The sequence below is a fragment of the Mixophyes fleayi genome, chromosome 3, assembly GCF_038048845.1.
Source record: "Mixophyes fleayi isolate aMixFle1 chromosome 3, aMixFle1.hap1, whole genome shotgun sequence".
Lineage (NCBI taxonomy): Eukaryota > Metazoa > Chordata > Amphibia > Anura > Limnodynastidae > Mixophyes > Mixophyes fleayi.
The window spans coordinates 14,444,682-14,516,770 of record NC_134404.1 but is presented as its reverse complement, the minus strand read 5'-3'; the positions used below and the strand labels follow the sequence as shown (position 1 = coordinate 14,516,770).

Genomic DNA, 72,089 nt, shown 5'->3' with positions numbered 1-72,089 from the left:
GGTGGAACAGTTAATTCTGGTGCAACGGCGAGGAGCAGCCCATAGTCTTTACAGACAATTGTTATTTGACCAGATAATATATCTGTGATCATATATACTGTACAGTGTTCCCTCTAAGCTGTGCAATCTGGACATGATAGAGTTAAACCTGTATCTTGCTAGGAAACATCCTGCAGATTGTGAATGCAAACCTTTTGGGTGGAGCCCTCATTAGAGTGACCTTTCAAATCTTTCCTTTCCTGATTGCTCAGCTTAGAGGGAATACTGTGTCCATGGTCAGTAATTTCTAAATTAATTGTGCTCTCTCTCTTTCTTTATCTCTCTCTCTCTCTCTCTCTCTCTCTCTCTCTCTCTCTCTCTCTCTCTTGTGTCAGTTTTTCGAATGAGTAAAAGTCTTAAATTCGGTGAAAACTGGAGTTTTTCGCTGGATTTAGAGCTGCTCCCTATTTCTCCCCCCATGCATCATAGATTTCACTGACTGTCACCAGCTATTGGCAGGTCTGTCCAGTAAATCTCACCCATGAAAGGCACGTGGAAGCCTATGTAACAAAGACAGTGGCAGTACAAGTATTGGATGGCGATAACAGGGAGTTACAAGCGGAAATAATTTTTTATTTTTCAACTTTTTTGTATCTTTGTTGTTGTTGTTGAATCCGGCTCACACATGTGCAGAAGCACTTTACACTGGCCTTACGAGTGGTAAGAATCTAATCACTGCCAGCTAGTATCACCGTGGAGTTGTTGATCATCTGCACAAGCAACCTTTAAATGATAAACCGGATGAAAGAAGATTTTATTGCAGAGATAGAAAATCTTCTTTTACAGTGGATGTTGATAAATAGACCCCGCTGACTCCCTCTTCCTTCCGCTATTTACCCCTGTTTAAATAAAAATACATGTTAGTGTCTTATTTTTCCATTAAAGCAATATATAATGAGAAACACTTTCCTAGTTAATATAGAATAAGTTACAACTGGCTTTTATTACAAATAAACGGAGTATAAAAGAGAAAACCCATCTGGTATATAAGCATTTATTAAAGTATGAAATGATTAAAATTCCACAAAACTGAGACAATCTGAAATATGTTATATACATCATGAATGCTTGGAACTAATTATGGGGGCGCAGAATTTCGTTAAGCATGAAAAGAAATGTAACACACCCAGCTAGATTCTGTAAATTCTATACCCTACAGACAAATATCACGCAAGCTCCAGACAGTCACAGTGGATTGAACGTCTGATATTCTAAACCTTAGACATTGCAGATTGGTACCAGTCGTGGGATGCCTGTCTAAATTACACATTGTTTGTATAGAAACAGAAGAAAAGCAACATAACTAAAGCATAATATATGGAATATGTTTGGAATATCATATGTTAAACATAGCTAGAAAAGATTACTTACCCAAGGTTTGACATTCATGAAAACTGGTGGTTGTTCTCCAAACGTTTTACCAACCTCTGCACAGCTCGTTCCCACTGCAGTATGTCATGGGTGAGGTGGACAACATGCTACATGTCTGAAAAAAGATGGGGTAGGCAGGAGTGAGAAGATTGCAGTACACATCGCTGAATTCTCCTCACCGCTCCTGTAGAGTCGATCTTTCTTCAGAGAGGTGGAGTATGACCATGGACAACGCACTGCCAATGGGAGCGAGCTGAGCAATGACAGTGTTTGGGATAGAAATAGGTTTAGGACTTAAACAGCTAAGCTGTGTAATAGTAATAAATAAAGCAGCTGCATTACATAAACTACTATGCTACTCAGACACTGAGCATACTCTAACAAAGCAAATGTGTCATGGCCAGACCCTCTGTTGCGACTCAATAGCACATCTGGGTGCATGCTATAGTCTCCAGGTGGTTTCCTGATCTGCTCCATCGCACAAAGGCATTGCAAGTGACAAGGACAGAGTCACGCCCCCTCCCAATATGGGGAAGTTGAAGGAACTCCCAGACAAAGATGGTGGTGGCTGGAGATAGCCGACTACGACATGCTGCATGCTCAGGATCAGAGAAAGAACTTGCAAGACAGACTAAGAACTTCATGCACCTGTCCATACACCTGGGAGAGACGGACCCGTGTTTTAGAGAGGTCTCTTCTATGTCCACAATTCCACCCTATATCCTAGTAAGAGGGACTAATATGTCAGTGCACATAAATGCCTTGTGCACTATTGACAACAGCACAATAAATTCACTTATCAGGTTAAAAACTGATGACACCACTGAGAATGTGGCACAATAGGGTTACCTCCCTCATGTGTATACACTATGATCCTCATTCCTCAATAATGTCATGAGTTCCTAGTGAATTCATAGGCTGAATATTTGTTTATACTACATATGACTGCCTCCACAATATGTAGGCAATGGATATACTGCAATTTAAGCAGTGCCTGCCTTTATTGTGGTTGCACTCTTATGACAACCTGTAGGGATTCAATTACGGTTTGCTAATTGGACAAGATAAAAAAGCAGTGGCATGGGCTATAAGTAATATAGTGATATGGCTTTGAGGATATATACTTGGGACTAGGTTACAAAAACAATAAAAAAAAACACTAAAGGAATAACCGTACTGAGATGTAAGTATAATAGCTGCAGTCTTTATTAAGCCGGAAGAGCCAATATGAATGAGGCTTGGCAAGTAAGCCTGGAACACTGGGTCACGGCCTCTCTGCAGAAAACGTCAAATGCCGCAGTCAATGCCAAATTGTGACCAAGCAGGAAAGAGACATTTAGGTCAGGTGTAACAACACCAGCCCAAGCTTACCTCTAAAACCTGAATGTTACACTCCAAAGAGGCCATGAAGTAACTGTCCATATACCACCTAAGCAAGGACAGAATATGAAACAAGTGGTGTGGAGTCAATATTGGGCTCTGTGATTTTATTTTATTTTTGTAACAATGACCTTGTAGATGGCCTAGAATTTAATGTATCCATATTTTCTGGTAATACTAAACTTGTGATCTACCCTTTCCTAAGTTATTGTTGTTCCTAGCATAAGGCATTTCCCTATTTAATAAAATAATTGGAAACAGGGCAAAGGAAAATGAAAATGTACCTGTGGTAATGAGTTAAAACACAAAAAAGTTTTTTTTTTTTATTTATAAGCATTTTAATTTAGAAAAACACTTACGTTATTTAATATTTTGGCTAGGTCACAGTAACAATGTTTTGTTTCAGAATATTGTGATTTTCCACAGTTACAGTCCAGAGGACAACCAGTTCTAAACCCTCTGCCAGAATTACATTTGCACCATTAAAAAGTTCATTATTGCTGAGATAATATTTACAAGGATAACTATTGTACCCCATGATGGTACATAATGAGCACCATATGTTACCTTGTGTTTGTAAATTGAAGGAGATTTCATGTTGTGAAAAGTTTTAAAGGGGTTCTCCTCCTAAAACTGTATATTTCTCATTTTGTCTCTTAAAGGATTTAAAGGACTTTTCCAGTTTAAAATATATCATCATCATCATCACCATTTATTTATATAGCGCCACTAATTCCACAGTGCTGTACAGAGAACTCATTCACATCAGTCCCTGCCAAATTGGGGCTTACAATCTAAATTCTCTAACACAGACAGACAGAGACAGACAGACAGACCAGGGTCAATTTTGTTAGCAGTCAATTAACTTACTAGTATGTTTTTGGAGTGTGGGAAGAAACTCGAGCACCCGGAGGAAACCCATGCAAACACGGAAAGAACATACAAACTCTTCACAGATAAGGCAATAGTCGGGAATTGAACTCATGACCCCAGTGCTGTAAGGCAGAAGTGCTAACCACTAAGCCACCGTGTTGCCCGAAGTATATGTTAAATTGGCATCTTTAATTATAGCCACTGTGCCGGATCTCTCCTCCTTTAGAGAGACCTAAAGTTCACTGAAGATAAAGAACACACAGGGGTCTATGGATAAGTGTCAGGATCCCGCTCAGTAAAACAAATGGTTGTGGTCTCGTGGAATTGACCCCACCAAAGTGGGAAAGGGTGGAATCTTAAAACTGGAAAACCCCTATGAGGTTTATTTAATCTTCTTAGCACTTCCCCTCCAATCTCTCATCTCTTCCAAGCCCAGAGCCTCTCTTGCAGTTCGATACATTTACACCACCCAAAGAGTGTTGCATATATTTTATGAAATAGGTGGTACTACGGTGGTAGGAGGTTGCAATTTGGTATGACATATATACTTTTGCACCGTGAACCCCTTCGCCTCTCTATAAACCTAGGATCAAATCTAGTTATTGGCATCGCCTTCTGAGAATAGGTGTACACCTTAAAAACCTGCCAAGCCAAGGGGCCTGAGTCATTAAGGAAAGTAAGGCAAGAAAAGGAGTAAATGTTCTCTGGGACAAACCATGTTACAATGCAAGGGGTGCAAATTAGTTTAGAAGTTAAACACTGGTTGTTTGTTCATCTAACACACAAATACTTGATAGCTTTATGTTTACACTGAAATTTAAAGTTGATCTAGGACATGTCCTACCCCAACTTTAAATCTGTCCCCACATTTTCAATTTACATCCCCCTCCAATGCAACATGGTTTTGCCCAGGTGCAAAATTACTCCTTTTTTATGCTTTACTCTTCTTGATAACTCAGGCCCAAGATGTTTTGCTGGGCGCATCATAAATTAAATCCAGTTTCTGTACCATGTTCTAGAAAGTAACTTTCTAATTTCCCATCAAAGCAATAATTGAGACTCTTTGGACAAACTATCAATATTTGCACGAGAAGAGAATCTCACTGAAATTGGTGTATTTGGGAATGTCCTGTGGAGAAGGTGAACATTTTTACATGGGTAAATCTTTGTATATCATCTTTCGTGCTGTTCTCATCCCACAGAAGTCTAAACATGGGAGGAACAAAGGGAGACTCTACCATGAGCTAAAGTCACAGATTCCCCCCATGAGGATGTTACGTGTTTACATGTGGTCATCTAACCGCAAGTGATATTTTCTCAGGATATGCAAAAACCCTCAATTGTATAATCAGACAGAGTAAAATGAGTTGTGACTCCAGAAACATATAACCTCTTCCAGCATTTGTTACATTGAGAGAAACAACATCGTGTTTGACATTCCCATAAGAAATACTCAATAGGCTTCATTTAGAGTTGCGTGCAAGTGCATTTACGTGATGGAAAGACGCCTCTAGGTGTAAAATTGCACTTTACATGCACATAACTTGCGTCCGTATTTAGAGCTGCATGCATCTTGCACTTGCAGTTCCTTGCATTTGGAGGTGGATGAGGGGAGTTAACCGTGCCGTACATTAAGGGCAAGTTAACCATGTGTCTTATTTAGTGTTACATGTATCTTTTTTTATTTTAGTTACAAGACATACATTTTGCGCTAAGGGAATGCAAGTTTTGGAGTTGATGATAATGTTTGTCTCATTCTCCTCTGGATGCTGCACACTAGATTTAAGGCTGTATGTATCTCATGATAATTGCGTGCAACTTAAAATGCAAATGTGGTAACGCAAGTGTGCAGATTCATCTTTGCTCGTATTTATGCTCAACTCTAAATCAAGCCGAATGTAATTAGAGATTTTTGGTCCAAGCTCAAATTATGCTAGACTTGCCCACATCAAAAGACATAAAGCGCTCGTGTTATATGGATATAGCAGATTTGCAAGTGGTTAAGAATAATCTCAGGAATGGAATTTTATTCTATGCACTTGAAATCAGCAATCGAAGTGGAAATTTAAAAGTGGCGCTATGGAAAATGGGAATGTTAGCGAATGGAAATTGATAGTTTTTCAATCAAAGCAGAAGGAAAAGTTGCGGTATGGCATACCACCTTATACCAGCCCACTTCAACCACTGCTTAAGATGAAAAATCAACAATAGATCATTATATCATGAAATAAAACTGAATAGTTATTGCCACGGAGGTCCTTAAAGAAATTGCCTGCTTTTGGGCAAGTCCTTCTCATTCAACAGTGTCCACCACCCATTTGTTATATTATATATTCGTACCTCTGCCCCTGTCAATACTGTTTTCCTCCATAATTTCCAGGAGGAGATGCTCCAGCTTAGATTGGATTCAGATCTGGGATGTAGTCGAAATGTCATCATTCAAAATGTCTACATTCAAAATGTCTACACCGTAGTGTTGACAGTCATAATGTCTACATGTTCATAATGTCTACACAGTTAAAATGTTGTCATTTAAAATGTCTATATGGCTCTTTCCATCGACATTTTGAATGTCTACAATACAACCCTGTAGAAAATTTACTTGGCGACATTTGGAATGTAAACATTTCATACACAACCCGAAGATCTTAAATACAGTACATACTTTTGTCAATGCCTGATTGGAACTAAAATGCAGCACTAACATACAAGAGACACCATCCCATATCCCTGTGCATGTCCAAAATCAGACTAATAATATTACATAGAACCAGTATTCATTGGGAACCTTTCTATTGGTGCCACCATGACCCAATTGTCCGATACAAGTCGCCTTCAGACCATGCAGGGGCTGGAACTAGTGACTGCTTTATTAATAGTAGGTGTAGAAGGCTGATCGAGGGGGAGTAGATGTTTAAAATATATGGGTATCCGACCAGTGCACGCTACTGTACATTGTCCTTTCTGGCAAATGTCAGATTCCTAGTCAAGGTTTTACCTTGTTATTGGCAGGTATTAAATACCCATGCAGATGGCCAAGAGTAAAGAGATTTTCCTGAAAATGGCTGCTATAAACAGAAAAACAGATAATGGTAGGGGCTGATTGAAGCACCACTCGCTTGCTAATGGGGAGCATTGTCCAAAAGAGGTTATCCAAACTAAAATTTTTGCACACCCTTCGCATAATAAACTATACATTGTATTTGGAATGGAAAATGTATACAGTGATTTAGCGCAACTTTCGACTGTAGCAGTAGCAGAAAATATTGGAATCTAATGCAAATTGAAGATTTAGCTGTTTTGCTGCAAGACTCTGAAACATGGTCGATATATTGTATGAACTATTTGCTATATCTGGAAACTGCAGAGTTAAAGTCATAGTTATCATGTTTGTTTCATACAAGTACTGATGCAGGATGAGGTCAACCAGGAATATGAGAAGCATTGACCAAAAAAATATGAACCATATAATCTTTTTTTTTCAATTACACCACTGGGTTAAACACTGTCATGTAATAAGGTAATAGGAAGTTTTGAAGTAAATGAGAATGTTCTCTGTGCTGTGTATTCAGAGGAACATTTATGTATGAGCGAAGTGTCTGGCAACGGAGACATTACCTCACAGCCATCTACAAACAGACTATTTATCCGAGACAATAAACATAATCATATATTACACTATACAAGTCATGGAGACGGATGTTGTTTGTACGTTTTATGTTCTAGCAAGTTATCCACTAAGTTGCATGAAGGATGATGACATTTATAGGGAAGGGTTGGGACAGATTGTCTCTAGTCCATACTATCTCCTCCAATTATTCACCTAGCAACTGAAAGCGTTGTGATGAAGATGGATGGAGAAGGGATGAAGAGTTTGCGGAGAGAGCATTTAAAGGGAGAGTGTTAGTCTTATAACAGGTATGAGGAGTATAGAGTACAACTTTGGCACTTAGCTCTCCGCTTTAGTCATTGCAGACTGTATTATTTGTGACCTTGAGTCACTATTTTTATTCCTTTTGCCGGTCAGTGTTAGAATATATATATATATATATATATATATATATATATATATATATATATATATATATATATATATATGGTTTGGCTGTAGTTAGGAGAGGCCATGGAAGTGATGCATGCTCTGCTAACCTAGGTGACTGGGCAATCACAAGGACCCAGCTATCCGTGGACAAGTAACGTGCTGGTCAGAATAGTGATAGAGTATTGCAACACTGGTATCATAGCCCCAGTAAGAGCAGAATAGGATTACACCTTTATGATATTACCCATTACTACTTTACCATCTCAATGTATTCATCATCATCATCATCATCATCATCATCATCTTCATCAGTGATTTATATAGCACCACTAATTCTGCAGCGCTGTACAAAGCACTCACTCACATCAGTCCCTGCCCCATTGGAGCTTACAGTCTAAATTCCCTAACATACACTCAAATAGACTAAGGGCAATTTTGATAGCAGCCAATTAACCTACGAGTATGTTTTTGGAGTGTGGGAGGAAATAGGAGCACCCAGAGGAAACACAGGGAGAACATACAAACCCCACACAGATAAGGCCATGGTCGGGAATCGAACTCTTGACCCCAGTGCTGTGAGGCAGAAGTGCTAACCACTTAGCTATTTTACGTACATTAGCTAGGGAAAACCTGACATAAAAATATATGTTTACATCAGTTTGCCTGTAGTTATTTTGAAATTTTCAGTGCAATCCCAGAAAATCACACTGATATGTATCTTTGTAATTGCCCAAGTACAGGCATCCCAAATGTGCCCTTTTAATAAAGGTCTTAGTGTGTTAACAGCTCCCTTGTACAATTTTCTAATAGCATTCTATTTCTTCCAGAAAATTGTTGACTTTAAAAATATATTTGGTGTCCACATATCCTTTGGTTTGCAGTACAATAAAACACAACAATCAGAAAATTGTAAAAGGCGCAGCTTATACTGCACAGGGATAGATGGGATACAATTATCAGCACATTTTAGAAGTAGTTATATATCTTAGTTCATGAAGGTGCTGAACTTGCCGGTGGTGAGTAGAGTAAATGACTCATTCTCCTGTTTTGTGGCCATGTGTGTACTGCAATGAGCATGGTGAAAAGAAAGCCAGAGAGTTGTCTGAGGAAGTCAGACAGAAGATTGTAGCCAAACATGGACAATCTCAAGGCTAAAAATCAGTCACTAGAGAACTTGATGTTCCTCCTTCCGCCGTATATGATGTTATGATAAGTTTAAGGTCTATGGAACAGTAGTGACTCTCCCTGAAAAGAGAAAACTTGATGGAAGATTGCAGCACAGGATGGTTTCAATGGTGGCAAAAGGACCTCCTTCAACTGAAAACAGTTTCAAGCTAACCTTCAGACACAAGGTACAAAAGTTACAAGTCACAGCATCTGTTGCCAACTCAACGAACGGGGTTATATTGTAGGAGGCCCATTATGGAAGGAGGCCTATCTCTCTCTGCTGAGAGAGACATAACAAAGCCAGATTGGAGCTTGGCAAAACAAAATTCCTTCTGAAGCCAAATTCCTTCTGAAGCATGAAGCAACACACTTCAAAAAGCACGTTATGGTGAAACTAGCTTGAAGCTAGACATCTAAATCCCATAGAATACCTGTCAGATGATAAGATCTTTAATGAGGGTTGCAGAAACTGCTTCTTTTTATTTTCAATTCGGCTTATACACACTTTCTCATCACTGTGGTTGGTAACACCGGTGGTCTCAGTGAGACCAAACACTCTGCTGTTCTTCATTCTTCCTTGTGGGATATAAAGCTCTTGATAATCAACATACCGTTGGGAATGGACTGAACATTATCATCATCATCATCACCATTTATTTATATAGCGCCACTGATTCTGCAGCGCTGTACAGAGAACTCATTGACATCAGTCCCTGCCCCATTGGAGCTTACAGTCTAAATTCCCTAACATACACACACAGACACAGACAGAGAGAGACTAAGGTCAATTTTGATAGCAACCAATTAATCTTCCAGTATGTTTTTGGAGTGTGGGAGGAAACCGGAGCACCCAGAGTAAACCCACGCAAACACGGGGAGAACTTACAAACTCCACAAACTCGAGAATTGAACTCATGACCCCAGCGCTGTGAGGCAGAACTGCTAACCACTTAGCCACCGTGCTGCCCCATTATGATCTGCTGTGCAGCTCTTCAGGTGGTAAGCAGAACCTCCCCAAGAATTATCTTCACACCGAGAACATATGGATGACTGACTTTATTTACCGTCTTAATCGGTGACTAATTTGCAACCACAGTCTGTGCTACAACCTGTATACTATATACCTGTATTTTCAAACAACAACATCTTCATAATCAAGCTTCATGTCTACATGGGACTGTTCTCCTTACATCATGTTTCCACATTGTTGATGTAGATGTTGGCGGCTTCTTTTTATTTGTTTATATTCTAGTAGCTGTGTCTGTATTATTGCAGTTCTTTGAATGAAGCTTATGTTAATATATTTGACATCTGTTTAAAATGTTGTTTGAAATCACACATCAATTAAATAAATAATATATTTTTTTCTATAATTGGCATTGCAGAATGCGAGTTATATGTTTTTGGATATTAATTGACTTTTTTTTTTAATGGATTATAGAGTTTAGTGTTGCGCTTCCTTCTTTCATCTTCTTTTTTATTGTTTCATATTGGAGGGGAAGGCTCCCTTACAGGGGGCAGCATATTTATCTCATTTTTACTATTTATGATTCCACTCCCGTTTCATGCTTGATACACCCCTATCATACAAAATACAGACATATGGAGGATGAGAGGTTTGGCTAAAGGGACTGTAACATGCAAAAATCAACTATTGGAATGTGTGGGCCAATTCATTTTATTTTGTTTGCCTTTGCAAGACCATGGAATCTGAGTTTGGGCAGAATTGATGCCAGGTATTTTTTTGCCCAGACTTTGCATTTACAATTGTATAGAAGTTATATATAGCGTACTGACATATGGCATTGTTGGCTGAAAGTGAGAACAGGATTTGGAGCCAATGCTCCTTTACTGCATCCAACTTAGGTCACTTTTATTGTGTAGATTCCACCAGTAAACACAGCTCTGAACATTTATTTCTTTATTAAGCAAACTTATTTATTTTTTTGTGAATAAATTTGAGAGTACATGTAGATAACAAACTGAAACCTACAGCAATGAACATGGTACATTCTGTGTGCAATCCAGTTGCACATTTACATAGAGAATAAAACTGAATTGATAATTTATTAAAATCTACCCGTCACATTATAGGCATACAATGTTTCTGTGAACGTGATATATTTATTATTAAATAATTTATGCCATATTATGAATTAAAAATTATTTAATCAAAGAAAATATATATATATATTTTAATGAGACTAATCTGTTGTCGCTATCCTGAATAGAGATAACAGCATAGGTAATGTGGCTGTACAAGTATCGCTGTGATATTTGTTAAATAGACTTCCCCATACAAAAGCAAGGTCATCACCGGCAAATCATACTGCCGATGGGTGTTAGCACTAGCTGTAACCCTTTTGTGTATTGAGCAAAACAAAAAACATAAGAACACGCGTTTCGCTGGCAAAAAGGTCTTTTCACCCATTGATAAATCAGGCTCTACGTTAACAGGCTTACAGAATTAGAATAACATCCAATATATGGAATTAGATGAACGGTTGATACATTTTGGAAAAAAGGGATATTTTCATGGGTTCAACTTCCAGAAGATGAACTTTAAAACCTGGGAATGGGCCTGTAAATTAGGGACAGTTGACAATGATGTATTAGGAAGGCTTCTATGGCAGATGTAGCCAAAATTTAAATCAAGTCAACGTTTGCAAATTTTTTCAGGTGTACATTGTCCTTCAGAAGCATCATGTGATTTCTGTCTTTTTCATTGATATTGTGTACCATTAATGCAGTAACGGGTAGACTGTAATAAATACTCAACGCAATCTAATATATTATATTCTAACAAACATATAAGCAAAACATTGCAAGGAGAAAATGCAGGTCTGTTATTGCAGTTTGTGCGCTGAGATGAAAACGTGTTTCCATAGTAGTTAAAGTTTTCCGTGCCTTGACAGAATTAAGTTTTCACACAGTTTTAGGATATAATAGCATAAGGCAGAAGCAAAGATAGCTAATTTTAGCCACTTTGGGAGTATATACATAACATACAGTGTGCAATATCACAAAGGAGAACTGCAGCTATAAAGTGTGTGCTTAACATGAAATGGTCTTACCATTTGTTGTAGCTTAAAGAGATACAATTAAAACATTAATTCAATTAGTAAAAATAATACACTCACTCTTTGGTCCCCTGGAGCTGCAATTTAAAATTTGGTGCTTCACTTAAAAAATTGCTGTTAATTCATATGGAAAATTAACCCCTAACACCTCTTATATCTTTCTTCCCCTGCCATAGTTTCCAATTAGGGGTGCCAGACAATTTAGGTCACAGTCACAATAAAACCGAACGATCTCTGATACACTCAAACCACGTTACTGTCTCCTACAAGATCAACAATCTCATCTCCTGCTGCTGTGACCATTCCAAAGAACGGATTGGCTGTAGGTTCTCCTATCTCCGCCCACAATGATAAAGAATCAATATGACAGCCTCCAATTTTCCTTTTCAGAAGGTTCGATAAATCTACCCCTAATATTGTTAATGTTTGCTGTTTTACTAAATGTCCCTAAAGTTGGGATCTCTGTCCCTCAGCCTGAGGACGTCAATTGCAATGCGCGCTTGATGCTCTCTTCGTAACGCCTTGGCTTTGCACAGGTGCATCTAGAATTGTTTTTCCAGTGCACATCAAGGAGCAGCTTACTCTACACTTTAGGGAAATGCTATTGCAACCCTAAAGTGCACCGAGTACAGTTACTGTCATCACCAGGGGAGGGCTGGCAAATTTTAGCCCAGGGGGAAAGACTCGATTCAGCAGCCAATTAGGAACATTTTTAAGGAAGAAGAAATGCAGGTGGCCCAGGGACCCAGCCGAAGGTAGCCCACTATGGAACCAGCCTGGGGGCAGATGCCTCCCTGCCCTCCAGTCCAGCCTGCCCGTCACCTTTTTCAATTTTTATGTTTTTGTACTATTTTTATCCTCAAATATCCCGAAGCTCTGACCGATTGCAGAGTGGATGGAGTTGTTCACCCCTCCACACCACAAGGAATGCCCCTAAACCAACCCTTTATCTCGTTTCAATAATCTTGCTCTCCTTTATTTACTGCTCTGCAAAATGTGGCTGCTCCTCTGCAAATGCCATCTTGCTCCATAAGCCCATATATCATCAAGCAGTAATACAGGAGCACTTGGAGACACCGAGATTAATGACAGGTGCAGAGGTCTTTTCATGATCTTTGTCATGCAAAGCACAATATGGCGGCATTATTACTAACTAGCAGATAGTGTGAGACAAAGGATCATTAGCGAACATGCAAAAAATAAGACGTGCAATGCCTTAATCTTTACAAGCCTATGTACCTATTTGTCTCCCTAGTGAAACTATGCGTGCTGATTGATTAGAGAAAATCCTGATCTCCGAAGAAAACACCTGTTTAGTTAGGCTCCTCCCTATTTATCAAAGGCTTCCGTTGTGTTCCCGCATGTGCAGATTCACCAACACTTCCAGCCCTATCACCACTTTTTAATAAATCAATACACCCCCTAGTTACAAATATCACTTCATATCCAGACTACTAGCACTTACTCTGAATTTATTATTTCAATTTTTCCTTTTTTTCTTTTAAAATACAGCTCAGCTTATCTTCTGTTATCTCTTAACTTAATTGTCAGTGTGAGAGAGATCAGGTCTGCCTTTATTACATAGGTACTTGTGAGACTATAAATGCGATTCTCTGCATCAACTATGTCTGGATGGAGAAGTTAAGGATAACTGCTGTTGCCAACACATCCTGAGTAGCAGTAAAAATCCTGCCAAGCTGTTGGAGTAAATCTGCTAATCACTGGCCGTTCACCCCGTCAATGTGTCGTCACCACAATGTAAATTTAAATATCTTGTCCTGAAATCTAAAATGTTGTTTTTGCACGTGGGACACACCAGTCCCCTCATCTCCGACAATCAGAATAAGATTATTTGTACACCCCACACATGCGCCATCTTGACCTGCAGATGTATGTAAAAATCAGTGCATTGGGTTACAAACTATCATATGAGCTTTGCTGGACCCGTAAAGGATCCGTAAAGAGTACTAACATATCATGGTCCTTACCTAAAATAATTCCCAAACAAACAAGAGGAAAGTGCATGTCTCATACAGTTCTTCGGTTCTTAGCGTACAAAATCAGGCAAGCATTTTTTATGAAATACATCTAGCAGATTATTACTGGGATTATCACTGTGGCTGTGCTCCCATACAACGGGGGGCCATATAACCAAGGCTTAGATGACCTGACACTTCTCAGCTGCTCCGAAACCACATGGCTGGCAGTTGCCTACCTCTGACATAAGCTATCCTGGATGTGACAGTAAGGGTTCTCATGCTAGGTGCCCATGTGTTGTGGCTCTATTCCAACAGACTGTACACAAAGTGGAAACAGAGTTCAGAAAGAGATCATTGATCCTTAGGTTATTTCGTCAGACATTTTGCTAACAATACCACCCACAGAAAATGAACCATGTGTGGGTTATGATGCATAGTTTGTGTATATTTGTCAAATTCAGTGCCATAATAATACACCACGGACACACACATATGTCCATAACTAACTGGGTGACCCTTAACTTGCTGCTTGCATGTGTCTGAAGTCCTAACTATCCAGCTATGTATATGGGATAAAAGCATATTGCTGATGAATGCAATGTACCTTTTTAGCAATTGTTACTATTTAAAAACAGTATAGTGACATAGTGTTCTGTTGAAACGTTACAGTAATTAATACTATATAAACACAAACAGTAATGAGAGGTGACTTGTGTAAATTTGGTTTGCAACTTATATCAATAAATATGGACATAAGCGGGGCACGATTCTTATTCATCTTGTTACTGAATGCATATTAGTAAATGGAATATTTAGCATACATGGATATGCTTTCTATATACATATTGTAACCATTTCTTTCCAGCCGTGGTCCATGCTTAGTAAGTTCAGTACTTGGCTGCATTGCTTTAATGATGACAGTTCTTGGGACAAAAACTCTTTATTTCTATCGAAAATAGAGGGGATTAAATACCTCCAAACAGTGGAAGACCCCTTTCCATATGCACATTTCATGTCTTCATCCAATTTACCTCCAAATGAACTTTAGAAACTGAGGACTTTCCAGTTTTTAGATATAAAGAGAATTGAGCAGGAGATCAGCAGACGGATGAACTCGGAATTGTCGTTTACAGTGTACTGACATCATCCCATCTGCTTCATAGTATTAATACTGTCATGTATTGCCTCTCGTTTTATCTTCTTTACTAAATAAACAATTTTTTTAGTGAAAAGTCCTAAAATATTTCCTTGATGAAGAATATATAGAATGGTACGTAGAAAAATGAACACCAACACAATACAATACAATGCAGGAGATATTGTGTAGACTATAATGTAAGAGAAGAATTTACTTTCTGTAGCTTAATGAACGTCCATAGGTAAGTTGAATAGGTGAGTTATCTAGAGAGAGAATTTGATTTTCGGCCAGCGATCTCTATTCAGTCATTAATGAGAAAGATTAGACAGTGGTGGGCAAGCACATGGTCTATTTCTGACGACCGAGGATCTACATTTTAAGTACATTTTTTGGTTCATTAAGATTGGTCATTTTGTATTTATTGAGAAAAAAATCTACGGTCACAGCTGTTTTTCCTTTCCCCAGTGCTGCCAATATGTAGCTTAAGTTCCATTAAACATGGTTACATTCATTTTGAGACAGTAGATGGCTCTTTTGGAGCTGGAAGTCCAAGCAAACCACGAGGTCCTGGAATTCCAGCTTCCGCTTGTGGACCCATTGGTTCTTCTTTCTCTGGTATCCCAGGTAATCCTTGATATCCTTGTGGTCCAAAGATGCCTGAAGTTCCTATGTCACCGGGCGGTCCGCCAGGTCCAAGAAGACTTAAATCACCTTTTGCTCCTTTTTGACCTTTAGGACCCGGTGGCCCCATACTACCCTTCTCACCTTTGACACCTGAGGCGCCTTTTATACCAAGGGAACCTTTTTGTCCTGCAAGCCCTATATTGCCAGTAAGTCCTCTTGGTCCTTCATGGCCTGGATCACCTAAGTCACCTGTGTCACCTTTTTCTCCCTTTAGACCTATAGGTCCTTTGACTCCTGCATCTCCTTTGAATCCTCTTGCGCCTGGAAGGCCTGGCAAACCTGTTAAAGTAATGACATAATTAGTGATCTTATTTTACATATATTAATCATTGTTTCGTATCATCTGTCTAGGACATCCCTCATGTGTAGTAGTCTCGTTTGTACTTTGGGATGTCTCACGCAGGAAATATGAAACAGAACTATAGCCCATTTCATGAAATACTTGTATGTATAGGTTACCCATGGAAAGCCAGTTTAATTTCCCTAAGGAGTCCAAGTAAGGTACAGTAATTTGAGGTGTGTAATGGCAGGACATGTACCAGCCTGACTAGGTTTTTTGCTTTTATCCAAGCAGTATGTCTAGGTATTTCATTGGAGGAGGACTTCACATGCTGGGATGGGTCTTATTGATGAAGAGACTGGTCAATGTAGACCTGAATACTTCTTATAGAATAATAATGACTGGCTATGCTAGGCATGGATGGGCTTACAAGGGATATATGGCTTTCAGTTCCACTTGTTAAACAAATAAAATAAAATTAAGTTTAAAAATAGATCTAATTTATTTTAAAAGTGAAAAGAAAAGGACTTCAAATCCTGGGCTGTGACTCAATGGCGAAGAGATGGTCAATGTAGGTCAACTCTCTGATAAATTAGGTGATGCAAAAATAAGTCTATCGCCGGTGAAAATGCTTTCACAGATGCGCCCCTATGTGTTTGAGCTAATACAGAGAATGGGTGTTACATGGTTTTAAAATGGGAGTAATTGTGTCAGGAAATAAACTAAAAATATAATTTCCCTCTCACCACAAAATAAATAAATACAATAATATAAACCATAGTTGTTTACCTTTCTGACCTCCCCTCCAGGAGATTCTGGAAGGGAGGATCCAGGAGCAAGTGGCAATTGCATGGGGACGTGGTAAAGCTATGTACGTCATCTTAGCCTTGCCCAGGGGAGGGTTTAGCAGCCTATTAAGAACATTTTAAAGGAAAAGGGAAAGTTCAGAGGGGCAGATGACCCCCTGACCCCTACCCCCCAGTCCAGTTAGCCCTTGGCCTTGTCCCCTTCTAAGCACTGCTGTGATTCCTGGTATCATATAGCTGGGGATGGGGCCATAATGATGTGATTTACAACAAATTGCATCATCAATCCCCCTTCTACTTCACAAGTGGGTGAAATCCTGGTGAATGGACTATTCTCCTAGGATACTGGGAGAACTCCTCAAAATTAAAGAGCCTGACATTCCAGAAGAGTAGGTAAGTATGAGTACATTTCAGTAAAGTTTATATTACCTATAGTCAGTATTTGTAAATGTAAGAATCTACCTTTTCTTGTCGGATGTATATCTTAGGCTAATTGCCCCTGTTGCATTGGTAAAGAATACGTTGGTTGTTCTCACCCACAAACATCTGCTGATTTCTGATTGGATTGCAATATATTACACTCTATGTTGCATAGAGACATGGCCAGAAATGTAAAGGATGGATTTTACTGTTTCCATAGATACAATTGTTGCTAAAAAAAAATGCCAGTGATCCACAGAATATCTGTCAAAATGCCTCAGCAGATTCTGTTTGTGAGGTTGTAACAAACAATTTCAGGCAGAAAGTTCAAGAATCAGAAGTTATTCCATTGAGTTGTAGAACCCAGTATAGTGATTTTCATTTGGAAAAATCACTTTTGGGTGGCGTTACATTTAAAGAAATTATGAGATAGACTAGAAGTCATACAGAGTAGCAAGAACACATCTGATCAAGGACACACGTATAAAACAAGTAACTTACTAAACTGGAAAATAAAGTATAAAATTAGGTTAAGAAGGTATATTTTAAAATGAAATAAAACAATTTAGAAGTGTGAGAGTGTCATATTTAATTGAAATGCTTAAAAGTGGTGAGGGCTGAAATGAAGAATAGAGGGACACATGTAGCCCCTAAAACATTAAAGCAACATCTGGGTAAGGTCCTCTGTGTGCTCCATTCGGATGTGTAGTTGCAGGTTTAGATGGCTAAATAGGCATTACCCAAGATAAATGTTAGAGTCTAGATATAACTGGTGCTAACCCTCTACCATACCCGGACCTCCCAAAATGTAACCAAAATAAGCCCTACCCCTTACTCACCAAAATCCCACCCCATCTGACAAACATTTCCCTGGTCCACCAAAACACCAACACATGCCTACTTTCTCATCCACATCCATGTATGCTTTTAAGGTCACAAATCAGGATTGTTCTGCTGAAATTGAGAGTATCCTGTGCTGTAAATTTCATGATAAGTCTTAACCACACATTGCAGAGAGACAAATCACAGCTAATCACCATAAACTCTGTTTCTGTACCGTAAATATTGCAAACTGCTGTAGAGTTTCCTGTTATTTATCCTTCCCGAATAACTCTAAAAAAGTCTCCTGTAAGTTTGAATTTATATTGAAAACAGATATATTCTGCCTTTAATGGTACATTTCCTTTACATATTTACACCCTGCAAAGTGGAAAAATACTATTCACTGTGCTTTGAATCCTGTCTCCCTCAGCAGTGAATCTTTGCATGAAGTAATGCTTGGAAACAATTTATCCCACCAGCAGTGGAACTGAAAGGAAACAGCATTATACAACTTGTGAAGTCCAATTCTGAGTCACTCTGTGGCGTTTATTACAGACCTACTGTGCTCCTTTGTGTTTTCTTTACAAACTTCTGTGACTTTCTGTATTTGTGCTGAGGATTTTTTTTGTGCACATGATATAGATAAAGCACGTTGCCCAAATGGTTTAAGTTGGGCACTTTTGCTATAAAAAAAAGCAAACAAAATACCATATGTCACCTGTCAATAAAGGTTTCTTTCTACTCAGCAGGAAAAAAGCAAAAAACACAAACTAACTTGCTGGACCCCGTTCAGCAGATCCCACAGGGGAGGTGCCAAGGACCTATGTACATATGTATGATAACTATTATTGTGGATCTGTAGATACAGCAAAGTGGTGAAGCCTGATATATGTTTGAATTTGTGGTGTATTTGATGCTTTGCCAATTTGAAATGAAAGCTAGGGAACAACTACTTGGAAGTCAAGGTGTTACAGTGCAGTGGTGGAACTACCATTGATTAAGCAGGTGCAGTACACCCTTGCCCATGGAGATTATGGGGCCCTCTGCACTGGGCACTAGCGTGCTGTGGGTTCCGATTCCCTCATCCCCGATTCCCTACATCGGGGCCCGCAGCTCACTAGTTCAGCTTCTGGTACAGTGGTTAGCATTGCTTCCTTAAAGGGCCACAGGTTCAATGCCAACCAGGGCTCTACCTGTGTTAGCAAACAGGAATAGCCTGTAAACTCCACTAGAGCAGGGTCTGTGAATGACTATTTCAGAAACATTTTGTCAGGCGCCGTCTCCGCACTGACACTTGGTGCAGGAGACGGACGCCTGCACCTTCTCAGCAACCACGTCCTGTTGCCTAGCAGCGGGACGCTATGTCTGCTCACCTGTCGGCAGCCAGCATGTCTGACCGCCAAAATCTCCCTAACCCAATCAGGATGCACCTTAGGGTATATAAAGCAGCCTCTGACACATGTCTAGTGCCAGAGTATTGGTTCACTCCTGCTCCAGCGTTTCCTGAACTGATCCAGTGTCTTCTTCGATTCTGACTCGGCTTCCTGTGACTACCCTCCTGTGTTTAGTTTTGGTACCCCGCTGCCCGGCTGGTTTGACTATTTTGCTTGACCTGACTTCCCTCTGGATCCTCCCTCTGTACTGCACCGCTCGGTTGCCTCTGACCTGGATTGCCTGACTACGCCTGTCTACTACTGCCGCTACACCGGTGACTGTCTTGGAGAACCGCGACCTGCGCACCCTCTGCAGATAAGCCCAGACCTGGTCCCTGGTGAATACCGGGGTTACGTTAGACTCCGCGCCTCCCTGTTCACTTGCACCAATACCGGTTAGTGGCCATCTCTGCAATTCCGTGACACATTTGAGATGAAAGTGGAATAATGTTACAAAGGCTACATTCATTTGGAAATGTAACACCCGTGTGATCTAAAGGTTGCTCAGATAATACAATAAAATCCAGACCATCCTTTAGATCCCATATAAGGGAAACAGCTATAGGAACCTAGTAAAATGTGTTAAAATATGGGAAACTGTGAGTAAAGCTTTTGAGTGAACACATGGGACCCCTAAATAAGAGATATCAATGTTGTTCACCAAAATTGCCAATTTCAGTCAATTATTTAATTACTACAGGTCCCATACAATTTTTGGTACAGCATATGTCCCAATTCACTAATATTGTCACTAATTTTGTCTCCTCTTTGTGTGTTCCTTAGTTGTAATCTTTACCATCAACTCTTCTTTACCCCTCAACCATCCCGATTTAGACAGGACAATCCTGATTTGAGGGCTCTTTGCTGCCATCCCGATCGGGGCAGTGTTGTCCTAATTGGTGGGAAATTAGGGAGGTATTGCCTGTTTACTGCTGCTCAGCCTGGCAGCGGTGAACGGGCATCGTGTGCACTGGTACGCATAGCAATGAAGGGGTTTGGAGGGGAGGGGGGTATCCTAGTGATTCAAAAGAACTAGGCATACCCCAGGTGTTCGAGCACTCCCCCATCATGATGAGGCCGCAAACCCATAGTGCCGTGGCCACTCCCCATGTCCCGATGCCGCCTACCCAAATGTTGGGAGGTATGTTATTGAAATAAGACATGTTATAACCAAACTGAGGAAACACCTCATGATGCAGACTACAGTTGTGCAAGCTCCGCCGAGACAGACTCATGAAGAGCTTAGATTCACCGGAGCGGCAACAAAGTATCTCTGCAATCTATTCTAGAATGTTGGCAATTGTGGAGCATTGAGGCCAATAAGAAATGTACAATTGACCAATTTTTTCAAAGAGCTCACTCGTTGTTTATTCTTTCCATGGTTTTTGTAGGTTAAAATGTCACCACCTCAGGCTAAGCAAAATGACAGAGGTGTCCTCATTCTAAGCAGCGGTAACAGCCACTATCACTGCCTCAGTTTCCAGCACTGGTCCAATGTTAATACCGGAACCAACTCTGTGAAGACATTAATACATATAAGCAGGGGTAGAGTGACCCCTACCTGTAAATTTGTATAAGGACACTCAGCCTTGCAATATTTAATATGTAACATGTAATAGGTTACAGCCTTCCATATTGCTGCTTAACATCAGATAAGGGGGCACCACTTTTAAACGGACACAGGTACTCCCATCAATCATCTCTCGCTCAATTATCTCTGCTCCAGCTACTGCGTGCTTTAAATCGGATGAACTGTGCTATACCTACCTGTGAATTTGTTCACATTATAAATCTATCAGCTGAAAAGTGTTTACACATGTGGCAAATATCACTGTGTGTGTGTGTGTGTGTGTGTGTGTGTGTGTGTGTGTGTGTGTGCGCTCTGGGCTTGTACATGGATCGCAACAGCTGGAACTGTGAATGGAATTTTTATTTGCCTGCTGGGGGTTATAAAGTGTTGTATTACTGTATGTCTGTGCTCTGTATGTGGAAGGCATTATATGCATTTAAATAACTTCTAAAGAAGCTATTTTCTGCCACCATTCTGTAATGCAGCTTTGCTACCTTAGCTTTTTATTAAATGCAGCCGCAATTACTTTCAAAGTTACCCTGCGGATATTCGCTTGTCACGCTATCTCTTCCTGGGGGACACTAAGAATGAATCTCTCTGGTAAACATTCTATTGGAATGCAGTCAACTCAGAGTTATAAACTTTGTGATTTTCTTGGGTCAGATAAATCCTCTAATATCCATATAGATAACAGCAAGGATGGCATTATTCTATAGAAATCGGTCATTGTAACAAATGTTGCACAAATGTTCAAAGTGTTAAATATTTATCACTGCGCTGAGAGAAAAGGTTCCGATAGCCATTTACTTGTCTACTTTTGAGATGTGAGATTTGAGGTTCTTTATTTTACAAGTTGTGTTCTCATCAGTTAGGTTTAGGTAGAACACTTTGGAAAGAGTGGCGCGGTGGCTAAGTTGTTAGCACTTCTGCCTCACAGCACTGGGGTCATGAGATCAATTCCCGACCATGGCCTTATCTGTGTGGAGTTTGTATGTTCTCCCCATGTTTTTGTAGGTTTCCTCTGGGTGCTTCGGTTTCCTCCCACACTCCAAAAAACATACTGGTAGGTTAATTGGCTGCTAACAAATTGACCTTAGTCTGTCTGTGTGTATCTGTGTGTGTCTGTGCGTTAGGGAATTTAGACTGTAAGCCCCAATGGGGCAGGGACTGATGTGAGTGAGTTCTCTACAGCGCTGTGGAATTAGTGGCGCTATATAAATAAATGGTAATAATAGTGATTGCCAATAAAAGGTTATAGATAATGTTTATCACAAACATATAGAGATATCTTTATTTGTGGACAGAGGCTATATACAGATATAACCTATATTTCTATATTTGTAGAGGAAGCAGCAGCTGGGTAAATGTTAGCAAAAGAAGTTAAAGGTCCTTTAAACTGAAATACGAAGTACAGTATTTTCAGAAATTTCCGGTGGTGAGACACTCTTACCCTGGTGGCCTTGAACCATCATTGGTGGGTCACCAATTTGAGTTGCGCTGAAACTGGAGAACACTTGACCCTGACGCTTCTGGTGAGTGGGATGTAAATCTACAGGGATGTATTAATACCTGACATCTCCAATGCAATCATGTAACTTTATAATAAGAGCCTAAACATATACTAATAAAAGCATTGTAGTTTTGAGCAACAAGCTGTTATTATAATGTTTCAGGACCACCATAGTCCTGAAACACAGAACCCTTATAGAACCCCCCCCCTGCAATCGGGCAATCGGAATTGGGGGGCTTCACTGATACAGTCTTTGAGTTACACATTCACTTCGCCGTTGTGTATAATGCCATTACGCATAGTATTTGTAAATTCAGAGTTTTCACAATTTGCTATATGATGTGGTTGGGGTAGAATGGGGAACACTGTTGGTCAATTCCACCAACAAAAAGTTAAAAAATGTTCAACCAGTTGCAGAACAAGGGAAATATTTTGTTCCAACCCTCTGGTTTAGATATAACGTAATGACGTAATGGATGTGGACATTCCACAGTGTCTATGATTCAATTGCTTGTCATAGGAGTCCAAGGGAGGAAAATCCAATTCTCTGTCAAAATCGAGTGTTTTCACCGTAGTTAGAGTATCTATCTCTATCTCTCTCTCTCTCTATCTATCTATCTATCTATCTATCTATCTATCTATCTATCTATCTATCTATCTATCTATCTATCTGTCTATCTATCTGTCTATCTCAGATCTATCCATCTCATGCACAGAAGCATCCAGGACTGGCTGATGAGGTGGTAAGATTATCCTTATCACTGCTAGTGATATCACTGGGTAGCTAGGTATCACTCTGCTGCATTGGTGATATTTTCTTGTTAAATTGCGGTGATAATAGATTTTCTATCGCTGAGATAAACGGTGATAGACGATCTGTGTGATTGCTGCACAATAATAAGTAGACCCCCCGATGTACTCCCAGATAACAAGGGGTAACAGTATCTCCGTGTGTGTAGTGATGGAGCTGACTGAACAAGTGGGGTTTTGGCTTATGGAAATAAGTTTTGATTTTAATGGTCCTCTAGAAAAACTGTCATCCTTTCTCAGGCGCCGTGCTGGGGACAGATGGATGGGTAATAAACAGAATATTTCTGGTGACTGATTTATCTGGACAGGAAACTTTGCTTATAAAAATGTGCTTATTTCATTAAACCACGGGTGTAATAAACCTTCTAGTTGTTCGTTGAGAATCACCTATTGTTTGAGCCGATTTAACTGAAAACTAATAAACCAACTGGTTAATATTTACAATCCTTTTTTTCCTTTTTATAGTTACTATCATGATAACATGTTTCATTTATAAGCAATGTAAATGAGAGAATAAGCTATCAGTTATGATTTCTGCCATCTTCCAGGAATCTATGACCTAGTAAAATCCACCCTCTCTGTAACGTTCAGCCTATTCTGCACTCGTTGGTCATTGTGTTTTGTGTTATAAAATCCTCCTGTGTTCTGCATAGTTAAACTTTACTTGAAAACCACATTTCCATGAAACACATTCTGACAACAAGACTAAAGAAAAAACGTATTTGGACACTATAGTAATAATAGCTTAATCTCCCGTCCCCTCCCCGTACTAAAAAAGCTCAAAGTAAACCGAGTCATCCAGACTTCTGCGTGTATAAAGTATTCTGTATGGGGAGTACAGGGTTTCAAGCAAAACAGAGCATGAAATCCCCATCAAAATTGACCGTATTATGTAGCAGTTTATTGGCCAAAATATAGTAGGGGGAGAGTTAGGGAATGTTTGAAGATGCAAGACACCAAAAGTAAACATTAACCATTCAAGAATCCTTTCTTACACTGTCATCCAGGTTAATGAACAGCAAAATCAAAAAAGTGGGACTAGAGAATGATCTGTTTTTTATCTTCAAATCTGTCACTGGTCACACCATATGGATAACCTATTTAAAACCTACACATATAAACATACACAAGTCACAATGCTCTGTTGCCATATTAAGACGCATTTTTAAATTGCCGAAACCTGGGCTGAATATGACAATTGAGGTTACAAGGATAGTGCTAAAAGAATTGCAAAGTTGGGAGTTCCACTATAAATACCATTGTGCTCAAATCACCCCTTATTCTCTACAACAGGACTTGGCAAATGTTTAATCATCAGCCGGCTCTTGGTTACAGATGGGGTATTGGATCTGCAAAAAGACCCAAGCTGTGCCAAAACTGTAAATAAAGGTCACTGGCTTCTTTAGAACCCCAATGTTCCACCAAGGGGTCTCAGAGGTTCTGCAAGGTAGTAAAAATGTGTTAGTGGACCTAAATTTGCATGTACAAATTAAAATTTGCATGGCGACATTTGACTCTAACCGATTCAATGCAGAAGATTCTTAGTACCATCTCTGATGACTCATCGCCAAACAGGATTTCTTTGCCTGGTTTTGCTAAGTTTCGATTCTTCAACCATTCCACTGAAGCACAAGGCCTCACAGTAAACATGAAAGTAAAATTAATGCTGGTGTTTTATTTTATTTTCAATTATCTTTTTTAACTACTTCTCAAATATATATATTTTTAGTTAAGGTACCAGAAACTTGTAGCCCAGCTTTGGGAGGGGTGGAATACGGACAGGTAGTGGTTCCTCAGTAATTTCTTCAACTTTTTCAGGGTATGTGAGCTAAAATAGATTAAGAACCACTGCTCTGAAATAGGAGACTTCTTTATTACCTATATGTGACAATTTATAATAAAAATAAAGTAGTTGTCTGTGAATTACATTTTATACCGTAAATGTAAAGGTTATGCTATTAGTCTTACCTTGTACAATAGTGACCTTCTGGAGAATTTCTCCATGTTTGGTGTCCACTAATTTCATTTCTTCCATGATCATTGAAAGGTTTCGTACATCAAAATCTAGCCTTGCGTTCATCAAACTGAATCTCTCTCTCAGCAAATCAGTGCTGCTCTGCATGAGCCCAACCGTTTTATTAAGGTAATATAATTCCTCAGCATGAGAATTGAATCCATGGCTGCAAGACAGTCGCACATCGTCAAGGTACTTCAACATGCTGTGCACGTGGTTGTCGGTAGCATTGATATTGGTGAATATTGTGCCAATCTCTGTTTCATGGGAGAACATCCTGCCCTCCAGGCTTTCGAACCGCTCAATCGTCCGATTCTGAGTGTATTTTGAATGGTATTGGAGATCTTGCATGTTTTCCTCGTGGTCATCAAGGAAAGAAGTAATGTTATCCAACTGTAGATGGAGGCCCATCACTTGTAGAACGAGATCATGCGTGACCTCCATGTTTAGGGTGATTTGTTGGGCAGTTGCTCCAATGCTACTCTGAATGTTTCTCACCAAGTCAATTGTTTTGCCCGATGTGGTCTTAAATGCACCAAAGACCTTACTGTAATTTTGCCAATCAGCGATAATTTTTTGCAATGTCAGAGTTTCCTCATCAGTCTTTCTCTGTATGACTTGTATCCAGTCTGTCGTTTGACCTACAGTAACATTTATCTGCTGAACTGCTGCTGTAATATCATATCTCTCCTGGACTAAATTTTTCACTGAGGCCTCCAGCTCAGCTGCTGCCGTTTGCCACCCTTTCACCTGCGACAGAAAAAGCCCCAAAGTCTGATTTATCTGACGAAGGGAGAAGTTACTTTTCAGAATATGGTTGTCCATTTTGCCGCTTGCAGCCGTCAGTAACTGATGACTCTGAGACGTACGTTCTAATTGCACGTCCTGTGCCAAGAGCATCTTTTGCATCGCTTCCAACTCGCCATGAAGTTTGTTGATCTCCCGGCTCAAGTAGGCGGCGTCATGGCAGTATGAACAGTTTCCCACAGATTTCATATCTAATGATCAAAAACATAATTATTAAAATGTGATGCTATAAACGGAATCAACAATTACATAATTGCTCAGTGATTGGTAATTGCATCTCTTTCTAGCGTGGTGTTTACGATCTATTAAAACATTAGCCATATCTGATTCACTCTTAAAGACATTAGAAACCTATATATATCTGTAGTGAAGAGGAAATGTTGTTTCTTCAAGTGCTGCCACCCTTGGTCTCTTCAATGGGTTTTTCTGCTGTGATTGCTTGGTCAAGATTTATGTCATGTGCGGATACTCGTTAATAGAAACTATTCCTTGGCTTTATTTATTTTAAGAACTGTGCCCTCTCCCTTACATTGTTGGTGCCCAGGGACTACTTACCTTTGTATTTTTGGCAGTCTAATTTTTAAAATGTACTGGGCACTAGCAAAGAAGCTCCTAAATCATTCTCCCTCCACCAGAACAAACACATATAGCTCTTTATACTAGCTATATCTGTCACTCTAGGGGTGTGATAGGTAATTTTCGTAAATTGTTCCTAGTTAGACAGGATGTTGTGTTTGATTCTCTTTGTCTTTAATGTTTGGGTCGTAAGACAGGCAAGATGTCATTGGTCACTGCAGGAGAAGAGAAGAGATTGTTCTGCCTTCTGTTTTCTTTGGACAGTCCCAATGTTGGGTGACAGAAAGGGGTGTGTACTGCTGGGGAAAGGGGTGTGGTTCAGCAGTTAATTTATTGGATTTGGTTGGAGCTTATTTGGATTACTGCATGGCCTGTTTAGTCCCAAATTTCCAACCGTGATTGTTGGCAGGTATGGTCATCCCTACTGCTCGGTGATCGAAATATCCTCTCAGTTCTAAATTCTGGACGGCAGTCGCGTTGCTAAGGGGCTAATATACTGATGAGAAACACCATAATGAGCAGGGGTTCTGCCAGTGTATAGACTGTTAGACAGTGAGGGCCAGATGCAGAGTGGTCGTAAATTGGGCATAATTTACACTAAAAAAAGCTGCACATAAAAATAACGTATTTGTGACTATATGGGAGCCATAAATCGTTGCAGTAGCATTACACCAGCCACACATCACAAAACCTTACGTCTCACTTGCACCCATGTTTTCATCCTTTTGTTTTGTGTGCAATAAATATGCATTTAGGCATCAATGAAACGTAAAAAAAACCCCTCTCTGATACAACAGTAACAATTCGCCATCTCTACATGTGTATGTAAGAGAGAAAAAAGCCTTGCTCAAACAAGCACACAAAAGTATAATATACTGTACGTGATGAATGACATATGATGAAGAAAGCACTAATCAGCGGTGCTATCACAAACAGCCAATCAAAAATGGTTCGCTAGTGCTGGAAACCGTCATCATCATCCGGTATTTGTACCAGTCCATAAGCGCCTGCATATAATATGGCTTTCTCGGATGTATATACATGTTTTCCTGGTCTGCATCTGTTTCCGAACACTCCCTCACTGTACTCATCTTACGTTAGAACGTTGGTGTCCCACTCTCCAGTTGCAGGCTGGCATTAGTGGTAGAATCAGTCAATGTTATAGTGTTACCAGCCCAGCCTGTAATATCCTAGTGCTGGTAGTGGCTGTTTGTTTTACCTTGTCCCCCAAACTTGTGGCCTAGGCTATGAACGTTGGGGCTGGGAAAACTCTTTTTGGTGGAAGGGGGCACTTTACAAATTTATTTTTAACCTTCTTTTTAAACAAGCAATTGATCATCATCAGCAGCAGTACGGAGCTTGATCCAGCCCTTTAGCAGCCGCAATAGATGTGGCTTCTGACAGGTGTATAAACGGCTGTATCCAGGTCAAATGCCTCTACTTTGCTTGCCCGTTCCTCCCCTTCCCCATCCTTCCCCTTTCCCATCCCTCCCCTTCCCCATCCCTCCCCTTTCCCATCCCTCCCCTTCCCCATCCCTCCCCTTTTCCATCCCTCCCCTTCCCCATCCTTCTCCTTTCCCATCCCATCCCTCCCCTTCCCCATCCCTCCCCTTCCCCATCCCTCCCCTTTCCCATCCCTCCCCTTCCCCATCCCTGCCCATCCCTCCCCTTTCCCATCCCTCCCCTTCCCCATCCCTCCCCTTTCCCATCCCTCCCCTCTAAACGTAAGGAGGAGAAAGTGTCAGATGCATGTGGCCTGTTCCCTGGGCATGCACAGCGCAAAATATTCTGCTTTAACCCCTATGTTTACTACTTAATATTTATAAAGTCTATTGCTCGGATAATACTTTGCCTTTGTATCTTGATATAGAACTGACACTTATAAGAAGACTGGAGAAATACCGTATACGCTGATTTTACATCTTTCTCAAATGATTCTTCCTCCTGTTTTTAATTGCAAATGTTTATTGAAGCAAACCAAATAATTGTGTTTACCAGAGCACAACATGAAATCTCTTTAATTGGTTAATTGACATCATTATCTCCAGCTGACTTTTACTGTGTAATTGCAGCCGGCTCCATCTGCGCATACTCTGCAGCCATTTATAGTTCACAAATAACTTTATGTTCAAACAGGATGTGGAATTTTGGAGACTGAACTTTTGCTAGTAGCAGAACAGACAGTCCTCAGTCTGGACTGATATTTATTTTATTTTTTTTGAGGGGGGGGGCTGATCTGCAAAGTACAACAGTTCTCAACCGATGCGGGAACTGAAACCTGCGTTTGCTTGGCTTTTAGTGTTTGTAAACACGTCCAGTCTAGAGCAGATCTATTTATTAGGTCTTAACCTGTCATTGCTATTGCGTTTATAGAGAGGATCCTCTCTAGTGCAACATGCAGAACTTCAATGTGTAAAATGAATTAAAAACAAATTTTGGCACACTTTTAAATCCCCATAATTCGCTGCAAAACAACACACAGCTGACCTGGTCTGGGAACACGCTTACACAGATTTAAATCCTTAAATGTTCTGGCCCCAGTCCTCCGATGAAATGGATGGTAAATTTGTTGTTTGTAAGAGATAATGCTTACCAAGCATGTAGCTATATCATATGTGTGATACTATTCCAGATGTGGAGGATTCAAAAATAATAAAATGTGCTTTGAGTCCATACTATTGTTTTTAGTTCATGTTATAATACATAATTCAACATCAGGAACAATCATCAGTAAATAAGAATTTCACCAAGATTATTTATAACATTAGGGGTAGTGGGTTAGGGGTGAGATTTAGCTTTATATGGAAGACTGGAGACAAGACTATCGCAGAGTGCAATAGACAATCAATATTTAAAACTGTCACGAGCCGTGGCGGTACTCACAGCCGCCGCGGCTCGCTTCTGGCCCCCTCTGGCGTCCCGGCCGTCACCTTGATGACTGGGGCATCACTTCCGGATCCTGGCCGACCGTTGCCATGGCAACGGTCGGAAGCTCTGTGCTCTGCGCTGCGTCCCGGCAATGGAGGAAGCCGGGCGCGCATGCGCAGAAGTTAAAACTACCTGTGGCTTGATTTAACAAGCCTGTGGGCTGATTAATGCCTGATACATTAATTAGGCAGGGGGCTGTGTGTGATTCAGAGCTAGGCTCTGATTGGTGGCCACTAGTATTTAAAGCAGTGAGGTCTGCAGCCTCACTGCCGGTTATAGCTTCTGTGCTCCAGTCTGCTGACCTGCTTGTTCCTGTGCTAGTCTTCTGAGACCGCTATTGACTTCCCGTGTATGACCCTTGGCTTTGAATTGGACTTCGCTCGTGTTTCCTGTGACCCTGATCTCTGGCCTGTTTACCGTTTCTGCTATCCGCCTGTGACCCCTGACCCCAGCTTGTTTACTAATACTGTTGTCTGCTGCCGGCCCTTGACCTCTGCGTGGACCTCACTCCGCTTGCCTGGGTTCTCCCCAGCCGGTACACACTTCACGACCCTCTGTCAGTCTTCGGCCCAGTCTGTCCCCACCATCAGGGGCTCCAGTGAACACCTGACTGGCAGAGTAGATTCCGGGTTGTGTTGTGCCGGCTGGAGGGGTTCCTAACAAAAACACTGGTGTTAAGCTAAATAGTTCCTGAACTATGTTAGCTTGTTCACATGCTTTGTTTTCCTTTATTTAGAATGTATTTATAAAATTATATAATTTATATATATATATATATATATATATATATATATATATATATATATATATATATATATATAATAGTAATAATATATTTATCATTGTATATTGTATTTTACTGGCTTATGGTGGAAATGAAGCACTTACTGATGTATTTAGCACATATTTTTGTTTACAGAACAAAGTAACATGACCTTTTAAAATTGACTGGAAATAATATTGTTTTATCACTGTACATTGTTTCCAGACCTCCTAATCGTGGGTCTCTACCCTGTGATCTCCGCTGTCCGCTCATTTCAGCGCGGTTCTGACAATTAGTCCCATCTCTGTGAGCCAGATGGTGTAATTCATAGCTATAAATAATGGCTTACTGAATGATGGGCGGCACGGTGGCTCAGTGGTTAGCATTTCTGCCTTACAGCACTGGCATCATGAGTTCAATTCCCAACCGTGGCCTTATCTGTGAGGAGTTTGTATGTTCTCCCTGTGTTTGCGTGGGTTTCCTCCGAGTGCTCCGGTTTCCTCCCACATTCCAAAAACATACTGGTAGGTTAATTGGAGCTGCTATCAAATTGACCCTAGTCTTGTGTGTGTGTCTGTGTGTGTGAGTGTGTGTTAGGAATTTAGACTGTAAGCTCCAATGGGGCAGGGACTGATGTGAATGAGTTCTCTGTACAGCGCTGCAGAATTATTGGTGCTATATAAATAAATGATGATGATGATGAATGATGGCATCTGTGCTCTACCTAGTGTCAGTTTTAACCCTGTATCAGACACCTCCCTCATCCATCTCTCAGAAAATATTATGAATGTTGCCCTCCTAAGGTCCCCAGTAATTGTAAGAAGCAGGACCAGGCTCTACTGAACTAGCTGTGGTATTGGGACCTCTTCCTCTTTGTGATAGAGGTCCCAATTGTTGAAGAGGAGGTGGAAAAGCTCTTTAAATCAGCACAGTGCTGCTCTATTTCTGCTACATTTAATATTAACTTATGAGTGGTTAACGGATTTTAGTAAAACCCTAGTAACATTTTGTAGTATTTTTGAAGAACCTCAGATGACTCCACAAAGATCAACAGAAAATTGCAATATTTACCAAGCTCTTGAAGATTTACTTGTACTGAAACAATCTTCTTCTCGTAACTTGATTTAGTCGAACTGAAGTCATCATGCAGAGAATCAACTTTCCTAAAAACTATACATGACAGGTAGAAAATCAGATATCATGCTTCATTAGTTACATAAAATTTCAGGATGACATTATAATTGTACACAGTCAGTCTTATTTACTAAGATGCACTAAAAGAAACTTCCCTTTCTAAATATGCCTTTTTATTTTTGTTGACATATGCAAACTTCAGATTCTACCAACAATTTACTTTTTAATTTTATAGGTTTTGCATAATCCAGATCTATATATCTTGATGAATGAAATTGTATTTTCTTGCTACATTAGGTATAGTAATGTGTAATACAAGGTTAAATAACCCTATAAAAATAAGGTTCAAAGTGGGGGCAATTTGCTAGCTCCCCCATTTTATATGAATATTTGTATCAGACTGAATAATTTCCAAAATTCAGTTTTATTTCTTGGCTAAAGTACAAATTCATGACCTTGCATTCAATTGTAAGCATTGGTGGGCATGTTCAAAATCCAAAGTTTCAAAACCCAAACTCTAAGGTTAGCATGTGTGGCTCCATTTTCCAGGACCCCTTTCTCTCATACTTTCTTCTAGGCAGGCCCGACTGAACAGTCTGCATCAACTTGTTTTGTATATCAGGTCGGAGGTCAGATTTCCTGAGGTGGTGCAATTTCCTCAGTAGAGAAGAAGGGGGTTCTAACTCATAGGACCACTATTATGCTGGGCTGAATTTCTAATAGCAAAATGCAGGCATGTGCCAATGTCATAGGACAGGATATGAAAACAGCAGACAGCCAGTATCCATCCCAAGTGGGATGACCCTGACTTTCATAATCTCCAGCGGACACAGCACACATAACTAAACGATCTCTATCTGTCGTGAGTACCAGATATATTAGTCTATTATTACAGCCCTCTCAGCACATTTGTTATTGTGAATAGTTTGGAAGAAAACACGGATTACGAGAAGGTCACTTGCTCACACTGTTTATATTATTTTGAAATGTTGAGTGTTTTTATCCAATAAATCAGATATAGATGAAATATTTCACATACAGTCAAGTTTGGTCAACATCATTATTTTACATAAATAACATTTCAAAATTATTAAATAAAGAATTTAAGCCAAATATTTATCTTGTCGCTTGCCAAAAAATTGTTTTTGTTGCATGCTAAAGTATTCTCTTAGTAAACAGATTTAGCAAAGTAAGTTGCAAAGCTTGTTCTTCATTTTAAAGAGAACATAAATAATAATAGTGATCATACTAAGACACAACAATAGCATTGTCATCTATTTTGATTAAAATTCTTTTATCTTCCACTTACCTGTTTTTGTCAATTGTCAGTCTGACAGTCTAGTCATTTTCCTGGCACTGAAACTAGGTGAATATATTTTTTTCTTTAAATCTCCCCTCTTCTGTTTGCATCCTCAAAAGACAATTTAATTCCCCCTATACATCCATGGATTATTGACTTCTCCTGTGTATGAACAGGAAGTAACCTGGTCCAGGTCTGAACCCCAGCTAGCAAGTAGTAAGGCCCAGCTTCTTCTGGTAAGTCCTCTTTCTCAATCTGAAATGTAGCCTTTCAACGCAATCTATAAATTAAATGGAATTAATTTAGGAGAATCTATAGTGGAAAAGGATTTGGGAGTGCTCGTAGACACTGGGGCAAACACAGGATTCGAGGAGGGGGGTTTCTGCGCCACGATACAAGTGGGCGTGTCCAGTATGTGTAGGGGTGTGGCTACAAACACACACCGTGTCCAACACACAGATATGTAAACTGTCCCATACACAGTCAAGCACAGACACACACAAACACACAAACATGTAAGATGTCACATACACACACTGATATGTAAGCTGTCACATACACACACATACATACATACATACATACATACATAAACACACAGATATGTAAGCTGTCACATACACATACATACATAAACACACACATACATAAACACACAGATATGTAAGCTGTCACATACAAATACACGCATACATAAACACAGATATGTAAGCTGTCACATACACACACACGCATACATAAACACAGATATGTAAGCTGTCACATACACACACATACATACATAAACACACACATACATAAACACACAGATATGTAAGCTGTCACATACACACACACACACATACATAAACACACAGATATGTAAGCTGTCACATACACATACATACATACATAAACACACACATACATAAACACACAGATATGTAAGCTGTCACATACATACACATACATACATACATACATACATACATACATAAACACACACATACATACACACACAGATATGTAAGCTGTCACATACACATACATACATAAACACACACATACATAAACACACAGATATGTAAGCTGTCACATACATACATAAACACACACAGACACTCACACACATACATGTAAGCTGTCATATACGCAGACACATTCTTACCTTCTTCTGCTGCTGCCTCCTGTATAACACCCATGCTGGCAGTGTGGTAGGAAGGGGCGGGGCCAATCTGCCGGCAGAGATCTGTGCTCACACAGCAGGGGACTGACTGGGAGATGATTACAAGCAGCAGTGGCTGGTCCCGGGAGAGGGGCCAACCACTGTAAGCATAGGACACCACAGGTAGGACAGGGGTTACTAGGGACTAGGAAACCCCCCATGTGTGCGCCCCTGAGACAGTAGACTTAGCAATAGTGCTCAATGTCAAGCAGCACCTGCAAGGGCAAACAAAGTATTGGCATGCATAAAAAGGGGCATAGATGCAAGGGAAGACAGTGTAATTTTGCCACTGTATAAATCGTTGGTAAGACCTCATCTTGAATATGCAGTACAGTTCTGGGCACCACTCTATAAAAAAGATAATTTGGAACTAGAAAGGGTTCAGAGAAGGGCGACAAAATTGATAAAGGGTATGGAGTCATTAAGTTATGAGGAAAGGTTAGCTAGTTTAGGCATGTTTACTTTAGAAAAGAGGCGTCTAAGGGGAGATATGATTACTATGTACAAATACTTTAGGGGTCAATACAGAGAGCTTTCATGGGAACTTTTTACCCCGAGGACTATACACAGGACACGCGGTCACCCCCTAAGGTTAGAGGAGAGGAAATTTCACAATCAGCAAAGGAAGGGGTTCTTTACAGTAAGGGCAGTCAAGATATGGAATTCATTGCCGTTAATTAAATTGAAGGATAGTAGTGGATATAGGGTAAAAATAGTACTACAATATTGGGTCTCGGGGGATTTTCACAATTGAAACAGATTGGCGGTTGCTTAGTCTGGATCAATTTCAAACATAAGTGAGGAATCGCAGGAGATCCAAAATAGGTTGAACTCAATGGACTGGTGTCTTTTTTCAACTATGTTACTATGTTACAGTTGTATCCTATTTATTGGTCCTTCTCATGTCCTTCAAAGCCTTCTACTGTTGGAAGGTTGTAGAGCTATCTATTATGTGTTGCCCTCACCAAGAGCAGCCTCTTGCATTGATAAAACATTATAGTTTATAATGACTGCTATGAGTACAGCTACCATACTTGTCATGCAGTGTGACTGAGCACTGATAGATGATAATCATCCATTAATCTATAGCATAAGAGTGTAGTGTGTCTGGGTCACCTTCCACCACCATTCAAGATAGTATTACCTATCTTTGAGGAGAATTCTGGTCTCTGGACTCAGATAGTGCAATGTGGAATGCGCTCTACCCAATATTGTCTATCAGCAATCTTCTAGCTGCTAGCTGGAGGTAACAATGTACAGAATAATGACCAACAGTGAAACCGGCCAATAGTATGTACATGGTGCTCAACTACTGTACTTGTCAGTATGATATAGACTGTATAAGGAGGTAGGTTACTTTTATACTGGTTGTATAAATGAAACCAGCCTATCCATTTGATATTAGGTGGACATTCGGTACTGCCATTTTTTGTTAAGATTTACATTATGATACACAACTACACAGAATGGTGCATTATGCTGACATCAGGGGAACGATAGACACTGTTGGGAGACTGTAAAGGAGTTTATCTTTAATTAGCAGTAGATTGTAAACAAGAAAACAATTCAAGTGACTCTTGGAACTTACCCAATGATGCTAATACTATAACAGCGATGATGAGAATCACAACAACGAAGTAGAGAACTTTCACTGAGTTCTGGAGGGACAGGTTCTTCTGGCACCTGGTGCAGGTTGTTCTGGTCCTACCTTAAAATTATAGATCACAGTAAAATGTATTATTATTTATTGAAACAAACTAGGAATCGTACACTTACATTAATTAATTGGCTGGGAGCAATATATTTGTTATGCTCAAATCAGTATGTAAACTTAGCAGTGATATATGAAATAACTAACTTAAATTTGAACCTTGGATTACTTCCAAATGTTTTGTGCAAGCTTTCATGTTACTTTATGTATCCATTGTCAGGAAGTGATGTAGGCTAAATAGATTAGGACCTACTAGGTCCTCCTTGAAAAATCCAGGGGAGTCCAGAGAAATGTTGGGTTAGACAGTAGAGTTGTCAATTTTTTGCTGTTTTGCAGTGAGATTGTGATAGGTACAGGTAGATAGGAGAATTCTGAACAGAACAAAAATTATGAGGGTGAACTTAATGCCAAATCCTGCCAAGGAAAGATGTCAAATTCTGTGCCCAGATGCGGAATGAGACAAATATTGTTCGGAACTGCTTTGAAAAATTTGCTCTTCTCTTTGGTGGACGCTGTTTAGAGTGCATAAGTTCCATTAGTCTTCTTACACCGCACAGTGGTGAATGTTGCTTGGACAGTGGGATTTATCTACCCTGCTTAGTCTACAGAGTTGGGAACTGTTTGTTTAATAGGAAAACATAAGTTATGGTTTTTGAAATGGACATGCAATAATGGCGGGATTAGAATGAGGTGTTATCAGCATGTATAAGAATTATGTTTATGTATAATCTATTATTTATCATACTGCTATTTATTTGGATGAAATAAGGTAATTGTATGTTATCCCAGTTGGATTGTTTCTAAACATGATGGATACATTTTAAGTCAGTAGAGCTGGCTCCAAAGCTTGATTGCATATAATGTATATGTAGCCCTTTACTCATTCCCTTCGCACGGCGTCATCATTAAAAATTAAATGGCGCTATAGATCCTTAATCATGGAATGTGCAAATGGCAGCTCAGGTGAGGAGGAACATCAGAAACATAGCTGTCTGTTTAAAACAGCATTAGTAGCAGAGGAGAAAGCAGAAAGCAGCCACAGAACACCAAAAAATGTGGAGGGTAAGACTATTAGGGTAACACTCCACCCTCGGTAATTACAGGTTCATACATCACAAATAAGCAAATTCCATCCAATCTGATTATGGCATTTTGAATGAATTTCTAGCAATCATGTGCCAATAGATGTATAAAATTTCTTCTACAGGATGTTCAGAACATGGATCATCATTGAAATAATTGAAACGAGTAGCCCTGGGACACGTCTACCTGGGTCGACCCTTGTTCTTATATCGGTGGTGTGTGATGAGCGACAGCCCACAATGTCGTTTTGCAATCTTATCCGCACATGATTATAAGTGCAATTTCTTTACTATTGTTACTAGACAGATTTTGATATTTTTTGGAGCCTCTCTCACTTTGTTGTCAGTGTCATTCTGATTAGAATATTGTACCTGTGTGATGGTATGTGAGACACTTCCTGGTCTACTGTATTGGAGAAGCTCTACTGCGATGGTACAGCGGACCGGTTTTGTGGTTTTACAAGAAATATCTACTGGAATACATCCAGTGACTTCAACAATAATTATTATTCATCAGTTTTGATCTTGTGATAGTTCTGAATCTGAATTAATACATTTCTTTTTTTCTGGACAAAGTTACAGGGTACTCTACACAAACATACAGGTACCATGTGGCACAACAGCATAGGGAGCGGGTAGGACCCCATTGCTGTACCAGTGGTTCTTACTACCCAAGAGTGTCCTGTAAAGAGCTGAAAACTAATTGTGATTTTTAATTTCAATAGAAGTTTCTAGAGCACAAAGCACTAGACTAGTAGCAGATATACTTTACCATACCTCATCATATGAGCGGAGTAGGTGGCTAATCATCAGATGGGACTGAGTTAAAGCTGCAGAGCTTTGTTCCCAAATACACCAGGGACTGCGGTTGGCGAAAGCCATTAATATAATTGAGTAGTAGAAATGTGAACATAAAGCAGAATTTACTGTATTGCTCTAGAAATTGCAATGATTCACAGAATATTTATGATTATATATTAGGACCCAGAAAAAACCCTATGTAATAACAGGCCCAGAGGAATAATGGGAAGAAAAGTGGTAGCTGTTTACTTGAGATAGCTGAAGATGTATACTTACCATTTTGTCTGTATCTTGAGGAGGGCATGTCGTCCTCGTCTTGTATAAGTTCCTCCTCTGAAATACAAAATAAATCTGCCTCCTTTTATACCACATATGTATGCAGTCTGGTTTACAGCAATTCATTTTTTCCTGGTTATAAAATTACTGAACATTTCATATAGTTATAAGAATTAATATTTTCTTTTACTGTAGCTTGGTATGTGCGGAATTTATATGGTTATAATTTCCTGGCTATAATTTTATAACTTTTAAGGTACATTTGATCAGAGTCAGAGCGCCTATTGTACTAATTATTAAAAGTGGTTACACATGGACAATCAGGAGATGAAATGTGTGTGGGTCTGCTACTCATTATTACCAGAATACTAGAATATTAACTGCAGCACATGGTGTATAAGCTCAGCCAACTCCATTATGTTTATATTTAGGTAAGTTTGATGTGCGAGGGGCTAGGCCAGTGTTGGCTAACCTGTGACACTCCAGGTGTTGTGAAACTACAAGTCCCAGCATACCCATTCAGCAATAAGCTGATATATATTGACAAAGCATGCTGGGACTTGTAGTTTCACAACATCTGGAGTGTCACAGGTTAGCCAACACTGGGCTAGGCCAACACAAGGCCAATCTGCGCATCTATATTTATCAATTTGTTAGTACCTGTCAAATTGGTGCAGGATGGTTGGGGTGTCCAACATAGCTTAATATATAACCAATTAAATAAATCCAACCGGGCCTCTTGCATAAGTTGTGGGTGCCCTAGTTGTCCCCCCTCGGGTGATGACCCGACTGCCCCTATGCCCTTAGCTTTACTCCCCTTATTTATATACTAGTGCATAGTGAGGGCAGGGGGGCATCTTTTATTTTTGGAAGTGTTGTGGTCATAGCCCCAAACCAACAGCCCATTACTAACATGGAGGAACAGCAACTTCACAGGTAAAACGCTGTCAGCCGCTGTCCGTCAAAGTCAGCGGCTGGCGCTCAGTGTGGGGACAGTGGTGACAATCAAGCCACAGAATGAGTTACATTATATCACTCATACAATGTTTTCAATGTCCCATACACCCTGGCTCCCTAGTTTTGCCTAGTGGTGCTTCAAGGAAAAAGTTATTAAGGACTATTTAAAGAAACTTAACTTGACCAGTAATTCCTTATGAGTGATATTGCAGTGTTTTAATAATTAATTTGAATTTCCGGAATAACAGTTGCAATAGCGCAACAAGCTATATCATTTCGCTCATCTCCAACTACATAACAGATAAACATCTAAAAAACATAATAGACAGATGTGATAGAATGTTTAAACTATTGGATTCAATTTCAGAAGGTGGAAGATTGAAGGAAGCAAGTTCACTGGTAAATCCTTCCCAATTTAATAGTCAGTTACAGTAAACTGGAACATGATCTTCTCAATGCAGGTCACAGCATGGGAGAGGATTCTAGTAGTTAACTCCTCATAATAGAAACTTTTGTCGGAAAAAAGATAGAAATTGTAGGAAATCCAGAAGGATTTTATACTAGGGAACCTAGATAAGTAATCTCGATCCGTTGTTATCTCAGCCCTGTGACTCATGTGAAATGTTATGTTTAGAGCTACACCATAATCCATTCTCAGCTTTTGCTGCAGTAGCAGTTTCAAGTTATATGCGGATAACCACTGACCTGGAATAGTTCCTCACAAAAGAAGGGAATAAGCCAAAAGTTATTAATGAGTTTTTGTATAGTTTTGTGATACTTCAGCTTTAGAATGTGGAATATTGGCCTAAACAGTTTAATTAGTGTAGATGTTCCTAATTCTGGGAGACCTTGGGAAGTGACTAATGTAGATATGTGCCGGAAATATGTAGACTTTGGGGTAAATGTATCAAGCTGAGAGTTTTCCGGCGGGTTTGAAAAACCAATCAGATTCTAGCTATCATTTATTTAGAACATTCTACAAAATGATAGCTAGAATCTGACTGGTTGCTATAGGCAACATCTCCACTTTTCAAACCCACCAGAAAACTCTCAGCTTGATACATTTACCCCTTTGTCATGCAGCATAGTCATATGAAAGTATATATATCACATAGAGTGTGCAAAGTGATTGAACTGAAAGTGTTAACCATCCTACATAATCACCTGAGCGAGTTCATGCTGGGTTCTGAGAATGCCCGCTCCACTGCAGAAACAGTGGTACATATGTTTTCCGAGGAGCGTTTGAAACTTTATGAAGCAGATCTATAAACATTTCTCTCCAATTTCATTACTAGTATTAAAGCATGGTCCATCTCCAGGATCATAAAACGAAACAAGATCCCAGGCAATGGAAACACAAGGTTCAAACACTACCAAACAATTCAGACATGACGATCTGCTTGGGAGATCACTGGATACTAACTTTATTTTGGGATGTGATGGGAGCTATGTCAATGAACCCAAATGTACATATTTGATACATAAAATAATAGAAGCTCAGATGTTTCCTTAATTTCATGTGTTAAACTATAGTAAAAACAGGGTGAAGCAAGCTGTATTTCGGGAGAATAATACGAAAGACAGAGTGCCTAATCTAATATGTGTGATGGTGTATTTACTGTTCTGGATGATGCAAATACATTTGAGCTCTCACCTGGGTCACATTTGCATTGCAGCTCTCGAGCATGTTCATGAGGACAGTATAATCTAATCTGAGTCTATAAATCAGGAAGTGGTCATGTGATGGCAGAGGAAGAAGGGGCAGCAGGGGATTTTGCTATAAAGGAGAATTCTGAAAATTGCACGCCCTTTCGTTCCTGCATTGGTACGTTAACACCCCAGTTCTGTCTCTAAGCAAACGGGGCTGCAAGGGACAGAAACGCGATGGGAAGTGTATCAATTGTGCAATTTATGCACAATTTATGGTTAGTAGATGACTCTATGTTTTGTAGAGTACTCTAGACCATTACCCTAGACAGGGACAATATCTGACTCTGTCCTGCAGTCAAACCACAATCACTCATTCAACAATGGACATGACACCAAACAAAGGAGAGAATAAGGTCACAGCCTTTTCTTTAAATTTTACTTTTTTTTTTTAAACTATTTATTTTGAGAAATCGCAATGATATACAGATACGAGTCAACAAATTAGTACATTGCGTAAGTAGAAAAAAACCAAAACAAAACAGGAAGCAAAGCAAGACATGAATAAATAACAATGTAACAGAAAATAAAGTAATGGATATGCAAGACATCAACAGAATGCCATTGAGGAAACAGGTAAGTATACCATTGTTACTCAGGATATTCAAACATCAATAACATTTTATAATAGTATAGAGGGGGATAAGGGAGGGGGGAGGGGGGGCACTGGTCGTCACCTAAAGAAAATAGATAAATAATAAAAATAAAAAGAGAATATTCTTCCCTTTATCTTATTTTTTTTTTTCAATAAAAGAAGTTCAGGAGAGAGTATTACCTGGGTATTTGGGACAGGGGTAACCGCTTCAGGAGTCAGGTCCCCTATGCCCATCACTTAACAGGAAGGAGTTGGTGCAGGAGCTAAGGGGTTATAAGTAAAGCCAATGAGCCCAAATCTGGTGGAATTTATCGTCCTTATCGTGAAGGTGGTATGTAATCTGTTCCATCCGTGCAATGAACCAAATATAGGATCGCAGAGCCGCCATAGTGGGGGGTTCAACTTGTTTCCATGACTTAGCTACTAGGCATTGCGCAGCTGCAAGGACATGGGATGCCAATTTCGCAGACTGTCTATCATCATCAATTAGAGGGTAACAGAGAAGAAAAGACCATGGGTCTTTCCGGACGGGGCACGGAAGGAGGGAGGAGAGGAGGGCCCTAACTCGGTCTCAAAAGGTGGATATTTTAGGGCAGGACCACCAGATATGTAAGAAAGAACCCATCTGGCCACAACCCCGCCAGCATAATGGAGAACTAGAGGGAAACATTTTAGTAAGTTTGTCAGGGGTGTAGTACCATCTATAGTATATTTTATAAGCGTTCTCCTTAACTAAAGTGGAAATAGAACTGGTGGCAACCTGTTCCCTTATGGTTTCCCAGCAATCCTCCTCCTGGGGGGGGGGCAGGTCCCTCTCCCACTCCCTCTCATGCCTACCGCCCGAAGGTAAAAGTACATCAAGAATAAGGCTATAGATATAGGAAATCGTGCCCCTACCCGAAGGTGAGGAGAGACATAAAGTTTCAAAGGGGGAAGCACGAGAGGGGGAAGGAGTCCCCCCGAGGAGAGAGCCCACAAAGTGCCGTAACTGGAAATACTCATAGAATTTAGGATGGAGACTTGGGAATTTAGAGCGCAGATCATCCCAGGAGATAAAGGCACCTGAAGTATTAGATCCCCTGCAAATCGAACACCTGCAGAGACCCAGGAACTATAGAAGGCAGAGGAGAGCACAGGAGGAAAGGCAGGGTTACCCCAAAGAGGTAGGACAGGAAAAGAGGATATCGGGATTTTGAGATGGGGCCGGCAGGTCTCCCAGATCGTAGCTGAAAATAATAAGGTGGGGCATCGGCAAGTAAGGGGAGATCTAGCTTGTTTTGAGAGACCCCAAATACAAGAAAGAACTGGAAATTTAAGATAGGCGGATTCAATGTCGACCCATGACAATTTCGCAGGGGGTGCAAAGGTGGCTACAATATGGCTCAGGTGAGCCGCCCAGTAGTAAATTTTCAAATCCTGGAAACCCCTACCACCACTTCTGGTGGGTCTCTTTAAGAGCGCCAGCTTAATCCTGGGAGACCGACCTTTCCAGACAAATCTAGAGAGACATTTTTGGAGAGATGAAAGATCCGAAAGGGGGACTCTAACAGGAAGGGTCTGAAAGAAATAAAGAAGCTTAGGAAGGAGGTTCATCTTGACAGAAATGATCCTGCCCAGCCACGAGATGATCAATGAGCGCCAGGAGAAAAGTTCTGATTTGATTTTAGCAAAGAGGCCCGGGTAGTTCTCCCGATACAGAGAGTCGTAGGAGTTGGTAACAAAAATACCTAAGTATTTAATTTTCTTTCTTTGCCACCGAAAGTTAAAACGGGAGGTGAGTGCTAGTCCCTCCAGGGAGGGGATATTAGGGAGGAGGGCTTCCGATTTTGCAATATTAATTTTGTAACCTGAAAGGTGCCCATAATGGTGTAAAATGTTGAAGAGTCCGGGAAGCGACTCCCCTGGCTGCTGGAGAGTCAACAGGACATCATCCGCAAAGAGAGAGAGCTTACTCTCTAAGTCCCCCGTTCGCACACCCTGTATATCTGGACAGGCCCGGATAGAGGCAGCAAGAGGTTCTATAGCGAGGGCAAAGATGAGAGGGGACAGAGGACAACCTTGGCGGGTACCGTTGGATATAGTAATAAGGTCTGAGGGAGAGCCGTTGATCATAACTCTTGCAGTGGGTCGAGAATATAAGGCTTGAATACCAGTAAGGAGGCTACCTGAGATGCCAAACGCCAACAAGACTCGGGACATAAAGCTCCAAGAGATCCTGTCAAAAGCCTTCTCGGCATCGAGGGAGAGAATAATAGCTGGATCCTTCCTGGTATTAATGATATGAATCAGCTCAACGACTCTCCTGGAATTGTCTCTGGCCCGACGGCCCGGTATGAAGCCAACCTGATCATAATGTACAAGGGAGGGGAGGACCGAATTTAATCTATTAGCCAAAATTTTAGCATATAATTTAACATCTGTATTGGGTAGGGAGATAGGGCGATAACTAGCGCAGTCATGAACATCTTTACCCTCTTTATGAATGACCGAGATCCGATCCTCCAAAGAATCCCTGGACCAAGAACCCCCAGTCATGATTGAGTTGAAGAGGGTGTGCAAACGAGGGACCAGAAGCCCAGCAAACCTCTTATAGTAGACAGCCGTGAAGCCATCAGGCCCCGGAGCCTTTCCAGATTTCTGGGACTTTATAGTCTGTACAATCTCCTCCTTAGTAATCTCATCCCCCAGTAGAGTACTAGCCTGTGGAGAGAGTTTTGGAAGCTTAGCAGAAGAAAGAAAAGACTCAATCAACTGCGAGTGTTGCTGGGATACCAAGGGGTCAGAGGGTTGGGGAAGGTTGTAAAGTTTGGTGTAGTACGATTGGAAGGCGGCACGTATCCGCTGAGGGTCATAGTGTAAAACCCTGTCTGCGTCCCTGATAGCCAGGAGATTCCGGGCCGCTATCTTAGCTCTGAGTTTGGTGGCCAGTAATCTATCGGCCTTATCGCCCTTTTCATAAAAGCGCTGATTGAGCCACTTCAGTTTATTAGCAACCTGGTGGGATAATAAGAGATTTAATTCACCTCGCACAAAAGCAATTTCCTGGAGAACCAAGGGATCAGGGTTTAAATTTTACTTTTTAAATATCCTAAGGGAAGGGGCGTAAGAGGCAAACAAGTGCCCCACAGGCCTTGTATACCATGCTGAATAATCCAACAACACTAGGGTCATGTTTGCAGTGCCCAATCCAACCGACCACCTGTTCTATCTTGGTGACAATCCAAAACTGAGGTATAATAATCCTAAACCAAGGGCAGAGGAACTCTGCAGGATGTCAGACTCACCATGTGCCAGGGTCCCCCCCCCCCCCCCTCCAAATATAGCCATAAAGCTCCACTTTAACCAGATAGTGTGAATCCGCAACACAGGCTGTAACAAACATCAAAAACAACAACGTTTCCATCAGAAAATAGTGTAACTGTGATCACTATTTTTCTTTTGATTAGGTCATTTTTCTGTCCTACACAGGTCCATTAAAGGCGTTGTCCAGTGCTGGACCCTTCTTTGCCCGAACATGTCTTCCAGTTTAGGAAAATGAGCTTTGTCTGTTTGTGGCTGTGCTATAATAGTCTAAAAGTTTTTTCGAATCCATTAAACAATTTCACATGTCAGAAATTGTTGAATCTCTGACTAATGTTTAATTTTCAAACCAATATTATTTTTCACTTGTCGACATCATTTTACTGGCAAGCTGGGAATAAGACGGAATACTAGCCAGTAATAACAACATGACATCATATGACTGGTGTTTATTTCCAGCAGATTGGACAACTGAGAATTGAGGAAATAGCGCAACTGAGCTCCCTGTATTGTTTGATAATCCTCCTATACGAGGAGAAAAGCAGATACTGATCCCAGTTGGAGATAAAATAGGGTATTAAATAGAGAAATCTGCCCCTTTATTTATCCCTCTAGAAAGGTTCTTATGTCATATTTCCGGTTTTGCAGTCACAGCCCTTCCACAAATAGGCCAATAACTCGTGTGGATATTACATAATGCCGTGATACCAGCCAACTTTCTGACAGACCCTGTGGCTCGTACTGGACTCGCTAATAAGCACCTGCAGGTTGCAGTTAATCATCAGTCCTGTCTCTGGCTCCAACCCTTGTCATTACGCTTCCAGATTCCGGCACTCTGGGAATTCTGCTTTGCATCACCTTTCATGTTTAGCATAAAGTATTTCTTAAGACCTCTTTTTGAAAACAACAGATTGTCAGGGCAACTTGTGAAAGTGATTATTCCTTTGGCACTCTTCCCTGGCTCTCAGCATCATTTAAAGCACCGCAATGTATACCGATTACTTGAAGACTACTTAGATACAGTGCTCAGCCCTGGAAGTTTTAACCATAAGTTGTTTTAACTTCTATTCATGACTATGGGGTGGTGGCGGGTATGTAAAGACTGAGCAGATCCTTGCGGTGGCCTTTGGCCTCCTATGGGATGTATTACCAGTTTGGGGGACTAGTTACCTCCATACTTTGAAATCCTGCACTGGCATAGTGCTGGTGGCAACAGAGAGACACAATTACAAATCAATTAGTTAATGATAGAAGAGTTGGTAACCAAAACTGTGGGTGGTTGTTGGTTTTGTTACCAGGCCTGTTTTTAGTGCCAAGACAAAACGGGTCCAAGTTAGCATTGAAAGCAAAATTTGCTGTTTACGTGTGAATAAAGTTGTGACTGCAAACTTGCTTATTCATGTGTGCAACCATAAATCTAGCATTTAGCTGTATCTGGAGCAAACATGCGACAATCATCATCAACTCCCGGTTTATATAAATGTAAAATTTACATCTTGTACCTAGCATAGCTAAAGATCTCTGTAACTCAAAATGAGACAACATAAGTGGGGTAGTTAATTTGCATCTTACTGTATTGCACTTGAACTGTTAATTCCCCTGATGTGCCTCTTCGAGCACAGGGGGCTTCAAGGGCAAGATATGCGCAAACACGGACACAAACCAGGCATATGTGCAGTGAGTCAATTTTACACTAATATGCCTCTTTATGTCACACAAATGCATTAATGTGCAGGGCTAAAAGAGGCCCAGTATTGATTATAGTTAGCAACTGTTGTTATGAAGCAACTCGAAAAATTAGGAAATTTGGCAACTGTGAACTCTACTTGTGTTTTTAAATGAAGGGTTTAGATGGTGTTTTTCTGTTCTGCAGGTATATTAAAGGAGTTGCCCTTCCCTACTCAAATATTCCTTTAACTTTAGGAAAAAGGGGAGTTCTCCCTACTTGGATCACAGAGAAGGCTCACTTTAAATCATGCTCCCTGCAAGTGCATCACATGCCACCTTTAACTTCCTTGAAACACCTTAGGGTATATTTACTAAACTGCGGGTTTGAAAAAGCGGAGATGTTGCCTATAACAGCTAATCAGATTCTAGTTGTCATTTTGTAGAATGTACCAGATAATTAGGGGTTTGTTACGAATACCAGCAATTATCAAAAGCCTACAGAATTATTAGCAGAGGTCTGCACCTATAGCAGCCGCCTTTCCCGTAGAGATTGATTTGCTCACAGGTACGCAGATGGCCCCAGGTCTTAAAATCAATGTAGTGCGCGCTCATGAGTAACACTGCACATGGAAATTGGAGGTGATAACAGTAGGTAACGATGGTCAGGAACAAGCCAGGGTCCATGGACAAGAGAAATCAACGAGGTTAGGTTGAAGCAGAGATCGGGCCGGCAGAAAACGACAGTATCCAAGTCACAAGCAAATATCCAAAGTCCACGAAACATGCCAAAGGTCAAACACAGAAAGCAATCCAGAGATAAGCACAACAGGACAAGAGCAGGTCAGCAGCCAGGAACTGAAGGCTATACCCGGCAGGGAGGCTAAGCCATCCCTGCCTTAAATAGTCATGCTGCCCAATGAGGATGCAGGATTCCAAGCTGCACTAATAAGCCTTAGGAGGCTGTAATTACTTAACAGAGCTGCGCATGGGCGTGGTGGCAGAGAGGAGAGAGTGTCCTGGCTGTTACCCAGGCAACCAGAACGAGGAGGAAGAAGTGACACCCTGGTCATCAAGGAGACGGCTTTGACACAGACAGGCTGGGGCAGTGAGTCGCGGCGGCCAGGGGCTCGTGACAGTCTTGAGGTACATACCTACCCGTCCACTCCACTCTGCCTCTGACCTCTACCCGACTTCACCTCTCATTATCTCCTCCCTGCTCGCCTCCAAGACTTCTGCCGTGTTGCCCCCAAGCTTTGGAACTCCCTACCCCACCTCACTCGACTCTACCCCAATGTTCAGTCCTTCAAACGCTCACTCAAAACTCACCTTTTCAAGCTCGCCTATCCTACCACCTCCTGATCATTTTATCCATCATCTCCTATTCCTCGCCTGCCATCTCCATTTTCTCCCAGTTGGTCCTACTGTCTCACCACCCCTCCTTCTAGAATGTAAGCTTTCATGGGCAGGGTTCTCTCTACTTCTTGCCCCACGTCTGTCTACTGTTTGACTCCCTCATTTGTTATGTCACGTCTTTTGCTGCACTCCGTGGGAGTCCTCATAGCATTGTTCAAACTCACCTGTGCTACTGATGTCTATTACCTCATCTATTTGTTACTTGCTTCTGTACCAGTCGCTATGAAATCTGTGGTACCTTATAAATAATAATAATAATAATAATAATAATAATAATAATAATAATAATAATAATAAAAAACACTATGGAGGGACTGAGTTTTTCATTGATTGCTTCTGTGAAGACTCCTAATGTTTGTTATATGTTTGATTAAAGAGGGCCACCCCTTCAAGCTGTCTCTCAAGTTTATATTATTCTGCACCAAACAGTGGGATTTAAAATATTTATTATCCCAATAATCCCTCAATCTCTAAGTGCTAAAATGCATAGTTCTCATATTTCCCCTGAAATGGGAATACCTGTGCTATTGGTATATAAAGCATCTCTTCGTTCCACAAGTGCAAGGAGACCAATGTCTTTCTGAATGAGGCTGTCCTGTATTTGTCTAGACATAACTTTTTAATATATGTTTTTATATCTGTACTACGGTGTGGTAGGTTAAGTGTGATTGTATATATTTTTGGGATTTTTATTAAATATTCTTGTATTTTCATCACAGACCTAGGTGTTGTATTTATTTTTAGATTCAATTAGTCTATTGGCGCTGTCACCCCTCTCCTTTTGGGGAATAACAGGAAACTGGTCATTTCAACAACCACTGTTTAAAGCCTATAATTATTGGAGAATACAGCTTGTAAATATTTTCAAAAAGCAAGACTGAACACCGAACAGGGCTGAAAATTAAACACCTATTTCAAATGGTGCTGTTGTCCCAGTCCTTAAATGGGATATCAGGTTACCTCTCTATTTAACTTCCACACTTGTATGCTCTTAAGATATTCCGTGTTGGTCATTAAGGTCCTAGTGGTAAATGTATCAAGCTGAGAGTTTTCCGGCGAGTTTGAAAAGTGGAGATGTTGCCTATAGGAACCAAACAGATTCTAGCTGTCATTTTGTAGAATGTACTAAATAAATGATAGCTAGAATCTGATTGGTTTTTCAAACCCGCTGTAAAACTCTCAGCTTGATACATTTACCACCTAGAGTTTTGCCATGAGTTTTGGCATGAGTTTTGAGTACATTGTCAGACGTGTTGTCACATCCCCCCATTGCGAATATTCAAGACTATGGAATGACAGGTGTATGCTTTTGCATTTGGCAGTGGAAAGCAAGCAAACTAGCAATACATCTAGGCCCAAACTGGCTCCCAAAATTTCCACACAAATTGAATCTCCTTCCCTGTATAAGGCAGTCCAGTAGCTGTATTCTTGCCATATGATTGTGCTCTTTATGGCTATAAATCAGAAACTCTTTCTTTTGTACCCCCAGTGTATAAATTTTCTGGGCTGACTACACCTCCTGACATTTTGGCTTTAATTCCTGACTACGTTTTTGTCTCACTCCACAGTACCCAACTACTGGGATCTTCATTTCCGGTGCTGTCATTTCCAAATAGTGTTTCCTCCATTAAAGGCACATCTCAATTGTGCGCAAGTGCTAGGGCCAACTGAGTACAGGATAGCATGTCTAGCTTCAAGGGAAAGGGGCAGCTAAAGATGAAGGTCTTTGGCATCACTAGCCTTGGTCATATGTGTTTATGGTGAAGCATTCAAGGGGAAGGTGGCAGTTATATTACAGGAGCTGAGTGGATAATATGTTTTAGTTTATGCTGCATCTTTTGGGCAAAAGCCAGAAAGATGTTGATGGTGTCAACTAGAATCCAATCAAATGGGCTGATCTAGAGTTAAATGTAAAATCGTGTATACGTACGCACATTCATCCCTACACTTTATGCAGCTGTAAACTACATTTGCATGTATCTTAAGATACATTTAACGTTACATCTGGCACAAAAATACAGTTATCATCATCATCAACTCGGAAACTTGAACAATGCCTCCAGAAGACTTATCTTAAAGCAGCATCTCTACACCCAAATTTGCTATGCGGTCTATCTATGCGCTGTTCTGCCGCGGCTTGATACTACTGAGAAAATCCACCTCCTTGAGAGGCATCATTTTTAAGCAATGGTGAGTTGCTTGTTTTATCTAGTCCATTGACCAGTAAATACTACTTTCTAAATATTATACTAATACATGGTGATAGGGCTGGTTTACTGCTGCTGCTTATCTTAGTGATAGAAAACAATCTATCATCATGATTTAGTATTAAAATCTCGCTAGAATCTCTTCAAGGCAACTGAGTGACTCTCAGCTCCCTCGTCTACACTAGTCCAGAGCAATCATCATCATCATCATTACCATTTATTTATATAGCGCCACTAATTCCGCAGCGCTGTACAGAGAACTCACTCACATCAGTCCCTACCCCATTAGAGCATACAGTCTAAATTCCCTAACACGCACACACACACACACACACACACACACAGACTAGGGTCAATTTGTTAGCATCCAATTAACCTACCACTATGTTTTTGGAGTGTGGGAGGAAACCGAAGCACCCAGAGGAAACCCACGCAAACACGGGGAGAACATACAAACTCCACACAGATAAGGCCATGGTCGGGAATTGAACTCATGACCACAGGGCTGTAAGGCAGAAGTGCTAACCACTGAGCCACCGTGCTGCCCACCAGTCCAGTCTTAGGGGATCGGCGTATGTGTGAACCAGCTACATGCTGGACCTGGGCTTTCAGAGTTCAGTGCCACTACTTTGAAAAAAGTGTTTAACAAAAGAACCAAAGTATTCTAAGCGCTGACTGCCTCATCTCTCAGACTTTAGAATAGCTGTTAAATCCAACGATAGTACCAAGTAATGGCAATTAATGTGAAAATAGAGGAACCTCAATAAGTTTTATCTCGGGTAATGGACCAGGTCACTACGTTTAGAAATGGGTTTACCGAAAACTACCCCCCTTACATGGTGCTGAGCAAAATGACACAGGTGACCTAGTCTACTGTTATTTTTTTTTATAGTATTTAACCCCAAGAGTCCTGCTTTTAACAAGCAGGATGCGAAAATAGAGGAGAGCAGGCAGGCTTCAGCTCTGGACGGCCCTGGTATGTTATATATTTCTTGGTAACCCTTTAATATTTCCCATTTTCTCTGTCTAACTAGATAATGTCCATCTGGAATGTAGGACTTTGTAGACACTGGCAAGATGTCAACTCCTGTTTCGGACAATGAATGAGGCTGATGAGGTGACATTCTGCCTTGCTCTGGTCTCCAGATATTTGCTCTGTGATGTTTACCTTCACTATGAGAAGCCCAAAGTTTCCTGGTCAGAGGCAGCAGGAGCAGATAATATTTAGACGCTCAGAAAAGGAAACAGTCCAGACCAATCGAGTGATATTTAATCCCATTCTACTCTGTTTTTTCCCTTTAAAGAGAACCACAAGTCTGAGCACACACACACATATACAATGCACAATAATCTCATTGTGCACAAGTGTACTACATATACAAATCCTATTTAACTTGCTAAGCAATGATTTAGAAATGACACAATGTTATATTATAACATACAATTTACAATGTGTGTGGCTTTAGTTGTGATAAGGAAAGCAAATAAAAATGATTTCTGATCCTTTAATGCGATGGGTTGCTCCATGTCTCTTCCAATATTGCAGCTTGGTTGTCAAAGCCCCTCCTCTGTGAACTTCCCATTTGGATAAATGAATGAACCCTGTCACAGACATGCAGCATGTTTCTGAATTAATTCTACTGCAGAAATGCAGCAAGAGCATGTTTGGGTTGCTGTCCGAGAGATGTGATAGGCTGTATTTTACTATCATCATCTATTTATTTATATAGCGCCACTAATTCCGCAGCGCTGTACAGAGACCTCATTTACATCACTCCCTGCCCCATTGGAGCTTACAGTCTAAATCCCCTAACATAGACAGACACAGACCAAAAGAGACTAATGGCAATTTAATAGCAGCCAATTAACCTACCAGTATGTTTTTTGGAGTGTGGGAGGAAACCGGAGCACCCGGAGGAAACCCAAGCAAACACGGGGAGAACATACAAACGCCACACAGATAAGGCCATGGACGGGAAACGAACTCAGGACCCCACTGCTGTGAGGCAGAAGTGCTAACCACTAAGCCACCATGCTGCTCACAAGCCACTAGCTTTTATCATTTTGTATGATGCAATTATATACAGTAAATAGGTGCATATGTTAACTGGAAGTCATATTATATGGCACATTCTCCTATAGAGAAACAGGATATTCAATAGCTAGTTTGGTCTTTATAATTACAGACAGATCAAAGAACTTGAAATACATTTCTCCAGAAGAGATTATATATAATGTTAGTTGGGCTGTGCGTTACTATGTGCATAAAGCAGGTAGGAGAGAGGGGTTTTCATGTGCCAGGGTTCTACTGGGTCTCTAGTACAGAACCAGAAAAACAATACGACTTTAAATGACAGCGGAGGGAGTGTGAGTGGCAACACCAATCACAAGCCACAATCCCCCTGTTTTCAGCCATGGCAGATAAAGAAATGGAGAAGGCTGCAGGGAGCCACCCCTGGGGCTCCAGTTAGTAGATGTGTTTGTCTCTCACAAGCCATATAGCTAAGGCCATTCAGGTTTATATATACTTCATACCATGTATATGAATATATATAAAATTCATACTTTTCAACATGAACATTTCATTCAAGACATCTCCCCCCCACACACTAATCACCTGCTTGATTTAAATAACTGAAATTACAGGTTCTTAGACATTTGTTTACCTCAGCCTAGGTTACGGTGCATTTGTGCCATTTTGTGGACCGAATCAATTCAAGAACATATATCCTCAAATCACAATGAGCATACTGTGTATTTGGTCCGAAATGGTGTCACTGGGTTATAATGAACTGATAGGATTCTTCCTAATAATATTGATTTAGCCCACAAAGTGAAAGCACCAATGTGTGTAGGTGACAGATGTATTTCATTTAATTAATGAGCAGAAAAACAGGATGGAGCAGAGTGTTCTAAGTGAAAGTGGTATTGGAATGTCTGGTTATAAGGGGAACATTAAAAGGAACATCAAGTATTTTACTTCTAAATTGGATGCCAACCTTAATAAAAAAAAAATCCTTGTTAGTTATTCTCTTTTTTTCCGTGTAGAAGTTGGACCAGCGTTAGTCCAACCTGTTTTTAAAGTAGACCTATCACTCTCAATAGAGGCATCCATTTTTTGGTCTGAACCCCTTCAGCATTCTATGGGGCATATTCAATTGTTTGAATTCCCCGCGGCGGTAAAATTATTACCGTTACTATGGTAATAGTAAGCTGGATTTCAGCTCACAGCTACCTGAGCCGCGAGCTGAAATCTAGCGAGAAAACTACCGTAATAACAGTATTTACGTGCACTATTACCGTAATAACGGTACTTGTGTACCAACAATTGAATATGCCCCTATATATTTACTAGAAACCTGTGACCTTGCTGAGGCACTGCCTGACATGTTCGTGAATACAAGCGTACGTAACCTGGTGCGCTGTGTGGCCACAGACTGTCTTGTGTCTTGGTCAATAAAGCTTTGTCAAGATGCAGATATGTTACCAGCGATGCTTCACACTGAGGGTGTTTTCAATGCCAAGTAGTCCAATGAAGACTCGTCTTCTGAGCATTCACAGAATGTTGAACGCACCTCTAAAGCAGGTTACTGAAGGAGTCTCATTGGCACCTTATTTCCTTAGTCCTTAAGGCGCACTTTGTGAGTCACGTCTCAGAGATGTCACTGGATCTCAGTAAATTGATAGACTATCTTTTAAGGTCAGTCCACAAAAAGGCTCTGTGATGTTTAGATGACGGGTCCATTAAACAAATGCTTCAAAGCTGCTAGACTCAAACAACAAGGAGTTTCCAAAATCTATATAAGGGAAGTTTGTGCAGTAAATGTGACAGCCATGAAGACAGGTGCCACAATAACTTCGCTCACCTTCCATACATGGACTTTCTGGACACTTATGTCCTATCAACTTGAAGTTCTGCAGTTTTATTCCCACAGATAAAAACATGTAGAATAACAGTGATTATTAAATAACATTAGGATTACCTTATTAATGCTAGGATCCTATGGGAAGGGACCTTCACCCTACAGGTGAGATATTAACAAAGTGGTTGTGTCCTAATGTCAGAGGATATTCTAATGAAAGTTTTCAGCTGCTCTTCTTACTGACCAAACACGAGAGCTCTGAATACACAAGAAACATCTTTATCTAGAAGAATTCTGCGGTGATGCCAAATGTTTTCTTGTTTTTTTTTTTTCCAAGACAATTTTGCCATCAGGCCACTGTTTTATTGGTATTTATTGATAATATATTAACTTCCCTTAGCAGTGCAAGCAATAATAACTTCTATTGCTGTTAGCAGATACTAATAACAGATACAAATAAGTTTATTTTGCGGAATAGCATATGGTCATAATGACCACTGAGTCTGTTTGTAGAACACTTGTGTTTGTATAATGCAGCTCACTGTTTATAGCTTTGTATACAATTGTCTCTATTGCTGTGGTCTTAGCAGTTTACAAACAAGTAAAACATCAAACAAATGTAACAATAAATTACAGCTTAAAACAACTAAAACTACACATGCAAATAGCAAAGATATAGTATATCTGCAAAGCTACATAACTGGGGGTTAGTGGCCAATTTATTACTGCACCTGACTGCGTCTGACTGTGAAATAACCTGCAATTAAGATTTTTGCAGGGATGTTTCCAAGTAATTCATAAATAAACATATTTGTCAACTGAGAAATCTGTCAGCCACTGTACAAACTCCACCTGCAAACACAAAGTGAAGGGCAGGTATGCTAATTGATGTAAAGGTAATTGTTCAGAAAAGGTGTTGTAACTGACAGCTACCAATCAGATTATTCTAATGCAGGTTATAAAATGAAACTAAACGTTTGATTGGCTGGCTTACAGTGACCTGTGCATCCTTTATCATAAGAGTCACCCATGAAGTCAAACAAAAGGTCTTCATTAGACCAACAGCTATTATTAGCAGCTTTAGAATACAATGGGTTTAACATAGTCTAATGCCAGTGCTACAAAACCGGTTAACTGGCTTAAATCTGTTTCTCTTTTGGCATAAGCAGATATCTTTGGTATTCCCCCACATCTGCTATTGTTCAGTTGTAGAACCTCACACATGTTCCCAGTAACCTACCTTTCATGGTCCCTTGTCGACACAGAGTCTGTAAACCAGTTAACTAACTGTTTCCTTCTCTTCAACACAGTTCCAGCACAAAGGTATTGTCTTGGTAGGAAAAGAAATATATCACTTAAATTATTGTGTTCATTTTCTTCTTAAAAGTTAAGAGATGATAAGAGTCGATCCACAGTTTAAGAAATGCCTGGCTGTAATTAATCCATCTGCTTTCAATAACATAACATAGCATACCATCCTCTGAAACAGCAAAACAACTGCATATATATTACTTCTTCTTTTAGCAGCTGAGAATAGGACAACTTTATCCCGAAAGGCTCTTTCCTTTGGTATACAGCCCAGACAAACTTCCTTGGTATTGAAAAACACAAAATAAGACAGTGTTTGCATCCTATACTTCTACGTTCTGGGACTCAGTGCTCCGGGCTCAGCCTGCAAAGAGATTTGGACGTTTTCCACTGCAAGGAAGGAGAAATATGACACAGTTTAGTGTATGCTGTAAAGAGGACTCGTTGCCCCCACCCATTCTTTAAGAAGAAAAAAAGTCAAACAAATGTCGAAGCCTGGAACTGATGGAAGGTTTAATATTAGAGGGGGGAGAATGTGTTGGAAAAATTTAAGGAGTAAAATTTTACCAAAGTGGCAGGTAGGGAAAGCATCATATGACATTAAGGGGGTCATATTGAGTAAATTTCACTTACGGCGTGTAATGTTCTTTTATACGTCTGCGTAAGAGCACAAAACACTAGTTCCATTTTATCTGCCGAAAACGCAGTTTGAATACAACTGATCATGACCCTCTAAGGGCCTAATTACGAAGACCCATTGCTGAACCATGCTGAAACTTCTTTATCCGCATGGTTTAGTCATTTTTAAGCAAAATGTTCATTTAATAAAAGCCTAACGCAGGAGATATCTCCTACATTAAGCAAATTTCTGCATTAAACCGCAGTTCCCATAATACTCAATGGGCAATTTTAGCCTTTCGGAGCTTGACCCCGATGGCTAACGTCACCTGAAGCTGGCATTAGCCATTGTACCCTATGGGGAGAGCATCGCAGGAGAGGGATCTTCGGATCCGTCTCCGGCAGTGTTACCGCTCTTCCCTGCGCTGTTTCCCACAAATTTCCAAGGTCGCACATGCGCAGTAAAGACTCTGGGTCAGAACCAGGAGTCTTCAGTAGAGAAAAGTCATCGCCGGGACAGCTTCCTATTGGATTCGCAGTCCCAACATGACTTGTACATTACCCCGAAATGCTATCTGTCATTGTTGCGATGACAGATGATAACAAATGTGGCAAAACACGAAAATTATTCAGTTGCACATACAGCTACAGCTACAGCAGGTCTAGTATGCTTGGAAATTGGAGTTTTCAGGAGGAGTTTTTTCCATCATCGTGCACCAGGCCTAAAAATTTACTAAAACACATGTAAAAACAACCTACTCTGACCTGGCATTACTGTCCTCATTATTTCACTTAGCAGAGCTCCTCATAGTAACTGCATAAAAAAAATGGGGGTCATGTCTGTGTGTATGACAAAATTAGCAGCAAAAATTAACTTTTTTTTATTTTTGTAACTTTAAATATCTCATTCCTGTACATATCTTACAGACCTTAACATATCAAGTCTCTTTTCCCTGTAATAATTTAAAGATTATTAAGACATATGAAGGACAATGCCCCATTACAAGTACCACCCCAACAAATAGAAAAGAAATTGTGAATCGCATCAAAGCTTAGTTTAATTTATCCCCTATTTCTTCCATGTCCGCAGTGTTAATATGTTGTTATTATATGTTGGGGAAACTGTCTCCCTGTCTTTTATTTCTGAACCTTTCCTTAGCATTTATTTATATAGCGTCAGCATATCCTCTAACGCTCAACAATTGGTAACAAACACAGTAATAAAACACTCAGTATAAACAGACAGCGGTAAGCAGGCGCTACGTGCAATCTCGCATTCGGTCCTTTAATGATTTTCTTTTTCAATTCTAAACTTCAAGACCTGTCCAGACTAATTTCTAGTAGCAAATGTTTAACGTATTTAATTTTTATTGACTAACTAATTTCCGTTTCAGTGAACTGATTGACAAGTATGTAGCAACTGCTAAAACATGTGAAATGTAAAGCAACAGATAACTCTTTATTTTATACAGCATTCATACCATAATAAACCGTCAAGAAATCTCATGGGCAATGCCACTGTGGGGTTAAATTAATCACTATTGCTTAGAGTACCACGTATACCAGAAATAAAGGTCTTGGTGCCAATAGTTCTTTCTGTTCTGGAACAGACTCTCAGCTCTCCTCTTTTTTGCCAGTCAGAAGGGACATTCAATTACTCTCTCTCTCTCTCTCTCTCTCTCTCTCTCTCTCTCATTCTCTCTCTCTCTCTCTCTCTTTCTCTCTCTCTCTCTCTCTCCCTCTCTCTCTCTCTCTTTCTCTCTCTCTCTCTCCCTCTCTCTCTCTCTCTTTCTCTCTCTCTTTCTCTCTCTCTTTTTCTCTCTTTCCCTCTCTCTCTCATTCTCTCTCTCTCTTTCTTTCTCGCTCTCTTTCTCTCTATCTCTCTCTCTTTCTCTCTTTCTCTCTCTCTCTCTCTTTCTCTCTCTCTCTCTCTCTCTCTCTCGGTGGTCTGAGAGCCCTAGAAAGGAAATTCTTTAAAATTGGAACTAGTATTTGTTGTATTGATACAGAGGTTCTTAATGCTAGCTTGGCCCAATCAGAATGCTCCTCCACTAGTGATAAGGTGATCTCTCGTAGGGAGGGCCTAATGCTATCATGCACTTATTTGCCTGCTCTAAATCGGGCACATACCGTAAGACTTCAGGACACACATTATTAATTACTATCTATAGTCCTCATTTACTTGCGCATTTGACACATCATCTCCTATATCTATTTAAAGTTCCGCCTCTAAAAGATGTAGAGTATGACAATTTGTATAGTGTATTTAACTAGGGTCTGAGGCTGAGCACCTTATTGTATTCAATATTCATCTCCTGCACATCCAGAAGGTCCTCAGTTTTGAAGTGGGTGAGGATAGAACAGCCTGTGGCAATCAGATGTTCGGAATGGACACAGCGGCAGGAGATGACCTGATCTTGTGGCAGGCAGTGACCTGTCCACTGCTCTAACTGTGCTAGTGAGGACAGGGCTGCATGTGCAGGAAGTCACAGCCTGAGAGTTATATAGTGGAAGGAGCAGGGTCCCCAGCAGCACAGATTATATCAGGATATGAGTGATGTGTTACTGAGGACAGGGCTGCATGTGACAGGGGTCGTGACATGATGTGATGAGGGGAATGGAGGCAACAAGAAGTCACAGACTGAGAGTTATATAGTGGAAGGAGCAGGGTCCCCAGCAACACAGAGTATATCAGGAGATGAGTGAGGTGTCAGTGAGAACAGGGCTGCATGTGACAGGAGCAGTGACATGATGTGAGGATGGGAATGAAGGCAGCGAGAAGTCACAGGCTGAGAGTTATATAGAGGATGGAGTAGGGCCCACAGCAGTACAGAGTATTTCGGGGGGTTCGTGATATGTTAGTGTGGACAGGGCTGCATGTGACAGGGGCAGTGACATGATGTGAGGAGGGGAATGGAGGCAGTAGGAAGCCACAGACTGAGAGTTATATAGTGGAAGGAGCAGGGTCTTTTAACACCACAGATTAGCAATATCAGACCTATTCTCCTCTCCAGCATTTCAAGGTGACAGACGCAATAAAGCAGTCTCAGAAATCTTTAGACCATTCACAGCATGTGCCAAATTAAGAACATTCTCCGAGCAGCATTCGGGTCCAGTTAGCACATGAGTCAAAATGTCAGTGGTTACAGACAGTGTGGTTTTAATAGAGGTCAATTATCTGTATAATCTGCTCCATTTATGATGAAGTCACAAGGCAATTATTCCAGTAGTACATTGATGCAATTCCCAGATGGGATTCATGGAAATCTCTGTGGTTGATGTCTACCCTAAGGCCTAATTTATGTAACTTAAAATGCAAATATAAAACCAGTGAAACACTTTGTGCCCACCCAATCTTCCTTTTTTAAGACAATAATGTAAACAAACAAAAAACAACTATGACCAGATGAGCCAATTGCAAAACACACTATTAAAAGTGAAGTGACACAAACTGCTGCAGTGAGAAGTTATTCTCTGTGGGGTGATCTGATTGAAAGTCACTTTGGATGACATTAACCTTGTCTTCGCTGACAGTATTTGTTCTACGTTCCTTCTGGTCCTTCTAATTCTATTTGTTGCTAGTGTACTGTAATGCGTTTATAATGGCTCTGATACTTCTACGCCATGGTTATTAAGATTGCAATTTTGCACATGCCATCACAAGATTTTCATTAGCTTGGGATTGTAGTGTGATGTGCATCACTATATTATAATCTTGTGTTGGATGTTAATTTTAAACATAGTAAGGAATTCCATGTCACCATTTCATCACTGTTCCACCTTCTGTTACTTCCCCATAACCTTTTGTTCTAACCAGTTTATACATCCTGCTGCATTTGCTTTTCTTTTCTGCCTCTGTTCATCCATCTGACTTGAAGTCAATGTCCTTTTACAACCTAGAACCCCATAGTTTGTCATGTTCTTGTCATTTTAGAATACTTAAATTATCCATCGTAGCCAAACATATGATGCAGAACATATCCACTAAGGTCGTCTCAATCATCCTAGTTGGAGTCTTCAAAATGAACAGTAGCAAAAACAATAGTAAATATATTATGCGCAAACAAGTGCAAATATAAATTATTTTTCTGTTAAGGTCACATCTTTGTAGAGATGAAATTTGGGTTTATTTGAGATGAGCAGATTGTTCTAGCCTGGGGATCCCTGTTTATTTGGTCATGGGATGGCTATATCCAGGCCACAAGACATTTTAGTTGCACACAACGAGACTGACATCAGAATCTCCTTGAAGGGTGTAAGTAGCCAACATAACTTCTCTATGTTTTACCATTTACCTAGGATGTAGGCAGGCCCCATCCATTACAATGGCATACTGTAGTTGTTGATGACTTTTAGTTGCTCATAAAGCCACATAATGGCACAAGCATATCTAATGTAATATTAGAACTGCTGGGGATCTCCATTTTAAAAGCCTGTAGTTGCAATCTCTTTTAACCTTAAATATATGTAACATTTTTTGGACAGTGTAGAATTAAATAAAGTTAGCACATTTTTTTTCCATCTAAAAAGAAAATGATCATCGATGTATTCATGTGTGGTTTGGTTTTAACCCTTGCACAGTCTTAACAAAGAATACAACACTGACCTAATCAGTACCTTGCATTGTGAGATGGGGGGGAGATGTGTATGAAATGGGTCCCAACAACTCTCAGTCTAACTACTGAGAGGGTACATGGGTACATTAACAGCTCAACATATGTATAGCTTTACAAGCACTCCAGCAATGTGTCAGCTATTGACACTCTTTCATCAAACAGCAGGAGCGTAATAATCATCATTATCCCTATTGCCATTGTGCTGAATAGTGATTAAATTATTCTCAATGAGGAATAGGAGAGGGAGTATAAGATTCATAGAAGCATCACTCCCTCTGACTGCAATGGTAGCCTCCCTGAATTGAGCAAGTAGCCAGCATAAGTCCTTCATGATTTGTCGTTGCCCATGGTGTAAGTTGACCACTTTTAGCAGTCTGGAAAGTTGCATGACACAATCATTTTTGGCTGATCTCAGCCTCATTACTAATAAATAAAGTGCCATCACTATTACTTGACTCTGGAATATCAGCACTTGGAATACTATCACCAATTTTAACTATTAGTACACTTAAAGTTAGATGCACAACAAAAGGAAGCATGGTGGCTTTGTGGTTAGCACTTCTGCCTAACAGCACTGGGGTCATGAGTTCAATTCCCGACCATGGACTTATCTGTGTGGAGTTTGTATGTTCTCCCTGTGTTTGTGTGGGTTTCCTCCCACACTCCAAAAAACATACTGGTAGGTTAATTGGCTGAAAACAAATTGACCCTAGTCTGTGTCTGTGTGTGTTAGTAAATTTAGACTGTAAGCCACAATGGGGTATGGACTGATGTGAGTGAGTTCTCTGTACAGCACTGCAGAATTAGTGGCGCTATATAAATAAATGGTGATGATGATGAAAGGAAACTCTCTCTAAAAATCTGTAAATTTTTAATGTCTGTGCTGTACAACACATGTAATGATTTCTATATTGTCACAACAGGGTAACTGATAGTCAAAGAAAACTTTTAATGCAAAAACAGGTATTTCCAGTTTGTATATCTAGTTTCTAAAACCATAGGGTGAGTCTTTGAGAATTTCAGTCTTTAAGTTCAATGCTTTCCCAAGAGAATGTATCAAGTTCGAAATGAAAGTGCAACAGTTCTGTCACTGTTCTTTTGATACACTCATTGTGTCCCTCACAGCGTGTTAAATGAATGACAGTATTCCCAGTTCTACATCTACTTGAATAGTCTGTTCCTTATCACCAGACAGTTTTCCACGTTGGCCACTTAACACAGAGATCATGTTCATCTCATAAAGATTCCAGCAATCAGCACGGTATCGGGGGATTGCAGAAGCGCTGTAGGGATGTCATCCTTGGGATAATGCCTGGGGAGAAAATTGCAAATTAACTTATTAATTATAATCATCACCACCTTCACTTTCAACACCTGTATTTTGATCTTTATCTAAATGTTATAAATACTATCTGCTTTTGGGTAATTAGATACTTGACTGCTAACACTGTTTACCATTCTAGTGCCCTACATCGAGGAAATGTGTCTTTAAATCTTAACAGACATCATAGTTTTAATGAATTGGGAAAACAATGGATAAAACGGTGGATTATCAGATGTTATCTGTTCTGGCACTTGGTGTAAAGCAAGATTTATATATCATCATTGTATACAGAGTATCAGTGTAACTGTTATAGCACAGATCTAATATTGGTGTTCATTAATACTTAAATAGAGAATTGAGTACCGCTAGGCATTTAAGTCAATGGAGCTGTAACAGCAGCTTCTGTGGTGTCGTCATCGACCCTCTGAAGAGACAAATGTGTCGAAAAAAAGAGTGAATAAAGGGAGTTCAGTAACATTAACCCCATTTCCACAAATCGTTCTGCTGCACTTATACCCCCCCTCTCTCCAAACTCATATGATATATGTAACTGGTCACATTTTTTTAGAGATGCTCAGGCTCGGTTCCTCAAGAACCGAACACACCCGAACTTAGGGGATCCGAGTACTGAGCCGAGTCAGCTCGGTACTTTCGTGCTCCCTCGGAATCGAAAACAAGAAAAAACGTCATTGTTACGTCGTTGGATCTCGGATCTCGGAATTTTTGGATTCCTTTTTAAGATCCAAAATAACGATTGGTGGGAGGGAGGACGGACGCCCATTTTTCTTTTCTTCCACTGCTGTGTGCCAATGTGTCCTAGATGTGCTAGGAACTGCCGTGTGTTTGTGTCATTGCTCTATCGCTTACCATCCAGCCAGGTCGCTGCAGTATTTGGCTGAAAGTGTATGAAAATAATATTGTGATCTGTGAGGTGCTCAAAATTGACTGCAAATGACTTGAAATTAGTGTTATTGAGGTTATTAATAATGTAGGAACAAAAAAAGAGCAAAAATATGTGATTTTAGCATATTTTAGGATTTTTCCTAACAAATCCAAAACCAAACCCAAAACACACGAGGGCAGTTTTGCCAAAACCAAAACACGAAGCTAATCCAGATCCAAAACCAAAACCAAAACCAGTTCACGGGGGTCAGTGAGCATCTCTAATTTTTATTGCTACTAGAGCAGCTATTGCACAATCCTGGAAGTCTCCCCTCCCCCACACTACTCGTCAGCTTCTTCCCCCTGATTAAATGGTTTGATTAGAATACCTATTACTCCGAGCACCCGGCCCCATCACAGTCATCCTCATCTTCGTGAAAGCTAAGCAGCACTACCAGCTTCTGATGTATAATACTTGCTTGAATCTGATGTACTTGTTTAAAGTGAACCAATATACCCCCCCTCCTGTATCGTATTTTGCTTTCATTCCCAAAATTTCAATAAAAATTTAATTTGTCAAGAAAAAAAGAGAGTGGAGGAGAGGACATTGAGAAGAGAAAGAGAACAGGTGGAAGGATGTAATAAAGAACTGGGGATAAAAGAAAGAAAGGGAAAGGGAGACAGGCAGAGAATCGTTGAAGAAAGGACAGGTCTGAAGGAAAGATAAAAGGAAACTGGGTGATGCTGAATAAGGGGAACGATGACGGAGAGGACAGAACAGAGAATAGGAAATATTGATAATTGCAGAAAAGAGAGTAAGGCAGGGGACTGATAAAACGGGACAGCACTGAGAGGACTGTAATACAGGGAGGATAATGAATAATGGAACAAGTTGTCAGGAGCATATAACAGAAGAAAGAAATAGATATAAATGGGTGAACGAGAGACGGACAGAGGATTGTACAATGGGACAGATTTGAGGAAAACACAGAGGGGTGTATTTACTAAACTGCGGGGTTGAAGAAGTGAAGACGTTGCCTATAGCAACCAATCAGATTCTAGCTATCATTTATTTTGTACCGTCTACAAAATGATAGCTAGAATCTGATTGGTTGCTATAGGCAACATCCCCACTTTTTCAAACCCGCAGCTTAGTAAATCTAGCCCTTGGAGTCTATCCCCCAAAAGAAAAACAAACAAACAAGCAAAAACACAAAACAAACAAACTGTGCTTGCCCTTGGCATAATAAATGAAAAGTGGATAATGAATCCTCAAGGTGTGTTGTACACAAAAGGTGGGATCATTTCATTATATGATTACATTTTCTGGAACACAACGAAAGGTGATATCATGTCCAACAGTCAATGGAGATCAGGGTCTGAAAAAACCTGCTCCCATGAAATCTATAAACATTGTCAATGAATGGAAAGAGATGACACATGGCAGCTATTGAGAGATAGATTTCACATTAGACACAGTAGGCCACTGTCTAAGGGTCAGTGAAGTTTGTGAAACAGCTCTTTCCCTGTACAGCGAATGTGTCAAAGTGACATGTGAGAAACAACAATGAACTGAAGGAATGAGAAAAAAGGAAAACCTTTAAATATTGCGATCAGGGGATTGTCTTTTCCTGGGGTAAATAGTTATAGTATATACATCAAAAACTCATAAACTGTCCAACTAGCTTGTAATAGACTTTATTTAGAAGTTGTAGATTACACATTTCAGTAATTACTACAACATTATTTGTGGTAACTGAATTTCGGTATGGAAGACTGCCTAGCACTCCAAATAAAATCGCTCTACACCAACAAACTAGAACTCTGTTCTGCACTCAGCACCAGACCTTTTCTTAGGTTTTGTGCCCCAATTATCAGCAATACCTTCATAATTACTGTTGTATCTTTACATTTTTAGAAACATGTTATTAAATAAATAATTTAAAAAATGAAATGACTTTTATACCACAAATAAATAGCCAGTACCAATGCTGCAGCCTGGGGCGGGCTCCCACTTAATATGTTGGACAGCAAGCTTTTGATACCCCTATGAAAGTGGTAAACAGCACCTGGTTGGAAACAGGGCCATCTTTTCCATTGGGCACGATGGGTAGCTGCCCGGGGGCCCTACGGGCAAGGGGGCCCTATAGGCACGGCTCTTAATGAAGATAAATAATCCTGCAAAAGAAAAAAACCTGCAAAAAAAACCTACAAGGGTCACTGAGCAAGTACATCTATCTATCTCTATTTCTATACATCTATATCTATATCTATATCTGTATATGTATACATCTATATATCTATATCTATATCTGTATATGTATACACCTATATATCTATATCTATATATATATCTATATCTGTATATGTATACACCTATATATCTATATCTATATCTATATCTATATCTATATCTGTATATGTATACACCTATATATCTATATCTATATCTATATCTATATCTGTATATGTATACACCTATATATCTATAGCTATATCTAGGGGCCCCGGTGCACTGCTTTGCCCGGGGGCCCACAATGTTGTTAAGATGGCCCTGGTAGGAACACACTACAACAGGACAGTATGTGGTTACCCTGTCAAAATGTGAACCAGCTCCAGCCTTTTCGGAACGGGGAAGAAGACTCTAGGTGGGGGCGTGCAAAACACAAGAGACAGGATCCTACTGCTGAATAGAACTGGGGCTCTTCCTGGTACTCCTAGGGTAATTGCAATTGCCCATGGCGGTCAGTGGCCGCTGTGAAATGTAGTTCTACAATAACTGAAATTGTAAAAGAATTACCTACACAAATGGTTTCAAAATATTTTGTTTTCATAGACAACCTTAAACCTCTCTTTCACCGCTTTATTACAGAGCAAAATCTTCTTTTTTTAAGCAGTCCAATAGGAATCTTCATCCACAATATATTCCAATTGGAAATAAAATGATAAAAAATATTTAACATAGTGAATTGCTCCTTACAGAGCTCCAGTGCAAAATCACATGGGGCCTGATTCTTCAAGGAACGTAAACGTCGATAAGTGCTGTATTTTGCTGAAAATTGCTTTGCACATGCTCAGAAATTGACTATACACCAGTGAACACAAGTGTATGCAATTCATCTCCGAATGCAAAGGACATTTCTGACAACCTACGATTTCAGGGGCATCTCTCGGATATGTGACTTTCAGTCATATCACTTGCACCACCTACAGGGCAGGTGTAAGTGCCGATTGTTTGTGATGACGGACGTATATGGATGCCAGAACATGTGTTTGCAATCAAGAGTACCTGTAAAAATGCATTTTATGTTTTCATTAATGACTATATTTAATAATCTTTAATATATATTTAATAATGTTATTTTTCATCTGTGTGTTCTGATGGGACTTTACATATACATATGCATTGTGCATATCCTGCAGTGTGTTGTGTCTGTCTGCATATGGCAAGTGCTATCTAGATAGAGTGTACTTATACCCATGTTCAATAAGAAACATTTCTTGAGATCCTCTTCTCGTTGAATATGGGCCGTAGTTGCATTTTACGTCCGTTTTTAAAGAACGCAAATTGCGTTTACTATTCACTTCTTAATGAATGAGGCCCATTGTCTTTAATTGACAGGAAGGATCTGCAGCTGTTCAGCCATTCACAAGTGATTAGTCTGGGAGAAACCCTGTGATTGGCTAATCTGAGTAGTTCTAAGCTCTTGCATGCACAGCCAATGGTTTGCTGAGATATGTAGTGCTACAATAGTTAGGACCACTGGGGTGTTAGTATTGCCATTCCAGTGGTCACTATTTTTGTTAGGTCTTTCTAAGAAGTATTAATATCTTTTCATCCACATGCTACAATAACAGATGTCACATTCCCAGGGTTATTACTAAATACAATGCTTTTATTCTGAGACTTTTCATTCATGTGATCTGTGATTCCGTTTCTTCCTTTAATACCCAAATACCTCCAAAGTATGAATTAGTCACTGGAAACTGCTGACTTGGAAAGCTGTTATTTGAATCCCTGGCAGAATATCAGCCTATATCAGCCTATATCAGCCTATATCAGCCTCCAAAAATCAAATATAGGACTCAGGATAAGGGACCAGTCTACATTTAGTCATTTATTCCATTTGATATGGAAACACTTCCCACCAAATAATTTGCTCTACTTCTCAAGAAACTTAATGAATTTAGGAAAGATAATTTGTAAATACTAATTAACATACAGCCTGGGGAGATCTCTCATCTTACTCTGTCTTCCCATCCTGGGTATTGCAGAGTTTGTCATTACAGCACAGGGCAATGTACAAGATGGGGAACGATTCCTTTGGCCATTTGACTTGATTTAGGGATCTCAAAAACAAGGAGGGTGCAATGGATCCACCCTCATTACATCCTCCCATTCCCGGCTGCAGGACATTTTCGGGCTGCACCCACTCTATGGAATTCTCTCCCTCGCACAATAAGACTCTCCTCTGGTCTACAAACTTTCAAGTGTTCTCTGAAAACCCACCTCTTCAGACAAGCTTATAATATTCCTCAACCACCCTCTTAACCTCACTACATTACCCTATTACCACCCGTTATACAATTACCCTTTGACCAACATTGTTGTGTGACAGGATCATTTAACTTATGAGTCACTTTTACCTTTGCAGTTGGCTCAGACAGACTGCAAATGTAGACTTAATCTCATGTGTCAAACTCCCATTGTCCCATAGATTGTAAGCTTGGGAGCAGGGCCTTCTCCCCTCTTTGTCTGTTTTACCCAGTTTGTTTATTAGTTTACTATGTTTGTCCACAATTGTAAAGCGCTACGGAATATGTTGGCGCTATATAAATAAAATGATGATGATGATGATGATTGGATCGTACCTCACTATGGATGGGCTATATTGTGCTTGGCTTAACTCATGAAGTACCATGGGTAAGAAGCACTGCAGCAGTCAGCTTCTTTTTGTATCCTTTATTTTGTTCATATTGCCCTGGCAGTTACTCGATGTGTTTTGAGATTCTTGATACACTAGTGGTGTCAGGAACGTTGGAACTGACATGCTGGAGTATAATGTGCAGGAGCACCAGGCCTCCAGCAATGGGTTCAACCACAGCTACGACCTTTCAGTGGAACCTTCTGATTCTATCTTCAGACGTTTCTGTCCCAAGTTAATCCAGTCCCCATTTATTACATCAATCACCATGCCGTAGGTTCTGTCCTGTGTCCCTTTAGTCTTTTTGGTGGCCAGCTTTGGCTACCTTGAGGGAGTCGCTTGACAATTGACTGTTGACTGTTGTAATGCTGTTGTTTTTACCAGGTGCTGTTCCTATTCAGAAGAAAAACAGCGCAGGTAACGCACTATTTATAGTGTTACAATAAAATTACACTTTCCATGTAAAATATATAAAATCCACATTGTTTTATTCAATATATACATCTAAAAAACAGCATTCTCCTTGTATGCCTGTGATGTACAAAGACATTTCATTTCAATTACAATCAGATTAATCAAAGCACATCTGTAAAATATACTGAAACGTTTGACCAAATGTATACACTCAGTTCACTTAAAAAAAAATATATACATATATATATATATATATTGTAACAAAAGGAGGCATTTAGCTGGCAATATGCAGAGAAAGCAGGGAAGTAGAGTAAAACATTGGCACAGTTATGTACCTAGGTGGAGATTAAACCTGGTAAAAACATATGTGTAGTTTAAAATTGATTTACTTACATGATTTAAAAGCTGCTTCCTCTCAGCAAACAGACAGGGTAGGTCTGATAGTCTAAACAGAGCCAGGGATGGGCGTTTCCTTTTAAAGAGAAGGTGGGTGTGTCACCTGTCCATCAAGCTAGGCCTGTGGGAGGAGTGTCAGGTATAAAACCCTGCTTGTTTCATTGTTCAGAGAGACTAACGCTGGGGTAGCTGGCTAGTCTTTTTGAGAGAGCTGGACTATGTATAGTAAGCGTTTAGGGTCTCCATAATTGCTGTGAAAGTATACGGTGTCAATACATTTATTACCATCCTGACAATAAAGAACCATAAAAAGGAAGAAGTTGTACGCGTGTGCTTCACCAGTAGCGGGCTCTTGCCACAATATATATATATATATATATATATATATATATATATATATATACCAGCATGCATAAAAGTGGGATGTCCTTTTCTATATAATTATATATTGAGGACAGAACATCTGTATATAGAGATTCAACTTGAATATTATACACACTGCATTTGATTTCATGCTGCTTTGATCTCAATATAAAGGGCTAATAATGTTAATTCCAGATATTGAAAAGTTCTGACACTTTAATAAACAAATACTTGCAATATCTCCTTTGTGTATCCTTTTTTCTTCTACTGGTCTTTACTTTGGGTCCAGACCATCTGAGGGAAGGTTCAAATAGCTGTTTCACCACTTCGAATGGTAGTAAACGTGTTCTCATTTAATAGACGTTATCAGCTCCAGAAAGGACAGTGTTATCCTGCTCAATAAACACAATCTAATCCTGCTCCTTAATCCTCATGCACCGATCAAGCTAATAGTTCAATATCCTTTTCCGACGTTTCATTGGCCGTTCAGCGATTCCTTCAGAGGACAACAGCAAATGTTCTTACACAGATAATCAGAAGCGTTACGCAAAGTGCAAAATTATTGCGACGCTATAAGTGTGTCCCCTGCGCTGTTTTTCTTCTCAATTTACTCTTGGATCTGTTTGGGATTACAGAGGCTTCCTCACAGCTGCAGAAACTTACCAGAATTTATTTATTTAGGATTTTTTTATGTTTTTTCCTTTTTTTTTCAGCTATTCAGTTAGGGATTACACTAGGTACGACAACATGTATTATATATTCATAACATACACGTAAAATACCGAACACAAGTATAGTATGTATGAATTATGTACTAGTATTGTTTATAAACTAAACTGTACAATAAATATATGGTTTGAATAAAATAGCTGTGCCCCCTAGTGTCCATAAGTGGTACTAGGTTTTTGTTTATATATTACAGTCCTCCTTCCGCCAGTATTTCTTGTTTTAGGGTTACTCTAATCCTATATAATCACTCCTTACTAAACAATGTCTATGACTATTCTCCCTCCAAAATGTAATTTAATTATTAATATGAAGAACCTGTTAACGAAAGTCAGATTAACTAATCCATAATTAAGATATTTAAGTGTTCTCAATCATTGAGAAGAACATGTTTGTAGGGTTCTATGTTAATGACCAAATCACTTGCCCTTTAATAAAGTTAATAGTCTGCAAAGTGTAAACTTTTAGGTCGAAGAGAAGAGACATTTGCTTTATGTTTAAAATACTATTAATTCTTGAAATTCATACAATCTTTTTTTCATAACCTCTTTGCTGCTGAGGCTTTTCTCGCCCCTGTGCCCAGCCTATGTTACCACCTTTTGGGCTGGTCCTATTCCAACATCAATATCAGTAATTTGTTTATGATAATCAAAGAAAAAACTAGAGATGAGCGCACTCGGATTTTGTGAATCCGAGCCCACCCGAACCTTTCCAATCCGAGTCGGATCTGAGACAGATCCGGGTATTGGCGCCAAATTAAAACTTGAAACTGAGGCTCTGAGTCATAATCCCGCTGTCGGATCTCGCGATTCTCGGATCCTATAAATTCCCCGCTAGTCGCCGCCATCTTCACTCGGGCATTGAACAGGGTAGAGGGAGGGTGTGTTAGGTGGTCCTCTGTCCTGGTAGATCTCGTGCTGTGCTGTTTAGTTCTGTGCTGTGCTGTTTAGTTCTGTGCTGTGCTGTGCTGTGCTGTGTTCTGCAGTATCAGTCCAGTGGTGCTGTGTGCTGTGCTCTGTCAATTTTGAGTTCAGTGGTGCTGCTGGGTCCTGTGCTGTGTCCTGTTCAGTCCAGTGGTGCTGTGTCCTGTGCTCTGTGCTTCTAAGGGCATAGTTATTTCCCCATTATTCCCAAGTGTTTTAAAAAATAAAAAAAAGTTATAAAAAAAATACAAAAAAATAATTACAAAAAAAATGAATTACAACTAAATTTGCAAAACCAATCCTGCAGTATAAGCCCATTGGTACTGCAATATTACCAAGTTCACACATTCAACAGTAAAAGTGCAGTGGTGCTGTGTGCTGTGCTCTGTCAATTTTGAGTTCAGTGGTGCTGCTGGGTCCTGTGCTGTGTCCTGTTCAGTCCAGTGGTGCTGTGTCCTGTGCTCTGTGCTTCTAAGGGCATAGTTATTTCCCCATTATTCCCATGTGTTTTAAAAAATAAAAAAAAGTTATAAAAAAAAATACAAAAAAATAATTACAAAAAAAATTAATTACAACAAAATTTGCTAAACCAATCCTGCAGTATAAGCCCATTGGTACTGCAATATTACCAAGTTCACACATTCAACAGTAAAAGTCCAGTGGTGCTGTGTGCTGTGCTCTGTCAATTTTGAGTTCAGTGGTGCTGCTGGGTCCTGTGCTGTGTCCTGTTCAGTCCAGTGGTGCTGTGTCCTGTGCTCTGTGCTTCTAAGGGCATAGTTATTTCCCCATTATTCCCAAGTGTTGTAAAAATTTTAAAAAAAATTATAAAAAAAAAATACAAAAAATTTTTTAAAAAAAAATTAATTACGACAAAATTTGCAAAACCAATCCTGCAGTATAAGCCCATTGGTACTGCAATATTATATTACCAAGTTCACTGATTCAGCAGTATAAGTCCAGTGGTACTGCTATTACAAAGTTCACTGATTCAGCAGTATAAGTCCAGTGGTACTGATATTACAAAGTTCACTGTTTCAGCAGTATAAGTCCAGTGGTACTGATATATTACAAAGTTCACTGATTCAGCAGTATAAGTCCAGTGGTACTGCTATTACAAATTTCACTGATTCAGCAGTGTATAAGTCCAGTGGTACTGCTATTACAAAGTTCACTGATTCAGCAGTATAAGTCCAGTGGTACTGCTATTACAAAGTTCACTGATTCAGCAGTATAAGTCCAGTGGTACTGCTATTACAAAGTTCACTGATTCAGCAGTGTATAAGTCCAGTGGTACTGCCATTACAAAGTTCACTGATTCAGCAGTGTATAAGTCCAGTGGTACTGCTATTACAAAGTTCACTGATTCAGCAGTATAAGTCCAGTGGTACTGCTATTGCAAAGTTCACTGATTCAGCAGTGTATAAGTCCAGTGGTACTGCTATTACAAAGTTCACTGATTTAGCAGTATAAGTCCAATGGTACTGCTATTACAAAGTTCACTGATTCAGCAGTGTATAAGTCCAGTGGTACTGCTATTACAAAGTTCACTGATTCAGCAGTATAAGTTCAGTGCTACTCTCCTGTGCCGCATAAAATTTTTAAAGGCTTTGCCGAGTGTGTGTGGCTTAGGGGTACGCTCTCTTGTGCTACATATAATGGAAAACCAAAATTTGGAGGATAAAGTAGTTAAAGATCAAGACCTACTTCCTCCTAATGCTGAAGCTGCTGCCACTAGTCATGACATAGACGATGAAATGCCATCAACGTCGTCTGGCAAGCCCGATGCCCAATCTCCTAGTACAGGGCATGTAAAATCCAAAAAGCCCAAGTTCTCAAAAAATAGCAGAAAGAGAAACTTTAAATCATCTGAGAAGAATTGTAAAG

General features: G+C 40.0%; 1 protein-coding gene across 2 annotated transcripts; it reads right to left on the bottom strand.

Annotated features, from left to right (window-relative positions):
* Window positions 1-14,693: 14,693 nt before the first annotated feature.
* SCARA3 (scavenger receptor class A member 3) lies at window positions 14,694-55,428 on the bottom strand. 2 transcript variants are annotated; one of them, XM_075201136.1, is made up of 6 exons: window positions 54,951-55,428; window positions 38,001-38,075; window positions 35,719-35,838; window positions 31,564-31,662; window positions 25,373-26,416; window positions 14,694-16,032 (listed from the first exon to the last, which is right to left on the bottom strand). In XM_075201136.1, the coding sequence occupies exons 1-6, from the start codon at window positions 54,955-54,957 to the stop codon at window positions 15,578-15,580; spliced, it is 1,800 nt and encodes a 599-aa protein (XP_075057237.1). In that variant the 5' UTR covers window positions 54,958-55,428; the 3' UTR covers window positions 14,694-15,577. The 2 variants fall into 2 exon arrangements, with proteins under 2 accessions (XP_075057237.1, XP_075057238.1); XM_075201137.1 differs by having other exon boundaries at window positions 38,001-38,057.
* Window positions 55,429-72,089: the final 16,661 nt, after the last annotated feature.

Excerpts from the sequence above, each read along its gene's own strand:
- SCARA3 (XM_075201136.1), bottom strand. Across the intron at positions 26,417-31,563 it reads AGTAAATCTTCAAGAGCTTG|ATATGAAATCTGTGGGAAAC; the intron begins GTAAATATTGCA and ends TTTGATCATTAG. Across the intron at positions 16,033-25,372 it reads GAAGGTCACTATTGTACAAG|GTTTGCCAGGCCTTCCAGGC; the intron begins GTAAGACTAATA and ends TTACTTTAACAG.